The sequence below is a fragment of the Urocitellus parryii genome, chromosome X (genome assembly GCF_045843805.1).
Source record: "Urocitellus parryii isolate mUroPar1 chromosome X, mUroPar1.hap1, whole genome shotgun sequence".
Lineage (NCBI taxonomy): Eukaryota > Metazoa > Chordata > Mammalia > Rodentia > Sciuridae > Urocitellus > Urocitellus parryii.
The window spans coordinates 37,129,998-37,202,086 of NC_135547.1; positions in this window are offsets into that span (position 1 = coordinate 37,129,998).

The following is a 72,089-nucleotide window of genomic DNA, read 5'->3' on the forward strand; positions in this document are numbered from 1 at the left end:
ACATACCAGTCATCTCTGCTCTTAATTCCACATCCTATTCCTCTGCTCAAATCTCAAGTTTTGTTGTCCTTTCAGACTCCCACCTTAGCCTTTACTATGTGATCACCTTTGAACCCAAGGTTTCTGAATCTCTGATTCTCCCTACTACAGAGTTTCATTCCCCACTTCATAACTGTCTTCCAAATAATCTGCCATTTCTTTGAGAGCAAAGCTCATGTCCTGTTCATTCTTATATTGTTAATGTTTTATACAGTGAGTATACAACATGGATATTCCATTAATATTTTTTCATAAATGAAATAAAGCCAATGTTTAACCACAGTGATGCTTTACCAAATTTTAAGTCCCTAAGAATCAGAGGCCAGGGCTACAATTTATGATTACATTAAGTCTGTAATTGAGACTGGATGAGCTTTTAAGCTGCCCATACCTCAAAGTACAGTTGCTTATCTAGATATTCATGGATATTTTCATGCTCTTGAGGACCAAATTTGTAAAAATAAAAATGCATTAGTACAATGTATGCAAGATAATATGTAGGTATAGCTGGATTGAGGCAAGAAAGATGGGGCTTAATTGAATGGGAAGAAAGAGGACCTTTATATGCTCATTTGCTACAGTCTTGCAGATAGTTATTTGCCTGGATATCAAAAGCTAGTAACACTGATGTCAAGATATGATAAAAATGGTGATTTTCTTCATTTGACTAATACTGTAATCAAGTTTGACCTTTAGGGAATATTGTCTTTAGCAGACCAAACTTTCCCCTTTCACAATCATTATCAACATTTTGTGGTAACTTTTTTTCTAGTATGCTATCCTTCCAGAAATTCAAAACCTTACTCTTACAAAACTTAGCCAGCCAGTCACCCAAGTCTTCCATCTTGAATTAACAACAGATTCCTGTGTACTTGGCCCTCTACTGCAGAATAAAAGGCCTCTGTGAACTGAAGAAGGGCTGCAAATTATAGTGGGGCCTTATAGGAATCCTAAATGTCATAGAACATGGTGCAGTGATAAAAGCTGTACTTTCCTCCAAGACCAAGACTCATTTCCTTCATAGGCTCCTGTGAACTATAGTTGATATGCATGGATAAGTTACATACTGCAGCCACCAGCCTTAGATAAATTATTCTCCCTTCCAGTCAACCAAGAACTTCCACTCTACTATAAAAACCCCAGAACTTTCTTTCAAAAGGGAGACAAAAACTTAATTCTCTTTATCTCAACATTCATGGATTGGCCATGTCAGACCACTAAGAATGACTGGCACAGGTATTCTGAAGTAGAAAGCATTTTTCCAGCCCTCTAAAGTTCTTTCTATTATAATCTAATGCTAGTCACCTAGGAAAACTTCCCAAACTTGGTGGGAGATTTCACATTATTGTCTTCTCATTAAGTAAAAAAGTGTTGTGTGTGTATGGAGAAAATATAGTACTATATGGTATTTGACTAGTCAATCTGGATATATATATATATATATATATATATATATATATATGAAAAAATCTATAAGAAAAAACTTTAAGAAAAACACTAAGAATACAATTAGAATTGGGCAAACAACATAGGCATGCAATTCACAGAAAATTTCAAAAAGGATTTTTATATGAAAGCTTACCTTCACTCATATTTAAACAACACATTTTAAAAAATTAATAGATTGTTTCAGAGCCATTTTAAGTTCTCAACAAAATTGAGAGGAATGTACAGAGAGTTCCCATATACACCTGTTCCTACCCTTGAACAGTCTTCCCCACTATGGGCCTCACCCACCAGAGTGGTGCATTTGTTACAATTGATGGACCTACACTAACACCATTATCACCAAAAAACCATAGTTAACATTTCAGTCTTGGTGTCATACAGTCTATGGGTTTGGACAGATGCATAAGTGCATATAAGTATATATAATGATATACACTTATCACTTTAATTAAATATATCTTAATAATAAATATTTCAAAATACATTCACTCAAATTTCAAAACTAAACTTTCAAAACATACAATCTCTAATTTACTTAAATGTTCCAGAAAAAGTATTAAATTCTTTATGAGCCTAGTTTAGTTTGATATCACAAGATATACATCAAAATATCTCATTGTACACCTTAAACATATTAAAATTTTGTCAATTATATCTTTCTATGGTCCAAATGTTTTCTCCATGTTAAACCATAAATTGAAACTCCCACAATTTTTTTTCTTACTCCAAATATACTGTTTGGCATTCCATAAATATATATGGAGCCTCTAATCTGTATCAGCCTCTAATCTGTATTTAGGTGGTGAAAAACAAACAAAAATTCCTGCACCTAGAGCTTACATCACACTGAATTATTAAATGTAAAGGAAAAAGTGCAGACAAGTGTGTATGATATGCTATCATTTTTATCTTTAATTGTACACTTAATTGCATAGGAAATGAGTACATCTGAAAAGATGTACAAGAAAATGGTAAAAGTTTTTCCTTCAGAAAACGTGGGTTGAGAGAGAATATCCAATGGAGGAAATTTTACTATTCATTGTTATGTTATTTTGTGAAGTTTGAATGAATATATATATATATATATATATATATATATATATATATATATAGTTTGAAAGCTGGTTCAAAATAAGCAAAGATGAAATTTAATGAGCAAAACAAGTTCCTATTTTTAAGTTAAAAACATTATTGCATATGTTCTGAATGAAATAAAACTCATTTAAACAGGTGTTCATATGAAAAATATCTGGGCATTTCTGTTAACTATAGACTGAAATTGAATCAGTTATGTGATGTGATTGCTAAAAAATCTAGCAAGTAATAATATAACCTAATTATCCAGATCAAGAGAACTGATGGAGTATTATACCCATTTCATTTCTGTGTTCCTTGTCTTAAGAGAGATACTCTCTTCATCTAGAGACAGTGCCGAGGATAGAGAACTGCAGACACTGAGAAACATTAGTTTCAAAAAAGGAAGACTTAAGGGCTGGGGATGTGGCTCAAGCGGTAGTGCACTCGCCTGGCATGTGTGCGGCCAGGGTTCGATCCTCAGCACCATATACCAACAAAGATGTTGTGTCCGCCAAAAACTAAAAAATAAATATTAAAAATTCTCTCTCTCTCTCCTCTCTCACTCTCTCTTAAAAAAAGGAAGACTTAAGAAAAATAAGAGATCAAACTTTTTTTAACCAAAGTTACTACAAAGTAACTCAAAGACTATAAACAAGCCAAGAATCTGAGAATCTAGAAAGAGTGTGTTATAGAGGATTCATAGTTTTCATTTGAAACACAATGTGTCTTTGAGTTACTTTGCAATAACTTTGGTTAAAAAAAATTTGATCTCTTATTTTTCTTAACTTTTTTTTTAAACCCAGGAATGCTTAATCACTGAGCTACATCCCCAGTCCTTTTGTTTTACCTTTTATTTTTGAGACAGGTTCTTGCTAAGTTGCTTAAGGCCTTGCTATGTTGCTGAGAGTGGCCTTAAACTTTCGATCCTCCAGCTGCAGCCTCCTGAGTCACTAAGATTACAGATGTAGGCAAGCAATCTTCAAATATGTGAAAGCAAGAAGGGTTAGACTTACATTGTTCCAAATGACACTCCAAGGCCCTCTAAAATCTCAGGGATATAGGAAAGACAATTTTGGCTTCATATAAAATTGTTCTAACAATCTGGTTGTAAGGTGGGAGCACAGTGGAAGAAAAATGTTTACTCTGTATTACTCTGTACAACATACTTGACTCTTTGCATTAGTAATACTAATCTTCACAACAACCCTAATGAAGGTATTTATTTTCCAGAGAATACTCAATAATAACTTCCCTATATTAGAAAAAGCAAAAAGGGATTTTGGGGATGTGTGTGTGTGTGTGTGTGTGTGTGTGTGTTGTGTGTGTGTTTCTGGGGGTTGAGTCCAGACCTAATACATGCTAAACATGCTCTACCACTGAGGTATATATCACCAGCTAGGCAAGGATTTGATTCTAGTTTATAACAATTTCCTAACTCAGTCATGCAACTCTTGTCCCTTCATGCTCTTTCTAAAACACGAATCTGATCTTCTCACCTTACTTCCCTGCTTAAATGACTTAGCTCAGTTTACAAAGTGAATTTGCTTACCTCTCTATCATCACTTGCCACTAGGAACTATATTATGGCCACATCACTATTTTTAATTATTCAAATATATAGAGAAAACACATAGTATTTCAAATGAAAACTATGGATCCTCTATAATACACTTTCTAGATTCTCAGTTTCTTGGCTTGTTCATTGTCTTTGAGTTACTTTGCAGTTCTTTGTAAATTGTAGGTAATTGATAGATACATAAATTATGACCTGCCAGCAGTGATTTAATTGACTGTCCCCCAACCCCTGCAGAAAAAGTTTATTATATGCAATTAATCTCAATATTCCTTTACTCCATATAAAACTGTGTTCTATTTACTTTTAAACAAGTTATGACATTTGACTGGTTTGTTCTTACTATAAAAGTAAAATAAACTACTTAACATGTATTCATTTTACTGCCTGTATGAGAGTCATAACTTTTATCTTTTTTCTGAAAACATCTTAATATTTGTTGTACTCTTTTCTTTCTTGTCTATATTTTGTCTCTGGGTCTTCATATAGTGTATTTCCTCTACTTAGAACAGCTTCTTAACCCAATCTCCTTCATTCACAAAACACTGTGTTTTAGTCACTTTTTTTTTTGGGGGGGGGGATCGCTATGACCAAAAGACTTAATAAGAACAATGCAGAGGTGGGAGAGTTTACTTGGGGCTCACAGTTTCAGAAATTTTACTCCAAGTTTGGACAATTCCATACTTCTAGAACCAATTTGAGGCAGAACATCACAGCACAAGAACATGGCAGAGGAAAGCAGATCAGGGCATGGCAACAAGGAAGTAGAGAGAAAAAGCTCTGCTCGCCAGGGACAAAATATGTACCCCAAAGGCATGCTCTAGTGACCTACTTCTTCTAGCCATATCCTACCTGCATATAGTTACCACCCACTTAATCTATATTAGTGGATTAATTCACCGATTAGGTTATAGCTCTAATAATCTAATCATTGCATTGCCTCACACATGAGCTTGTGGGGCACACCACATTCCCAAACTATAACTTATTGTTTAATGAAAACAAAAGGAAGATTAGGTTAAAAGAAAAAAAAAACTAGCTAACCCAGGTCTGCCCGATACCCAAGTGCATGATCTCTCCAATAAGTAGCTGCTTTTTACATTTTTCACACCATTCAAAAAGAATTGTCTTTTTTAAAATAATGGGCTTCTTGGGCTGGGGCTGTAGCTTAGTGGTAAAGTGCTTGCCTTGCATGTGTGAGGTACTGGGTTCAATCTTCAGCACCACATACAAATAAATAAAGATATGGTGTGTCTATCTACAAAAACTTTTTAAAAAAATAATGAGGCTCTTTTCACTGGAAATGTTCAAGAATAGCTGAGCTTTTCACCAATGAGGGATTCAATAAGATGAGATTACAGCATTGGGAGCATGAAAGAAAAAAAGTAGTATTCTGACATTTGTGGAAATGGCAAGAAAGACTTTATTCAAGACTATTGCAGGAGGATCAAGAGTTCAAAGCCAGCCTCAGCAACTTAGTGAGACCCTGGATATATGGCTCAGAGCTTATGTGCCCCTGGGTTCAATCCACAGTACCAAAAATAAAATATTTCAGTTTAGAATACCTCTCTTGGCCCCTGTCAATAATTTTTTATTATTGTACATGTAATCTTGTATCATAATTGCTTGTCTTTTTCCGTCTCTTTAACTATATCTGTGTTTTTCCAACTGCATTTCGGCTGGGCACAGTGGTACATGCCTATAATTCCAGAAACTTGGAAGGCTGAGGCAGAGGATCACAAGTTCAAGGCTAGCCTCAGCCACTTAACAAGGCCCTAAGCAATTTAGTGAGACCCTTTCTCTAAATAAAAATTGCTGGAAATGTGTCTCAGTGGTTAAGTGCCTCTGCATTCAATCCCTAGTAATAAAAGTGGAGGGTGGGGGGCTCAACTCTGAATATAGCAAATGTAAGTGGAGACTTATTGTCAAGGAGCAGAGTGTGAGTGGGGAACACACACAATACTAAGTGGATGAATGACTACCACAAGGAAACATCAAGGGGAGCGAGATTCTTGCTAAACTGGCTTAATGGGATTCTTGATAAAGGCAAGACAAGGACTTAGAAATCAAGGGTGAGGGATGAGGAACTTGATCAGATACCAAAGACATAAGGATGACTTAGCAGGATTCTTTGCTAAGACTGGGCTTTCAAATACAAACAGTACAAGGGGTTATGCTGAGGCCTAGTTAAGAAGAGAGCTTAGAGGAGTTTGAAAAGTTTGGTCAAAAAGCAATTATTTATCAAGAGATAGGTTGTAACAGGTGATCTTTATGGGTTGTTTCTCAACTCTAAGGTCACTGAAACATAATATATTAAAGACAAAACTTGAATCATACTTCTGTGAGCAATGAAATTTAGGGAACTTGAGATAAAATGAACTCCATCTTTGTAAGTGTCCCTAGGTCCATGATACCAACTCAACTTGGTCTTTCTGGTTTATATTAATTTGCAAACAAAATCTAGGAAGCAAAGTATAAGGATGGGTATGAATTCTAGGGTATGCCTGGGTGGTCTCCTACTGTGAATTTCTTGGGAACAGCACCATACACTTTTATCTGAAGCTGCTTCTTTTCATTTGCAAAAGAGAGGGAATGGAAATGAGCTTCAAAAAATGATGTGAACCCCTTGCAATGAACTCATCTTCCCAGGTAGGAATTTCCTTGACTTCTATCTGAGAAGGTACCAGAGGTAATACCTATGGCAAACAGCATAAGAAGAGTAGCCGTGTGACAAGTACAGCTAGCTAATATAACATGCTCACTAAGCACAGGGGTTTCCATGTCTTATATCTCTGGAGGCAGAGTAAAATCCATTGCAGAAAAGATTCAAGTGGCTCAAAACCTTTTCATACCTATTAATCCATTAGAGTCACTCCTTTGGGCTGAAGAATTCAAACCAAAAGATTACATTTAAAATAAGACATGGGAGCAGATAACCAGTTAGCCTTCATTAGCAAGCTATATGCCTTTGATTGGAGTATTTTCCATCTCGGGCTTCAAGATCACCAAGATATAAAATGAGACTTTACACCAAGTCTCATGCAGCTCTGACTTTCTACTTTTATGTTTTCTTTCCCAGAAGGGGATTTCTTATCAAGCAGTAAGTGATAGCTAATTAACAGGATTTGGAACAGACAAATTATAGAAGGCAGGAAAAGAGAAACATCCAGGACAGGTATCACTATATGGGTTCAAATCTGGTAGGGGCACTCTAGTCAGAGGCTTGAGCAGCTATGGGGCAGGTCCACCAGGAAAATTTGGGAACCCATAGTTCACAGAGCACAGAGCATATCAATGATAGATTTTATTTAGTTCATAATTTTTCTACTGCTAAGGCCACACCTTCCATATTCACACACATATTCATATGCATTCATACAGTCTCAGTCTCCTCTCTTCTCCCCCCAACTCCTTTTGTACATGTCTTTCTCTATCTCTCCCTCCTTCTCTCTCTCTCCCTCACTCTCTCTTTCCCCCTCCCTCCCTCCCTCCTAAGTACAGTAGTTGACAATAGGTTTTATTCATTTAGTACTCAACTTGGCATGGGAACCTATAAAGCCAACCCATGTTATAGTAGTACTTGTTAGAAGATTGATTTTATAGAAGAAAATGCTCATGATTTAGGAGGAAGTCTTTGTTTAATTGCTTCTTTTTATTTAATAAGGAGACTCCTTGTAGGTATCCTAGAACAATTTTAGCCAGGCCAGGGTGGGATAGCATGATCAGATTACTTTAAAATTGGTTCATTTTAGGTCAATTTAAATTCATTCACCTGGAGATGCTTGTTTATCATTTACAATAAAGAGGGCAGCAGCTGATAGTTTGGAAAAGGTTCTGTTCAAATCATCCCCCAGAGTTCTGATGACAAAGGGCTCAGAAATGGATCTGTCTTTTTTGTTGAAATTCACCTTCCATGCATCAGTGTATCTCATTTTCATAAAGTTCAAAGGCACATTTTTATTATAATGCTCACAACTTTACAAGTAAATCCTTTGGATCAAAGTATACTGATTTTTTTTCTCTTAAGCATTGAGATTTTTTAAAAATAAAGCAGTATTTTTGCTTTAAAATGAAAGATATTTTATTCTGGCTTATTTCACCAGGTATTTGAGGGATAGTGGCCAGGAGTTATGGGTGTAAACATTTTAAGAGTGGATTGCTGCCTGGCAAGACCAAAAAGAGGTCACGTCTAATCCTGTATCCTCTTTCTAATACCCACACACACATAGACATTATATTTGATCTATGTCAGTGTGCACAATACTGAAATATAGTTGAAGATAACCTGATATAAAACATTGCTGTATCTTGGCCTAAGTTGTTTACTCTGAAACATAGTAAGGTTGTGAATATTGTAAAATTCCCTTAATAATCCAGAAGTTTTCAAATGGCCTGATATTTTAGTCAGTTTGTTTTTGCTGCTGTGACCAAAAGACGTGACAAGAACAAATTTAAAGGTGAAAAAGTTTATTTAGGGACTCTTGGTTTTAGAGGTCTAAGTCCATAAATGGCAGGACCAAATCCATTCTTTGGGGACCAAGGTGAGTCAGAACATCATGGCAGAAGAGTGTGGCAGAGGAAAGTGGCTCAGGACATTGCAACAGGAAGCAGAGAGACTCCACTTGCCAGGGACAAAATATATACTCCAAAGTTATGTCCTGAATAACCTACCTCCTCTAAGCGTACGGTTACCAAACAGGTAATCCCTATCAGGGGATTAATGCACTGATTGGGTTAATGCTCTCATAACCAAATTATTTCACTCTAAAATTTCTTGCATTGTCTCACCCATGAGCTTTTGGGGGACACCTAATATCTAAACCACAACACCTGGTGTTCAGTGTTACCTCTTGCAGGATAGAAATATGATACATACCAAAAACAAAGAATGTGTTTCATCTTTGTGTACTAAACAAAGAATGAAGAAGAGGAGGGTACACAAAAAGGTGAGAATGAACAGAAGGATAGGGGAAAGATTAGAAAACAAAGAAGGATTTGGGTGTTTGTCAAGGCCCAAGAAGAAGAGATCTAACACATTATTTTTAAAAAGGAAACATTATAATACTTAATATGTTACAGTAAGTAAAAATTGACAGAATTTAATTTCTATTTAAATTTCAGCAGAGCAGACACTCCTTACATACTTTCCTTTTCTCAGTTAAGGAGTATTCTTTAAATGGAGTTGTACAGTTGAAGGCTGTGTTTTTGAGGGTTCAATGAGTTGTTATATGTAAAGGACTTAGAATAGATAGCATCAAGCATTTACTTTAGTAAGTACTCAATCCATAGCAGCTATTATTATTATTTTACTATCATTGTCATCATCATCATCATCATCCATCATCGACATGCTTTTGACAAGATAAAGATCTTGCATAGAGTAACCCTCTCTTGTTTTTAATATCCATCCACAAATACTGTAAATGTCTCTTTTTTTGCTCCCAAATACACACATACATAGAATCATCTCTTAATTTTTTGACCTGTGAACTAAATTAAAATAAGCTGCCAATTTGATCTTCCCCTTCTGGGGGCTCAATGTTTTCCAATCATGATAAAATCCAAACATCTTGATGACTGAGATTTTCTTTTCTTAGTCTAAATATGTTTTTTAATATTTTTAGTTGTAGATGGACACTGTACGTTTATTTTATTTATTTATTTTTATGTGGTGCTAAGGATGGAACCCAGTGCCTCACACATTCTAGGCAAGCACTCTACTACTGAGCCACAACCCCAGCTTCTAAATATGTTTGTCATGAGGCATAACTGTGCTTCTGGTTAGTCTTCCTTCTCCTGAGAGATCTGCATGCAGGTGACAAATTGCCAGTTATATCATCAAATAACCGATCAAGCCTACATCTGCATGTAGCACTATTTTAAACACTGTATATACAATATAGTACTGCAACCTCTGTCCTGTGAACACCCTCCAACATAAATTATTTACACATTGGGTCTAATGTAACATCCATGTTTTAGTCAGTTTTTGCATCTTTGTGACCAAAATACCTAACAACAACAGCTTAGAGGAGAGAAAATTTATTTGGGACTCACGGTTTCAGAGGTCTTAGTCCATAGACTGCTGAATCCATTGCACTGTGTCCAAGATAAGGCTACACAACATGGCTAAATGACCTGGTGAAGGAATACTGTTTCACCTCATGGTGATGAGGAAGCAGGAATGGAGAGCACAAGGAAGATGTTCCCTTCCAGTGACCCACATCCTCCATCCACATCCCACCTCATGTAAAACCACACCCACCTTTCTTCCATACAGTCACAAAGACCTGTGCCTAGGCTTAAAATTGGGTAACAGAAGTAAAATTGTGTGTCTAAGAAGATAAGACTGTTTCCTTAACTCACTTATTAACCTCACTCACTGTCTAGGCTGCATTCAAAACAGTTGAATATGCCACATTCATTTTTCTTCCCAGACACTTAAAAATGTTGAGCTCTTGTTGATGCTTTACAAATAGCAATGCAGCCTAAAAGAAATCCTTCTAGAACTTTAAAATGAGGTTTGTGCCAGCAACAAATCAGCAGACAGAATAAAGTTCAAATAATGGACCACTATTGGACAGATAGCCTGCTAAAGAAGATAAACTTCATAGAAATACGTTGAAGATTCTGGTTCTACCTTTTCTCCTCATTTCCTCTCCTAATGTTAGGATTCATTCTTCAAACAGCCTGGTTCTTCTAGGAGCTATAAGAATGATAGGGTGTATGAGACACTGAATTCAAAATAGGCACTCTCTTAACAGATGGTGCAGAACAGGGAGTTGAAGGGAGAAAGCTATTGTTAGGCAACATTTCAAACAACAAAAATAGGTTGTAGGGGCTTGGGGAGAAAATTTTGTTTTGGTTCAAAGCAGCAAATTACCTGGATGGCTTACACTTTCTGACAATCTAAGAATATCAAATTATCCACTGAAAATCTGGCTACCTAAGCTGCTTTTCCCAATTGCACATTATTTGTTCAACAAATTTTCTGCTCTCAAGTCTCTAAGAGGAAATTTTTAAATGCTCTTTTCACCATTAAAGAAAAGTAGATATATTTTTAAGAGACTCTAGAAAGAACCTACAGGAAGAAATATCAAATTTATCTGGAACATTCAAATTTCTCTTGAAAATAATTATAGCTATCTGTAGCAAACAGTGTCTTCCATTTACATTTATTAAGCATAGAAACCTAGATAAATCACTGTCAACTATAGTATAAAATAAACATACATTTTTTTCATCTAAGACCTTAAAGTTCTAAAGATATTTAATTCCTTTGTAGTAGATGGGGGAGAATTTTAGCCAAATCTAGTGGTATGAAACAGAATTGGCAACAAATGAAAAATATGGTATGCTCAGTTCTGCAAGGTCAGCTTTCATTGTTGGAGAGAACCAGTTCTTCCTGTTCTTAAGAGAACTCACTTCAGTTAAGGTCAATAATATCCTCAAATATTATGTTTATGGCCCAAAGTAATCATTACAGTCCATTGAGTAGATTCCAGATTGTCTTATGGAACTGATTCATCCTATTTTGGACAGTGAAGTGGAAATAAGCATAGTGAAAAGAACACAAGCTTTGGCATCAGACCTGGGCTTAATCCCTAGTTCAGCCATTTACTATCTATGAGATGTTGTGCAAATTAGCCTTTATAAGTTTCATTTTCCTCATCTGAAAATAGAGATCATCTTATTTACCTGCAAAAGATTGTTTTGATGAGCAAACAAAATAAAGATGCAATAAGCCTTATTATATTTCCTGGCACATTATATGTCCAAATATTATAGTTTAAAATAATGGCATATGCTACAATGTGGATGAATCTTGAAAATTATAATAGTAAATGAAAGAAGCCAGTCCCAAAAGGCCACATGTTGTATAATTCTGTTTATGTGAAATGTCCAGTATAGGCAAATCCATAGAGATAGAAAGTTAACTTGTGGTTGCCTAGGACTACAGATGTGGAAGGGGAAGAAATGGGTAATGATTCATAATGAGTACAGGTTTCTTTAGGGAATGATGAAAATCTTGGTCCTTTCAGTGGTATATCGTAGATCATTTGTCATATATATAGGGCTTAAATGTGTGATTTTTAAAAAAAAATTTCTGTTTGTTCTGTTTCTTTTTCTCTTTCCCTTTTCAGGCCTTCTTTGGGCCACTTGAGCATTTATATCTTTTGCCTAGCTTGTGAATTTTCAGCATCTGTTTCTTCAAATAACTTTTTCAGCCTCCACTCTTTCTTCTCTCCAAGGCTCTGATAATACAAACATTAGATCTTTTGTTGTTCATTGTTCCTGAAGTTCTGTTCATTCTATTTATTCTTCAGACTATTTTTCTCTGTTACTTGTATTGAGATAAATTCCATAGTTCTATCTTTGAGTTCATTGATTCTTTCCCCTCTCATCTCCAATATACTATTACTATAGAACCTACTTAGGGAGCAATTTTTTTCAATAATTGTATTTTCAGTTTTATAATATCCCTTTGGTTCTTCTTTATATTTTCTATTTCTTTGCTGATATATATTTCACTTGTTTTAAAAGTATTTGTTATTGCTCATTGAAGCATTTTATGATTGCTACTTTAAAATCCTTATCAGATAATTCCAACATATGAGACATCTCACTGTTAATATCTGTTGATTAGCTTTTCTTATAGTTATTATGATTTTTCTGATTCTTGATACAATAATCCTGCAGACTTATATATTCACATTTAACAATGGGGAAACTGAAGTTTTAAAAAGCTAAGAAGTAGCCTCAGGTCACACAACTAAGAGGCAGAGTTAGGATTTGATTTCAGGCCTTTTTTACTCTACAACCTAAGGTCTATTCCACTATACTTCTCAGCCTCCATGAAAAGTAGTTTTTGCCTTCTAGAACTCTTGATGAGTTGGTGTTATCATTTGGATCTTGAATGTTTCCCAAATGCCCACATGTTGAAGTCTTGGTCCCTTAACCTATAGAACTACTGGGAGGTGGTGGAATTTTTAAGAGGTGGCAACTAGTAGGAGGAAGTTAGGTGTCTGGGGAGTGCCCCCAAGGGTGATTATAGGGATTGTGGGATGATTATTTCTTTCTCTCTTTGCTTCCCAGCTGCCATGAGGTGAGCAGCTTCTTCTGCCATGCACTCCCACCAGGAAGTATTGCCCTGCCACAGGCCCCAAATAATGGGGCCAAGTGACCATGGACTGAAACCTCTAAAGCAATGAGCCAAAATAAATATTTCCTCCTTTTAAATTGTGTTCAGACATTTTGTCACAGAGAAAGAAAGAAAGCTGACCAGTATAAGTAAAGTATCATAATTCAATGGGTATATTTTTAAATGTCTCAATGGAATGAAAAGAACACTTTTGTTTTATAGTAGCAGTTTCTTAAGAATGGGTCATTATGCGGTAAGCCACCTAGAACAACATCACATAGTTCTTTAGTAAAGCATGGCTTTTAGCCTTCCCCAAGTCCCAACCTCACTGAGTCTCACTCAACATCATTTAACTCTCTGAAAAAATAGCTTCTCTTTCATCAGCAAAGAATTTTGTAAGTGCCCCTTCTCTGTGCCAGGTGCTGAGCATATACTGTTGAATAAGACTCAGGCAGTGCTTAGTAATAAACTATATTTGAAAGGAAATAGAAAAGAAATGTGTACAGAATATGTACTTTCATTATAATAATGTTCAGACTAATTTCCCATTAAATGTTTGATAGGATATTAACAATTAGGCTATAAAGACTTGGAATGAAGGAAAATATGTTTTCCTCCCTTATTTTGTGCTTAAACTTGAGTAATGCAGGAGCTAGTCCCTGGAGAAATTGCCAATTTGCAATTAGTAGCCATTTGCCCCTCTGCTAAGTGAAATACTTTTCTTGTAAAGTTGCCCTTCAGAGGCCATTCAGTTTCAAGGGATATAAAGTTGAAGGTCACTGACCTGATAATGAGGGATTTCCCAGGTCAAGAGTCTGGCCCCTGCATACCCTGTGTTGTAGGAATGGAATAGTTATGTGATAATCTGATTTGCCTCCATAGGCCGTTATCTAACTGCTCCCACCCCCTGCAACAAACCATGAAAGTCTTCCCCACATGACTCTAATGGAATTTTTATAAGCAATGTAACTCTTTTTCATTCCTCTAAAATATAATCATCTTTGTAGTTGATCTCAAACTACAAAAGAGTAGTCCTAATCAAGAGAAGAAACTGTCCTGGAATGTAGGACTATTTACAAGAGGCCATTTAGTTTGGGGGAATCTCTGGTTCCCTTTAGAAAGCTCCAGGGGGATTCCCCTTCCTTTTTGTTTCCAGCTTCTAGGAATTGCCTATTTTTCTTGGGTCATCATCTCCATTCATCTTTCAAGACAACAGTTCCATCACTCCAATCCCTGCTTCTATTATTACTTTTGAACCTCTGACCATCTCTCATGAATATGCTTGTCGCCCGTCTACATTAGCCAGAATTATGCTTCCATCACAAAATCCTTAATTTATTCACATGTGCAAAACCCCCACATAAGGTAACATATTTGTGAGTTCCATGGATTAGGATGTGAACATCTTTGGATGGGATGAAGCATTATTCCTCCTATCACAGTACTGCTTTGCTATTGAATCCACCTCAGAGTCCTGACTCCTAATCTATACTTTGTCTTTTATGTCTTACAGATTCTTGATATTGATCCTGGTTTGTGCCTGAACATTTTGAATTTTTCTACCTTTGCTTTCTCTCTCTCTCTTTTGTATGTGTGTGTGTGTGTACACACACACACACACACACACATATATATATATATATATATATATATATATATATGAGAGGGAGACAGAGAGGTGGGTAGGTATAGATAGAGATTATACGTATATATATAGAGAGAGAGATATAGATACAGATATAGATATAGATATAGATATAGATATAGATATAGATATAGATATACCCTTCAAATGAAGTACCTATTTATCTGAAGTACCTGTTCATCCTAGAAGACTATAGAACAAGCACTCTACTATGTACTGTAGAAAGGAGAAAGAAAGGGCATTTAATCCTCATAACAACCTTGTGAGGTAGATAATATTATTTCCAAATTACAAATGAAAAAATTGGGACTCATAGAGGTTCCATCATTTATGTAGGTCACTCAAAAAAGAAGTGGCAAACTATATTTGATAAAATGCTGTTTGTGACATTGGATTCCCTTACTCAATTCATCAAAATTAGACAAAAATAAGCTACTGGGTGAACTGCTAAGTTCATTCAAGCCATTCTCTTCGACTCCCTGGCATTTGGGCCAAATTTGCAGTCTTGTTTGTTTCACACTTTCCTCTTCTTTTTTATCTTTTTCCCACCCTGCCTCCAAAGCAATAGCTTTCTCTGTTGCCAAAAGCATTTGATACAGCCTGGGAATGCATGACTCCATATGAATACTTGTAAAGAGCTATTTCCACAAACATTTATAGCTTTAAAATGGATCATTTCCTCAGCCTTACTCTAAGTAGACTCTTGGGAACTGAAATTTCCCATATGTTCATAATAATATTTCCCAGATTTAAACAACCAAACACAGAGTAGGAGTAAAGTCACAATCCTTGCCTTCCGAATGGTTTCTTCTTTGATGCACCCAGAAAGCCAGTCTGTTGACCTTCTAGGAGGGGTGCCAGATACTACTTTTCAGTGAGGCTTTGGCTAGATCTGGTAGAGTTCTGAATTGACAGGGCAGTTTTATTGGCACAACTAGCATTCATACATTTTTGTAACTCACAATAACCAAAAGATAATGTCCGATAGTTTGAGAAAAAAAAATGTTTTAGAACTTTGGGACTCAATTTCACTAAAATACATATATTGGTTGTGGAGGATAAGAAGTGATTTTTTATCTAAAAATAAAGTATCTATTCATTTCTGATTGATAACCAACTGTTGAAAATAATTCCATGAGCAGACTTTGGTGCTATGTCTTAGTTCTGTTGCCAGAAACAATATGAGTTTAAAAAAAAATGAAGGGAAATGACCTCAATCCTGAAAACAGGCAAGTCTGAATTGTAAGCTCTAAGAGCAGAAGCACCAAACACATCTACAAAGCCAAGTCTACCCTCCCACTTGATAAATACCAGCCAAACCTCAAGCCAGGGGAAATAAAAGCAGTTGCCAGACCAGAATCATAAATGCTCTACTATTCACCTTGCCCTTTTTTTTGCTCCATTAAACACCAATAAATATAGTGAAAATGTTTGACAGTGATAAATCAAGCCATTCAGGTGTCTATCTTATTGGGGCTGTGCTTTTGATCCCACCTTCTTATAGTAGGGATCCAAAATCAGATTTGTTTTAGCACAAAAAGGCACCCATCAGTCTGTCTTCTCTCCAGTACTCATTTGCTCTGGCAAAGATAGAGGAAAAGAAGGAGTGAGTACAGATAGGTGGGTGGAATTCAAGGTTGACTCATGGTTTGCAGATGTTGCTCCTCAGTACATCCTGTGAAAATTGTAAAACTCATTAAGTTGACCACTAGCCCTAGAGTTGACCATAACTATGGAAATAGCTTTCTTGTATTTAAACCAAAACCCCAGAGGATGCCAGTCCCCAGGAATTCATAGTGTTAATAATGGTTCCACCATTGTGAGGAATACAGACTATACCTCCAAGAAATTTAATTTTTCCATATGAGCCCAGCTTTTGTTCTCAGACATAACAGTTTCTCTTTTCCTTGCCTGTGTCCTACTTGTACTGGGCTTAACAAGAACATAACAATAGATAGGGTAATAGTCTGACTTTAAAGCTACAGAAGATAAAAGGTTGTATTGGTTAGCAAGCCAACCACTTACTATTTGCTGCAGAAAGTTTTCTATTTTTGTTTTTAAGACAAATTAGTATCCATATCACCTTGTAAAATAATGTCAAAGCAATGAGGACAAGGGAATTGGTACTTATCACATGTCTACTCTGTGGCAGGGCACTATGCTGGCTATTTTATGCCTGCACATAATCCTTATTGCATATCTGTGGGGAAGGTGTACTAATCAGCCTTCTATCACTATTTCAAATAGCTGAGACAATCAACTTATGAAGAGAAAAATGTTATTTTGTCTCTTAGTTTTGGAAGTTTTCATCCACAGTCTGTTAGTCCTCATTATTTTGGGCCTGAAGTGAGGCAATGCAAAATGGTCAGAGTGTATGGGAGGGCAAAACTACTCCTTTCATGGGCAGGGAGCAAAAGAGAGAATGGGGGATAGAGAAAGGTGTTCAATCCCAGAATTCCCTTCAAGGGCATTGTTATGGTTTGGATGTGAGGTATCTCACAAAAGCTCATGTGTGAGACAATGCAAGAAGGTTCAGAGGAGAAATGATTGGGTTGTGAGAGTCTTAACCCAATCAGTGAATTAATCCCCTAAAAGGATTAACTGAGTGGTCACTGAAGTGGTTGGGTGTGGCTGGAGGAGGTGGGAATTACGGCATGACTTTGTGGTATATATTTGTATCTGACAACTGGAGAGTCAGTCAGTCAGTCTCTCTCTCTCTCTCTCTCTCTCTCTCTCTCTCTCTCCTTTCTGATCACCATGTGAGCTGCTTCCCTCTGCTACACTCTTCCTCCATGATGTTCAGCCTTACCTTCAGCCTGATGAATGGAGTCTGCTGTTAATGGATTGAGATCTCTGAAACTGTGAGCCCCAAATAAACTTTTCCCTCCTTTACAGTTGTTCTAGTCAGATCTTTTAGTCACAGTGGTGTAAGCACAGGCATCCTTCCAATGGCCTAAAGACTTCTACCAGGCTCTACCTCTTGAAGATTACACAATCTCCCAGTAGTGCCACACTAGGGACCAAGCCTTTAATACACTGACCCTTAAGGGACATTTATATTCCAAACTGTAGCAGATGATGCTATTAACCTTCTTGGATAGGGCAAAACGAATATAACAGCTCAGAAATAATAGGTGAATTCCTCAACATCACAGAGCCAATAAGGGATTTATATAATTCTAAAGTCAAAAGCAATGGATTATTGTTACTGTTGAGAAACTCTTCCAGTTTAAAAAAAAAGACCTCAAAGTTCTAGAGTTGCAATAGAAAGAGTTTTATAGTCCAAAACATTCCCTTTGCTGCTATTCCTTCAGTAATATGTAGCTGATTCTCTATGAGGTGTCTAAGAGCTTAGTCAGTCTATATTGAGAGTAGAAGGTCTTCTCTTTGCCTCATGGTCCTATTATGATAGGGCCCAACTTTAAAGTTTGTTAACTCTGGCCAGAAAACATGTCTAGGCCACTTCTGCACTCTCTCCAGCATGAAAAAGTCATATTTTAAAAGACAGTTCAACTCAGTTACAACCACAAGATAGATCACTACCAATCTTGAGGAGATGATGTTGGCTGTTTTCTTGAGCCTCCCTTCTGCCACATGCTCAACTATGCCATTGGAACCTTTGTGTAAGTTCATATTCTCCTGACAGGCACACAGTTGACGGGTGACTGAGATAAATAATGGGAAGAGGAGTTGAAGCCTGTTCTCCCCAGCAGAATGCATTTGTGTTCTTCTGAATCCAAAGGAGTGATAAAATCCTACTGCACTGGTATGACTTCTTGTTCTCAAAAGGTTAAAGACAGCTTATCTGGCTGAGTATACTTTCATTTGCCTTATGAAGAGTGGTAATGACACTGTAATATAATTCACCTCTCCCTTTCTTTAGAATCAGGTCTAAAACAGGATGAGGAGTTTTAGCCTTAGCTTAGCTCTCCTCAAGGAGTAGAAAAAGCGGGGTTTATGATAGAAAATTACTTTAGGAAAAGTATTTTCTCTCCTAAAAGGTGTTATGAGAGTGGAGAGGCAATAAAAATCACAATGAATGTTTCAAAAAACAAAGAAAAGGGAGGAATTTTCTATGAAATTAGGAAAACCCATTCCAGTCTCCTCGGCTTTAGCTCGTTGATCAAGATTAAAAAAAAAAGTAATAGTCATGGTTGGGGTTGTGGCTTAGTGGTAGAGCACTTGCCCAGCATGTGTGAGGTACTGGGTTCGATTCTTAGCACCACATAAAAATAAATAAATATATAAATATCCACCAACAACTAAAAAATATAGAAAAATGCAACATTCTATAGTAAAAGTGACTAAAAATTAACTGTATTCTATACTGAGGTCACTCAGCATGAGGTCCTAAAGAGATATATTTGGATAATGGTTGACTCCCATATCAACTAGCAAGAAGCAAAGAAACATATAATAAAAATATAATGCAAGAAACACAGAAAATAATTCGAATATTTCCAAAAGTAATTTAATAGAAATAAAAATATTTGAACAACATCTTGATATCTGTTATTTTCTCTTATCCTTACAATCCCCCTATAAAATAAACAGAGCAGGAACTCTAATTATGATTTTTCAAATGGAGAAACTAAAGCTAAAAGAGACCAAACTTCCCCACTATCACTAGAAAGGGGATCTCCTGACTTCTGTGAGGATGTCAGATATACCTCTTTATGGAGGGGATTAATGTGGCTATTTGCCTTATTTGAATATTTCTGGGCTTTATTATCCATATCTGAATCTAAGTTACTTGTTTTCTGCTCTTTGTCTTAGATAACCCATCTGGTATCCCATTGATCTATCTGAATTACAATACCGGCCAACAATACTACCTGTGCTCATCTGGCTAGGTTTCTGGATAGAGCTTGCTCTATCTTATTGCCACTCATATGTTTTGTTCATCACTTTATCTCCATATAAGACTGATAGATTGCTTTTATGGAAGCAATGGCATGTAGCAGTTAAATACATATTCTCTGGAGCTAGATAATCATCCTGTTTCTATCACCTATTCCTTACAGGCCTTAGACAAGTCACACATAAACCCACTGAGACTCAGTTTCTTCATCTGTAAAATGGAGATAATAATAGTACTTACCTTATAGGCTTTTGGTGGAGATCATATGCAATAAGGCAAAGTTCTTTTACAGTAATACACATGGTACAGTAAGAGGTTAACTTCAGAACCAGAGAAAACTAGGTTTAAAGTATAGTTCTATGACTTGCAAACATGAGCAAATTGCTTGACATCTCTGTAAATCCATTTCCTCTTCTATAAAATGGATATGATGATAATACTTCTCTATATGTGGTTGGTGGGAGAATTTAAAAGTATCTGACGCAGAGCCAGTATTTATAGCCACCGTGTCTGGCATGATGCCAGAAACATCATAGATATTCAGTAAATATTTATTGATTGGAACAGAATGGCCTAGCACCTCCAACAGGAGGGACATAATAAAACAAAATATCATCTCTAAAAAGAGTGAATAGGAGTGGACAACATAATTAGTGGGCTAAATAAGGATTAATGATGTTGAATGCTTATGCAAGTCCTTTTTTTCCCTGGAGGGGACACCCCTTTGGTACGAATGTCAAGCTTCACTAACTCCATAGAGGCTTTGAATGTTTGGTGTTTTGTGTCTACTAGGGAAATAGACACAAAATTTCACTGAGGAAATGATTTCACCCTCTGCCTCTGTATAGTACAGTAACTATAGTAAATAGTATATAGTAAATATACTATATATTATTTATAGTATAGAGTATATTTACTATAGTAAATATAGTAACTATAGTTACTATATTTAGTATAGTAACTATAGTAAATAATATAGTATCTATAGTATAGATAACTATAGCAAACAATACAGTATCATATATTTGAAATTTGATTGGAAAGCAGATTTAAGTGTCATTTCTACAGATACAAAAAGTAACTAAGCATGTGAATGTGCTAATCAATTTGACTGAAGTAATGATTTCACTCTGTGTCTCTGTCTCTCTCTGTCTCTGTTTCTCTCTCTCTCTCTCTCTCTCTCTATATATATATATATATATATATAATCATTTAATATATCATAAAATATGTGCTTTTTATCAATTAAATATTTTAAAATTTAACAAAGGGAAAACTCATCTCTTACAGACTTCACTGTGTTAAAATGTAAATGGTTTCTTTGAAGTTGTAGGTATGGCAGGGAAGAAGTCAAACCAGAGCTCTATCAAGATTTTGGGTCCCAGCCTTCACCAACTATCACTCTCCCCAACTAGGGGTCTTCAAGGAAAAAGGATCAGGACTGACTTTCTCATTGTTACTCAAATCTGTACTTCCCGCTCAGTGATCTCCCTCAGGATCCCTGTACGTGCAGAAGAAAGAATGAGTATTGACAAAGGCTGTTGAAATACAGCTGTGCAACCCCATCCCTCAGTCCCTGGGCTGTCAGCAGGTGCACTTAAGTATGTCCAAATATTGGAAAACTATTTTCTACTCTTTCTCAGTGCACACCAATCACAAGTGAAGTCACTTGATGCTTAGCAATTCAGGGAGCAGCATTAAGCATGGGATCTGAAATCAGTCAGAGGCAAGATGACAGAATCTGGAAAGTTTCTCTCCTGAGCTACAATACTCTCATTTCATAATGACCAAATTTACTTTAAAATATATTCTAATGTTCTCTCTCACATACATCACACCCTTGTATTTAGGCACTGTGTTAATCCTTGTCCAGTCCTGGTAACCAAGCAGTCCTCATTTACCTATCTTATTCATAATTATAAACTTTATTTGCATGAATATAACTAATACCAAATGACTGACTAACCTGAGAAATTCATTTCTGCACAAGTTAAAGCAGATAATTGTCCTTCTTCAACTCTTACACTAGATATAACAACTTTCAGTAATGCTATAGATCAAAGAAGAACATTTGAGAAAGACTTTAGACACCACCAAGTTACGTAGAACTGGATAGCGCACAGCATGCTAACCTAAAAGCAATGGCCCTGGAGAAACCAAGTCTATGCTTGTTAACTCCAGACACATCTGGCTTTCTCCTTCCTGTGGGCTAGAGACTGAGTTGATGGATTGATATTGGCTATTTGTTTGACAACCACTCCTTGACTTCATCAATCTGCTGACCCTGGTTGTCATGCAAGTACACCACAGTGCATGAAAGTGAGTTTTGATATACTGGGATTATAGTCCAGGGGCCCCATCTCAATCCCAAACTCACCCCTTCTTATTTATTCATATGAATAAACAGAGCTCCATTTATTCATAACCCTATGCCCAGAAAGAAGGTGAGGAAGGAGGTGTGAGTGGATATGAGGCTAGTCAGCCATTTACAGTTTGGTGGGATGTAGAAAAACTTAAGACATAGCTCCTGCATGGGTTGGAAGCCCTGATCATAGCTCAGGACAAGTCTGAAAGTTACCAAAGAAATGATAAAATGCTGTCCTTTCACTTGGTTAGTGGATGAATTGTATTCAAGATTAACAAAGTTTGAAAGTTACACTGTACCCTATGCCTTTGATTTCAAATACTTGACCATGCAAAGTTTATGCAAAAATTGTTTAATATAAAACAATTATATGAATATTAATATCTACCACTTGTTAGGCACTTAGTAAACCTATTACTAATATTTCCAATGACTCTGCAAGGTCATCTTTATCCCCATCTCACATCTATGAAAACAGAGGTTTAGAGAGGTCACTACTCAATGCTCAGCTGATCAACGTCAGAGCTAGGGTTTGAGTTTATATATGTCTGACTACAAAACCTATGCTCTTGTCATCATACGGTCATGCTTTCCTGCATTATTATACCCTGTTCTCTGCTTAAGGAGCATGCCTTCAATAATGATAGTTCTCGAAAATCATCCCATAGGGATGGGAAAGTACACATATGTTGAGAGTGGGAAAATGACACAGGAAAGTTTGCATGTAAGAGGCTGTTAGTGATCTGGGTCTCCTGAAAGATGAAAAAAAAATTTCACAGAGCTGGAAAGCAAGAATATTCCTGAACCTTGGTATAGTGTGTACAAAGCCACAGAAAATGCAGTTGGGGGCCAGAAAGAGCTAAGTTGTATTCAATACCCAGCTCTGTCATTTGTTACTGCCAACTTCCTATATACCTTTTCATATTCACCCATCAAGTATGTTGGTGCTAGCTTGTAGTGGCTTTCAGGAACCAACTATGCCCACATCATTTCAACTCCAAGTTCACTGACTTCACAAATAGCTTAAAATAAGCCATGGTGGAATTATTTACACCATGAAAAGTGTCATAATGCTATAGATCAGGTTTTATATTTTCATTTAGAAATATGATTGTCATTTACCAGAACAACATTGCACAAACTACCAGTTATGGGCCCAGGGAATCTGTATCTTTTAAAAAAAACTCTACATTAATTCTGAAGCTTATTCATTGAATCCCTTGGGGCAGAGGATCTCAAACTTAGGAATGCAATGCAATCATTGAAGGTAAGTTTGCTAATATGCATATTCCTGGATCCCCTTCCTAAAATTCTAATTTAGTGTGTCAAAAATAGAGCATAGAAACTTGTGTTTTAATAAGACCCCCCCTCTTAGTATCTTACCATGATAGTATTGAAGGCCATCTAGGATTTGGTCTCATCTCTGGTGTACAGGCCCCACAAACCAAGGAGACAGAGCAAAGTGCAGAGCTGTGAGCCTGTGCTAATCACAGACATCTGAGAATTTAAGAGAGTTGCCCAAATTTCTCACTAGCTATTCTGTGTTACCATTGATAAACTAATTGATTAAGCAGCTGGAGAGAAACCTTTCATTGTAATAAAGGTGGCAAGACAAAAAAAAGCACAAGAACAAAATGCACAAAGTAAATGAGAGCTTACTAATTATGCAGTGTAGTTTCACCCAGTCAACTCCTTCCCCAAGTCATGCATGTATAATGTGCCATACAAAATTACTGGAAAAATAAGAACTTAAGAGAGACCAAGACCTAGTCTTTAAAAAAGATGTGAATTTAAAGAGTGGAATGGAGAAGAAAGTGAAAAAGAGAAGTGTGGTAGTTAAGTAGGCAGTCTCTGTAATCACACTGCCTGGATTTCAATCACTGTCCTACCACTTCTTAGTGGTAGACCTTAGGAAAGTTATTTAATAACTCTATGCCTCACTTTTCTTATCTATAAAATGAGGCTATTATTAATAACTACCTACTGGTATTGTCATGAAGATTAAATGAATTAATATTTATGAAACACTTGCTTAAAACAGTGTCTGGCACATATGAAACACTATCTTTGCTTGTTAAATAATTGGCCAGTGAGAAAGGAAAATATTCCTGAGAGCTATGGGCCAGACATTATTTTCGTTGTTTCATGTTAGACTTTGTTCACATGCTCAATGAAAATAAAGTTGGTAGGGAGTGCAGCACTGAAATTTTATCTTCCACCAAATGTGTGCTTGCCTGAGAAGCGTAGTCATTATAATTGTTTTATATGACCAATATGAGAGACTGCCTGCCTTTAAGATGACATATGAGTGAATAAGAAGCACAAACATCCCTACTTTGTGGGTGGCTGAACTATATATTTTTGTCTGAAAGAATCTGCAAGGTTTCTAATTAAGTTCATTATTCATAACACAAATAAATGTAGTTCTCTAAGTTCATTTGATGTTGCCCAAAGTATGAAGCTGCACTATTTCACTTTGTAGACCATATCTCTTTTGGCATAATTCTTAGTCAGACTGAATGTCCCTCACTCCCTAGCAGTCTGAGTCTGCACCTTTTCTGACTGTGACAATAGGATCAATTCTGGGTTCCACAAATTCAGAGCATGTGGAGAAGCAGGCAGATGCCAATAAGACCAGAAAGCTGATTAACAGATATTCCCCACTGAGTCCAACAAGGGCAAAATAAATCTAATGCTTTTGCCAACAAGGACAAAAGAGTTACTTGATTGTGGTTTCCAGGAATCATAAGGCATCAGTACATGAGGAAGATAGTATTATAAATCTCCATTGAGCAAAAAAGAGCGCCAAGTTAAACTGTCAGTAACTTATATCAGGTATAATTTCCTGAAAGAAAAGGGTAATAGTGCCACAGATAACTGACATGTGAAAAGAAAGGCAAAAGGACCTCACTTATGCAGACTTTTTAACTTGGGTCAGGGTCTGCTGAAATAGTTCCAGTGGAATTTCACCTAAAGGGATGGAAAGGAAGTAAACATTCCTTCAAGATCTCTTCCTATGAGTACAATGACTGGAAATGCCCATAGAAATAGCTTGAAGCTACCACAGTTGTCCCTAGGGATGCACATCTGGGGATGGTGGCCCCTTTGTTGACACAAATTATATGAAAGATGTTGTCTCAAGCATCTTAGCCACACCCAGTTTATCCTTTTGTCTTTAAACTATCTGTCTTTTAACATAGTCATATCCAAGTTAGGTTAGATTACAGCAAGGAAATAGTATACTTTTAAGTATATAATACAAAACTTGTCTAAGGAAACTCAATGATAATTACATTATCTCTGGCACGTTATCAGAGAATTATCTGTATTGTATTAGATAATGGAAAGATGCCAAAAAGCTATTTAAAATGCAAACTGTGCCATCAATCAGTATTTGGTTACAAATGAATTAAAAACCTGGAAGTCTTCATATTCATAATTCCAATTGTCCTCCTTTAGCAATGGTGATGAGAATTGAATACAATTAACAAGTGACAGCTTGAACAGGCAGGAAAAAAAATCTCTTTGATAATAATCTCATCTCTTGAACCTTCTTCCTCTTCACTGCACCCATTTCAGGCTATTTGCAGAATGTCAGCTGAAAAAGCAATGTTCAGCATCCTGTGCATGCTTTAGCCACTGCTGAGAATTGTCAATAATTCTGTTTATATGATACATTAACATTTATATCATAATGTGTTCAATCTGGACTGAATGAGGGTGAAAACATTAGTAATGATTTCCCTTCCCCTATCTCCACTCCTTTTACTGACAATTGGCTTGAAAACCCAAAATAATTGCCAGTAGTATGATAGGGCCAGGAGATCTTCTTGCTAACAACATGGCAGCAGCCCCATTCAGCATTTCTTTGACTGGATCCTCATGAATGACAGGGATACCTTTACTAGTTCAGATAAAAAAAAAGTGTGCTGCACTGGCTGTGGCTTTTGGAGCTAGACCTACACCTGATTCTAGCAGTCTGCTGTTCTATTTGATCTTCCAGACTTTAGAATGAATATCCTGTCCCTGATTGCATATAGATCCACTATAATAAGAGGAATAGAAAGACAAAGAAGATTTCTGATTTTTTTTAAAAAAACATTTAGTTCTAATCTTTAAGATACCACATGGAGAATAGTTATTCCCATCATTTTTTTCTTTTCATGACCAATTCTTGTGGGTCTGGTGAACCTCCATATACTCCAAAAAATGTTTAAATTCTTAATTCCTTAGGATGATCTACAGTTCTTTTTGAGATCTTAAAATTCACTGTTTATTAAAAAAATGGCTTGTTCCTTTGATATTATATAAAGAATTAGAAAATGAGGGGGACAGAATAAACTTGAGATAAGCTTAAGATCCTTTTTATTTTACATTCATAATTCCTGTTATGTAGGAAAAAGAGCAAGGCCCCATTTTCAACAAAAGCTCTGAAGTTCAAAGGTAACAGAACCACACAATGAAAGAAATTGATCAACCTGAAAAGCCACATTCATTTCAAGTGATGTCACATTAAGGAAACTAGATCTTCACTTTTGATACTCCATTTCTCCTTTCTGTGGTAGTAAAACTATGAATTTCCTTTACAAAAAATCCAAAGAAACAAAATGCTTGCTTTGGTCATCCTTTTCATTATTGTGACTAAAAGAACTGACAAAAGAGAAGGAAAATTCTTATTTTGGTTCACATTTTCAGAGTTCTCAGTCCCTAGATGGCCAACTTCATAGCTGAGGGATCAAGATGAGGTAGAACCTCATGGAAGAAGGGCATATGAAGGAAAGGAGCTCAGAACATGGCCATCAGGAAGGAGGAGGCACTGTGGTCACAGGGACAAAATATAAACCCAAAAGCATGATCCCAATGACCTGCCTCCTCCACTCACTCTGTACCAGCTTACATTTACCACCAGTTAATCCATTCAAGTGGATTAATTCACCAATTGGGAAACACTCTTATAACCCAATCATTTCACCTCTAAACTTCCGTGCATTATCTCACACATGAGCTTTTGAAGCACACCTCATATCTAAACAATAATATGCCCCCATCACTCTCAGTTCACTTGGCTTAAATGAGGCTGATACCATTTCCCTGCCTCTACAGAAAAGAAGATGAACTAGGCCTGGCCAAGGATGAACTTCTGTATATTAACTGAAATCACAGGCAAAACTACTCCTTTCTTGATATGGGTGCTAAGCTAGTAAGATGCAAGTCTAGAGCTCTTGGTGATTATCTTTCCTAGCATTTGGGAAAATCTTGCTGAGTACAACAACTACACAGAGAAAGATGAAACCAAGAAGTAGAGTCAGATTTCTTATGACCTATTTATAACCTTGCTGGATCCTGACACACACACACACAAAAAAAAAAAAAAAAAAAAAAAAAAAAAAAAACAAAAAAAAAAAAACCTCACTGTACTGGTCAGCTTCATGAATTAAATTTTCTTGTAAAAATATCTTGAGTTGATTTTCCATTACAAACAAATGAAAAAGTCCCAATTCACAAATAACCAAACCATGATACCTGTTGTTTGGAAGGCAGCTTGAATCCAATTAATTGAATGCTGTTGGCATTGCCTCAATCTGGGTAGAATTCAACTTTACTTGAGAATTTTTTTAAAAAATAGTATGCTGTGAGCCCACAAGAACAAATATTTTTCAATTCAGCACATACAAGCTCATCTAGCAAAATAACTTGACCTTAATCTTAAAGAACTCTCTGTTTTATATGATAATTTAAAAATCCAATTATGTTCTAGGAAAAGGGGACATAGCTCCTTTGAAGAGATGTATTAGTGTCAAAGTCAGACTATAAAACTGTTCTGAGAAGTTTTTAATGAGTAAAAATAACATTATGTAGAGGTGGGGGATAGAAATACTGTCATGATTTGGATATAAAGAACTACAGAGACAACTAGCAAAGGAGGTGGTGAAGTTAATGCTAAGTAACAGAGTGGGAGAAGGTGAGCAAGGAGAAGAAATTTTCTATCCTAGGCAATCCTTAGATGAATCTTCAAGAGCCAAATCAGAGCCAAAGCTACTAAGAATGTCAGAGACTCTTGACCAGTGGTCTCCAAGTTTATTGATCTTGCACAACATTACATAAAAATTTTGAAGGATATATCCAAATATATGTAAACTCACTTATCTATACATTATATATGTGTTTCACTGTGATTCACTAGTATCTTGAGGTAAAATATATACTTAGGATTTACTATTATCACTAAAGGTAATGGATATTATTATTTTTTCCAAAATATTCTTGATAATTTTGTTTTGTTTTCCTTTTGGACAACTGGTTTTTCAAACTAATTAAATGACCAGAGGTTTTGCCTGATATAACAATGACTGATGAAAAGCTTATACCAGAAATAGATAACCCTACTACTTTACTGTTGCTCATTTGAACTAATATTATTAATGTCATCTTTAGGCCAAACTTACTTTGAAAAAATATTTATTAAGCCACATGTCTCTTTTGTGAGAGTTTATTTATGATAGGAATATTATTCATAAATGCGCTGATCTGGGCATATATAAACTGCAGTGCACCATATTTTTTTTGGTACTGAGGATTGAATCCAGGAGTACTTAAAAACTGAGCCTCATCCCCAGCCCTTTTTTATTTTATTTTATTTTTTTTATTTTGAGACAAGGTCTCGCTAAGTTACCTAAGGCCTTGCTAAACTGCCAGGGTTGACTTTGGAAACCTTATAAATCTTAGGTGGCATTAATTCCTCTGATGTAGATAATGGATAAAGAAATCAATGCCAATCTGAGCACTAAATATATCTTTTTTTGAGAGAGAGAAAGAGAGAGAGAAGAGAAAGAGAGAATTTTTTAGTATTTATTTTTCAGTTTTTGGTGAACACAACATCTTTATTTTATTTTTTTTTTATGGGGTGCTGAGGATCAAACCCAGCACCTCACGCATGCCAGGCAAGCGCGTTACCGTTTGAGCCACATCCCCAGCCCTACTAAATATATCTTAATTCCTTTGCTATGATGAAATGAAAATATAACTAGAATTTCTTCTGGCATTCATTTTGGAGACCAGCAATCTAGAACCATCCTCAGGTCAATATATAGACATGCACCATTATAAAAGTTCTAAATACATAGACATGAACCATTATAGAAGTTCTAAGTCAAGTTTGGTTTAGTATCTACCAGATAGGTCTAATGTGTTATTAGGACCTTCCCTAGCTAGTCCTTAAAGATTGAGCACCATGTAGCATATCTGAATCCTAAATAGCACTTTAAAAGGCAAACTGCCCTTTCATTATTTGTTGACAAAAGACTTAAAGTGAAAAATCTAGTATGATTAACATAAATTTCAAACAGAGTTAATCGGTCAACCATGACTATGGCAATCTCCAGATGCTCAGGACTTCATATCATATGTGATAGCCAAATAGTATTGATGTCTACACAATGATAGCTCTTTAAATTTCAGGTAAAATATCATATCAGAAATGAATACTCATGGATTCTTGAAAAGCCAAATCCAAACACACAACCAGAAATGATGATTTAGAAAATACTAATCATATTAAGTGTTATGTGTGAGTATTGTGGGGAGCAGCAACTAGACAGAAAAATGTGCTGAGGACTTCTACTTGATCTTCATATGAGGGATATTGAAATTGGGTATAGAGGGAATGGGAATGTTAGTTGCCATTAAGCAGCTAGTGGAAAACTGGAGAAGAAACAAAGGACAACAGTATTCATAGAGAGCAAGCCTGTGGAGAAAGGCACTTAAGTGGACTAATCATGAACTGGCTCTTGACTTTGGCACCAGTTAGCTACACATGGTCTGACTTGGCAACTTGTCCAACTTGATGCTGATGGGGACCAGGATCAAAGAGACAAGGAAATTAAGACACTGATAGTTTAGTTCATTTCAGCCATGGAAGATGACATACATCCAGAGCTTATATTCCCTGCTTATAAAAGTTTTGTAGTTCACTTTGGTCACTACCAAAGTTACCAGCTTTACCAAGTAGCATGAACTCTGATGAACTACTGGGCAAAACTGTACTACTGGTAATATTTATTTTAGTGTCTCCCACTTTTTTTTAGTTTCTCTTGCTCCTTTTCTTTTATCCCTTATTCCTCCCATACTAGCCTAGATGTTGTTTCCAAAGGGCTAGCTCTAGCTGGCTACAAATTAACTCTCAATAAGCTATGTTGAAAATTAATGAATTTTCTAGTAATGGTTTCCAGTGTTCCAATTCCTAGACTTTTTTTCTTTTTGATTTTTTATTTTGCAAGCCACTCCTAAAGACTAGAAAGCCCTTAGAGATAAAGAAATAAAGTGTTAACAAAATTTCAGGGACTATGATAGAGAATGAGAGACAGATCTCATTCAAAACTGTCAAACAATTTGAATCATTCTACCTAGGATCCTTTAAGGCCAACTCTGTGTTAAGCAAAGAAGTTAGGCTTTATTGTGCATATACTATTGGCAGAAAATACTACTGTCATATTTGTTCTCCTTAACCAACATTTGATTATTTATTATATACCTTAGTTTCACATGTCCTGCTATTATGATTCTCCCCATTAGCAAATGAGTAAATTAAAATCCAAAGAGGGTAAAGAATTTTATGAAAGCTGGAGCATAATAATTACCATAGCTGACATTAGTACCCAGGTGGTTTCTAGGTTTCACGTTGTTGAAACTGGATTCTACCTCCTATTGGGAACTAGAGAGAAATGAAAAATAGTTGGTAGTGTTGTTGACATCAAGCCACTCATAGTGGAAAAGGCAGAGTCCTCCTTGGATTCATGAAATATTTTCCTCCTCTATTTACCACCACCTATATTCACACACTCTATTGATTTAGGGCATCTTTAGAGATCTTACTCCCTAAGAATACCCAGGACAGTGCCTAAACCAATATTTAGTATCCTTATAGGAGGGCAGGAGTACCAGAGGACTTTAATATTCATGCACACATTGCCCAGCTTCCCTACGATCCGAAGCAATGAGAACACGGTATCTATTCTCCCCTCTCATTCTGTAATTTCCTTTAACCTACAGTAGCATTGGCTAGTGCTTACTACAGGCCAAGGAATGTCAATTTCTCTAATGTTTAATGAGAGCTATTGATTTCAAGGCTCATAACATTCTGGAGAACCCCCTGTTGTCAAGAATGGATCATTAACTCTTCACACTGCTAGTAAAGGACTGTTGGATATAATTTCTCATTAAGGATGGAGAGGCCAAATACTTTGAAATAAGCAATAAGATGACCTCAATTTATGAGCAGATATTAATCAGCTATTCCATCACCACTGGAAGAAATAAGGCAATTTCTCATCCTAAAAATGCTGGAGAGAACTTCTTACTCCCTCTGTACCAAAATAAACATGCTCAAGCAAACAATTTAATCCTAGGGACTTCTGAGGCAATCATACTTATTATCTTTACAAGTCCATTAAAAACAGGGGGGTATCCAGTATTATAGGAATGCTTGTGAGGAGGCAAATGAAGCAGGGGAAGGGAAGAATTCAAACCTCAAATTTAATTCAGAATTTTAACGTTACTTTCATATAAGTTTTTGCGATCAGAATGCATCTATAAAATATTTTGCTTTGCTAGGATAAGCAAAATATTCTGTGGTGTCCACATCATACTAATCACTGAAACTTTATTCTTTAGAAATAGATTTATGGGCTGGGGATGTGGCTCAAGTGGTAGCGCGCTCGCCTGGCATGCGTGCGGCCTGGGTTCGATCCTCAGCACCATATACAAACAAAGATGTTGTGTCCCCCAAAATTTAAAAAATAAATATTAAAAATTCTCTCTCTCTCTCTCTCTCTCTCTCTCTCTCTCTTTAAAAAAAGAAATAGATTTATTATTGGGGACTTAAGGCTATGGTAACTATAAATATAAGGATCCTATGGTTAGGAGAATGGTGATGATAAATTCATGATGTTATAAAGCATTTAGAGAAACCACTCTTGTTATTTAATTGTAGTGTTAGAATATTTTATTTTGATGAGGCCAAAGAGTTCTATTTCAAGCTTCCACTTGGCTCACCAACCTCCTCTACATTCCCCTAATAGAGCTCTAGGAGATTACTGGGAACTTCTTTCCAAGCAGACTTCAGTACTGCAGGTGTCCAAAATTGAATCTGGATTATCCTCTCTGGAACCTCTACTCCTTGCCTTTGGTGCTGTCCCCTGAAGCTACAATCTAGAATTAAAACAAAGAATCAGCCCTTGATTATGAAAGGAAATATGTGTATTACAGATGTGTAATATCTTTATATTTTATATATATTGGTAGCTAATTTTAAAGCCCTTAAAAATATTTGGTGAGAAAATGGATTCCTTATGTATTGCTGGTAGGAATGTAAAATGGTGTAGCCAGTGTAGAAAACAGTATGGTGGTTCCTCAAAAAATCAAATGTACAATTACTGTATGATCCAGAAATTCCACTTCTGGGAATGTACCCAAAATAAATGAAAGCAGCAACTAGAACAGATATGTGTACATCCATGTTCATAGCAACATCATTCACAATAGCCAAAAGATAGAAGCAGCACAAATGTCTATAAACAGATGGATGAATAACCAAAGCATATCTATGCAATGGAATATTATTCACCTTTAAAAAGGAATTCTGATACATGTTACAATATAAATGAAGTATTTTACCTCCTGTAGTCACCACCACTACCTGTCTTCATACACTCTATTGATTGAGAACCTTATACTAAGTGAAATAAGCAAAGAAACTGAATAGACATTTTTCAAAAGAAGTATGCAAATAGCCAACAGGGATATGAAAATGTGCTCAAAATCACTAATCTTTCACTTAGAATGATATTCTCCAACTCCATCCATTTATCTGCAAATGCCATAGCTTTATTCTCTTTTAATGTTGAGTAATATTCCATTGTGTGCGTGTGTGTGTGTGTGTGTATACACATATCACATTTTCTTTATCCATTCATCTAGTGAAGGGCATCTAGGTTGCTTCTGCAGTTTAGCTATTGTGAATTGAACTGCTATAAAAATTGATGTGGCTGTGTTACTATAGTATGCTAATTTTAAGTCCTTTGGGTATAGACCGAGGAGTAGGATAGCTGGGTCAAATGGTGATTCCATTCCAAGTTTTCTAAGGAATCTCCATATTACTTTCCAGATTGATTGTACCAATTTGCAGTCCCACCAGCAATGTATGAGTGTGCCGTAAGCAGAGTAAGCCAATCCCAAAAAAACAAAGGCCAAATGTTCTCTGATAAGTGGATACTGATCCATAATGGGGGAGGGCATGGGAAAAATGGAGAAACTTTGATTGGGCAAAGTGTAGGGAGGAGTGGGGAGGGGGCATGTGGTCAGGAAAGATGGTGGAATGACATGGGCATCATTACCCTAGATAACATGTATAACTGCACATACGATGCAATGTTACATTGTGTACAACCAGAGAAATGAAAAGTTGTGCTGTAATCATGTACAATGAATCAAAATTAATTCTACTTTCATATATACCCAATTAAAATAAATAAATTAATTAATTTTAAAAATCACTAATCCTCAGGGAAATGCAAAGCAATCAAAACCACAATCAAACATCAATTACATTCAATAACAACAAAAGACAAGTGTTGGCCAGGATGTTGAAGAAAGGGAAACTTTGTAATTGTTGGTGAGAATGTTAATAAAGAAGCCACGATAAACAACGGTGTAGAAATTTCTCAAAAAATTAAAAATAAAACTACCATATAATCTAACAATCCCATTTCTGCCTACAAATTCAGAGGAACTAAAATCAGCATCTTGAAGAGATAACACCATGCCCATATTCACTGCAGCATTATTCATAATAACCAAGACATAGTTGCAACCTACATGTCCACCAACAAGTGAATGGATAAACAAAATGTGCTATGTACATATGAGATATTGTTAGACTTTACAAAGAAGGAAACCTATAATATGTGACAATGTGAATGAACATGGAAGGCATCGTGCTAAGTAAAATAAGCTGGATATAGAAGGACAAATACTACATGATACCACTTATATAACCAACTGAAGAAATTAAACTCACAGAAGCAAAGAGTAGAAGGGCAGTTTCTAGAAGTTAGGATTAGGGTGGGGGTATATGGGATGATGGGATGTATTAGTGTAAGGGTACAAAGTTTCTGTTATGCAACATGAGTAAGTCCAGAAATAGCTCCTGTTGTCAGTAACACTACATGTAATAATTAATATTTTGCTGTGAAGACATATCTTAAATGAGTATTTTTATCACAAAATAGCAAATAAATTAATAGAGTGGGATGAAATATTTGGAGGGGATTAATATGTTTATAACGTAGATTGTGGTGATGGATTCATAGGTGTAAATTTATCCTTTAATTGTTCATTTGTATGCACTAAATATGTACAGCTTTTTGTGGGCTAATCATTCTTCAATTGGTGTTTTTAAGGTAAAATGGTGGTTGTCAGAAGCTTAATAAGGGAGTCAGAGGAAGTTATTATTTAACAAGTTCAAAATTTCAGTTTGGAGAAGATAAAAACTTCCAGAGATAGATGGTGGTGTTATTGGACAACAGTACTTAATGCAATTAAACTGGAAACTTTAAAATGGTTAAAATGGTAAGAATTATTTATATTTTCTATAATTGGAAAAATGGTGAAATCAGAAAAAAAGCCTAGAGTTTAGTTAATAGTAAAAAGTAAACAACAACAACAAAACCCTAAATGGTACCCCCCCCCCCCAAACAAAGACCCATGTCTATACGGCAACAAAAACTTACCCAGCTCTAACTGTGATTGGGCCAGCACAAAGTATTGCCAACTCTATTATTTCTTTGATCTAGATGATATATTTAATAAGCACAGACTTAATCACATAAGAAGACAGTGGCAATATACAATGCACTGCTCTAAGCAAACCCTATCTATTAACTTATTTAATTCTCCCTATAATCCTGTGAAATAAATAATACTAGCCTTTCTTTACTGAGGAACAAAGTGAAGGATAAAGAACCAATAGCATTATGTGGCTTCTAAAATTTTAATACATAGTGAGTCCAAGATATTTTTTCTTTCTCACAAGCAATTTCCTATTCAATAGTTTACCATTGCTTTGATTCCTTGTTCTGCTATCTACTTCATTATTTCACTAAGCTTGAAATAAAGACATAAAAGTAAGCTATCAGATCTTCCTATAGATAACACACATTAAAAAGAACACACATTGCTGCTGCTCATGTGACATACATATATATCTCCTCCAGGGTCATTTGGAGCCTCAAGTCAACCAATATTATAAGACACAGTGGGAGTAGAAGTAAGCCTGTTCAATCTCGATTCTAAACCATCTTCCTCATTTATACATCACTGTAATTAAATATAGCTGCTCCTATGAGAATATGTTTTAATAGGGAGAGACTGTCTTGATTGAACTTGGGGAAAAAAATGTTTGACTGATCAAGTGAGGGATGCTGAAAGGTGACTAGGGAAATACCAACCCCACTGATTGACTTGCTTGTGATTTTGCCTCAGGCCCACCTGCCAATATGTTTGCACTCCAATTTTGTCACTGGAAACCCTCTCTCTGAACCTCAGCTGGATCTTCTTCCAGGTCTAGTTAATAAGATTGTAGAAATAGTACTCAAAACTTCATCCTCTGTATCTGGCAGGAAGACAACCAAAACAATGAGATTCACAAAAGCATTTTAGGAGAAGAGTGACTGTAGGAAACCAAGGATGTTTAGTTTTGAAAAGAGAAGGTTCAGTGCCACAAGGGGCCTTGTTCATAATGGCAATAGCAATGATTATATTAAGTGCCATGAACTGATCCAAAGACTTCATATTCGTCAGTTCTTTTGATTTTTATAAAATCCCTATAAATAAGGCACTATTATATCCCAAATTTATATGTGAGCTAATTTTAGGCTAATAGAGAAAACATTTGCACAGTGAATAGGTAGCAAAGATTAATGCATTATTTGATTATACACTCCTAATTCACCCCTATCACCAAATTCTCTTTGTTTCTTCCATGGCAATTTCCAAAGTTTGTATTTATCTTGTTTGTTCATTCCCCAACTAAACTGTAAAGCAGGCAGGGAACATAAATAGTATTGTTCCACATTGTGTATCTAGTGCCTACCCTGGTACTTTTATATAACTTAGCATTCAACAAACACTTGTGAGAGGGAACCAAGGAGGAAGGAAGGAACTAAAACCTAGGCAGATGTAACTTCAGGGCTCATTCCATTAACCACTAAATTACACTATAATATTTCTGTAGGCTGCCAACACCATATTTTGGCCAACACCCTGGATCAGTCATCTAGGTTGTTCACATTAAACCCAATTTCATGTGCTATTCAAAGCAGACAAAGCAATAGCAGGCAGAGCTCCTTAGACAGTCTATTAGATGTTGTCTTACTCTCTTTGACTCTGCCCATGGTCCAATTCTAAGCAGCTTTGTTACAACTGGAACACACATTCTAACAAAACATCCTACCAGACAGGGCAGGCTTAAGAGGTAGTTTGCATAGCAGTCTCACAAGTTTTTGAGAAGCAAATGCATCAATGTACTCTTCCTGCATTTCATCAGTCTTAATAACAAAAAAAATGTCTATTTCTCCCTCTGACCCTCTGTTTTAATTGGTCCTCTTTCTAAGCTCTATAGTGGTTCTGCCATGAAAAACCATTAAAATTAAAAGAACATTTTCCTGACTAAATCCCTTCCTGCACTTCCAAGCCTTCAGTTGTCTATTTACAACTGTGCACTTCATTTCACTAAGTTCTATTTCTAGGCCACTAATATCATCTCATGCAGAGAAAGATGTATTCAGCATTCCATGTGGTGTCATTTTCTGAAGGAGGTGAAGTCTCATCACCAATGCCTTACTATTCGTTTTTACAGAGAGTTTTAGAACACACAAACAAACTGTTTTTAAGAAAGAGCTCCCTAATTTTTCTAGAGTTTTGAACATAAAGGGATGCTGTACTTTGTCGAATGCTTTTTCTGCGTCTATCGAGACTATCATATGGTTCTTATTTTTTAGTCTATTGATGTGGTGGATAACATTTATTGATTTCCGTATATTGAACCAGCCTTGCATCCCATGGATGAATCCTACTTGATCATGGTGTATAATTTTTTTGATATGTATTTGAATCCGGTTCGCCAGAATTTTATTGAGAATTTTTGCGTCAAGGTTCATTAGAGATATTGGTCTGTAGTTTTCTTTCTTTGAAGTGTCTTTGTCTGGTTTCGGAATCAGGGTGATGTTGGCCTCGTAGAATGAATTTGGAAGTTCTCCCTCTTTTTCTATTTCCTGAAATAGCTTGAAAAGTATTGGTGTTAGTTCCTCTTTAAAGGTTTTGTAAAACTCTGCTGTATACCCATCCGGTCCTGGGCTTTTCTTAGTTGGTAGTCTTTTGATGGTTTCTTCTATTTCTTCTATTGTTATTGGTCTGTTTAGGTTGTCTATATCCTCCTGGTTCAATCTGGGCAGATCGTAAGACTTAAGGAATTTATCTATGCCTTCACTATCTTCTATTTTATTGGAGTATAAGGCTTCAAAATAGTCTCTGATTATCTTCTGTATTTCTGAAGTGTCTGTTGTGATATTGCCTTTTTCATCCCGTATGCTAGTAATCTGGGTTCTCTCTCTTCTTCTCTTCGTTAGCATGGCTAAGGGTCTGTCAATTTTATTTATTTTTTCAAAGAACCAGCTTTTAGTTTTGTCAATTTTTTCAATTGTTTCTTTTGTTTCAATTTCATTAATTTCAGCTCTGATTTTGATTATTTCTTGCCTTCTACTTCTTTTGCTGTTGTTTTGCTCCTCTTTTTCTAGGATTTTGAGATGAAGTATGAGATCATTTATTTGTTGGTTTTTTCTTTTTTTGAGGAATGAACTCCAAGCAATGAATTTTCCTCTTAGGACTGCTTTCAATGTGTCCCATAGATTCCGATATGTTGTGTCCGTGTTTTCATTTAACTCTAGGAATTTTTTAATTTCCTCCTTGATGTCTTCAATAACCCATATGTCACTCAGCAACCTGTTGTTCATTCTCCAAGTGATGCTTGATTTTTCCTTTCTTCTTTTATCATTGATTTTCAGTTTCATTCCATTATGATCAGATAAGATGCATGGTATTATCTCTACCCCTTTATATTGTCTAAGAGTTGCCCTGTGACATAATATATGGTCTATTTTTGAGAAGGTTCCATGTGCTGCTGAAAAAAAAGTGTAACTACTTGATGTTGGGTGGTAAAGTCTATATATGTCAATTAAGTCTAGGTTATTAATTGTGTTGTTGAGTTCTATAGTTTCCTTGTTTAACTTTTGTTTGGAAGATCTGTCCAGTGGTGAGAGAGGTGTGTTGAAGTCTCCCATGATGATTGTATGGTGGTCTATCAGACTCTTGAACTTGAGAAGAGTTTGCTGGATGAACACCGCTGCACCATTATTTGGGGCATATATATTTATGATTGTTATGTCTTGTTGGTTTATGGTTCCCTTGAGCAGTATGAAGTGTCCTTCTTTATCCCTTTTGATTAGCTTTGGCTTGAAATCTATTTTATTAGATATGAGTATGGACACTCCTGCTTGTTTCCGCAGTCCATATGAGTGGTATGATTTTTCCCACCCTTTCACCTTCAGTCTATGAATATCTTTTCCTATCAGATGCGTCTCCTGTAGGCAGCATATTGTTGGGTCTTGTTTTGTGATCCATTCTACTAGCCTGTGTCTCTTAATTGGTGAGCTTGAGACGAAGATTTTCATTAACAGGGTTGAGAGGTGGGAGGGAAAGGAAACGAGAAGGGGAATCGCATGGAAATGGAAGGCGATCCTCAGGGTTATACAAAATGACATATAAGAGGAAAGGAGGGGTAAGACAAGATAATTCAAATGGAAGAAGTGATTTACAGTAGAAGGGGTAGAGAGAGAAAAGGGGAGGGGAGGGGAGGGGAGGGGGGATAGTAGAGAATAATACAGACAGCAGAATACATCAGACACTAGAAAGGCAATATGTCAATCAATGGAAGGGTAACTGATGTGATACAGCAATCTGTATACGGGATAAAATTGGGAGTTCATAACTCATTTGAATCAAACTGTGAAATATGATGTATGAGGAACTATGTAATGTTTTGAATGACCAACAATAAAAAAAAAAGAGGTAAAAAAAAAAAAAAAGAAAAAAAAAAAAAAAAAAAAAAAAAAAAAAAAAAAAAAAAAAAAAGAAAGAGCTCCCTTCTGTTCTTATCATTTCTATTTCTTGATTCTAATGGTGAAGAGTGAATGTATATCCTATGGTACTTCTCTCAAGAGAAAAAATCCCTTTCCTTTAGGAAAAATGTGATATTCTCCAGGACTTTGTGAATTCGAAGCTCAAAGGCAAAATTTTGTTCTTAAGATTTCACAGGAGCTGAAAAATCTAAGGCCTGGTATCAAGATCCCTTTTTCTTCCTTAAATGAGATGCCCTGAAATTCATCTGAAAATTTCCACGGGGACTTAAAGAATGCAAATCAACTAAGTATGTCAACTGATTTGTGTTGCTCTCTTTGTGGCACTCCAACATTCTTAGAAAGGCTCAGCTTTAATCTAAGATGATAAAAGTCAGAGATTTACAAACTTCAGGAAGTAATCGGCTGAATTTTAGATAATATAATGAAAATGCTGTAATATACATAAAATTCAAATATCAGTTCTGAGTGTCAATCTTCAATATTTTTGTTATCATTGAACTAAGTCACATAGAACTTGCTATGACTGCATACTATCATTCATTCAAGGTTATATTGTATTAGGTAATTTAGACATTATACAATTTATCATTAAATAAGCTCTAATATATGCCAGGCACTGTGCCATGTGTTTTTCATTTATTCAGTTTTTAACTCTTACAATAACACTATAAATTAGGTACTATTACTATTCTCATAATGAGTAAGCTTGCTTTAGTGCACTTTTTTTTTTTACTGCTGCAACTAAAAGACCCCATCAGAACAGTTGTAGAGGAGGAAGAGTTTATTTGGGGGCTCACGATTTCAAAGGTCTCAGTCCATGGACAGCTGGCTCCATTCCTTTGGGCTCCAGGTGAGGCTAAACATCATAGCAGAAGACTATAGTGGAGGGTGGCAGCTCACATGATGATCAAGAAGCAGAGAGAAAGACTTCATTTGCCAGATACAAAATATGTACCCCAAAGGTGTTCCAATGACCCACCTCCTAAAACCACACCCTACCCACCTTCAGTCAGCACTAAGTTAATTTCATCAATGAAATAATTCACTAATCGGGTTAAGGCTCTCATAACCCAATCATTTTACATCCATATGTTCTTGCATTGTCTCACATATGAGCTTTTGGAGAACACCTAGTATCTAAACCATAAAAAGTTGAAATATGGAGAGGTAAATAACGTTCTCCATTATCACAAACTTTGTAAGTGACAGAGGTAAGATTATAGCAAGACTTTCTGACTGTAAATTTCTTCTTCTTCTTAGTATTATTGTTGATTTTGGAACCAGGGATTGAATCTAGGGGCAATTAACCACTGAGCCCCATCCTGTCAGCCTTTTTTGTTTTCTGAGACAGAACCTATCTAAGTTGCTAAGGGCCTTGCTAAGTTGTTGAGGCTGGCTTGGAACTCATGATTCTCCTGCCTCAGCCTCCTAGGGTGCCGGGATTACAGGTATGTGCCACCACACCTGGCCAAATCTCATATTCTTAACACCTCTACTTGATACCTTCTCAGGAAGGGTTTAAGAAAGCTAGGTGAAAAAAAAAAATGAGAGCAGGAACGTATTTTGGTTGGCTTGTTTCCACAGAAAATCAATCTCCAAGAAACCAAATGTTCTAAGGTTGTTTGAGAGAAAACAGAGATTTACTCTAATGTCTAGGAAAACATCTTTGGGGAAAAATGCCTCAAGAAGAGGATAATCTCCAGGAGAGACAGATCTATAAAGACAGAAATATATATAGGAAGAAGGAAATGGAGACTGCCTGCTGACAGGTATGTGGGTCTATTGAAGACAATGAAAATGTTCTGGAAGGAGATCATGGTGATGATTACATAAGCGAATATACTAAAAAAACACTGAATTAAACAGTTTAAAAGAGATAATTTTATGATATGTCACTTATATTTCAATAAAGTTGTTTAAAAACAAGAGGTGAGAATGAAATTAGAAGACTTAATAACATGTTGGCAGAAAGTTGCCTAAAATATAGGGTTGTATTAAGAATAGATACTGGAAGTGTTTTGTGAGCTACTCTCTGAAGAGACCAGAATCCCTATTTCCAAGTTTGCTTGGACATTTGGAATATAGTAGTACTGTCTGGTCACACTCCTGCACCTCCCTTGAGCATTTGTGTGTGGTGGATTAGTGGGGAAAGAGTACATAGTTGCATTGAAACTGTTTCCTTCAGATGCATTGCTCTTTGTTGGAATTGCATTTTTAATTCTTTTCAAAAATTTGTTCTTATTAGATATACATGTAGAATATATTTTTGACACATTGTACACAAATAGAGCACGATTCCTCTGGCTGAGCATGGTGCAGAGTCACACCCGTAGTGTAATCATACACATATTAGGGTATAATGCCCATCTCATTCCACTGTCCTTCCCATCTCACACCCCCTCTCCTCCCTAACTTCCCTTTTCACAATCCAAAGTGCCTTCATTCTTCCACCCCTCCATTATGATTTAGCATCTGCTTATCAGAGAAAACATTCAGCCTTTGTTTTTTAGGGTTTGGCTCATTTTGCTTAGCATGATATTCTCCAGCTCCATACATTTACCTGCAAATGCCATAATTTTATTCTTCTTTAAGAGAGAGTAATATTCATTGTGTATTATACCACATTTTCTTTTTCCATTAATGTGTCAAAGGGCACCTAGGTAGGTTCCATAGCTTTGGCATTATTAATTGAGCTGCTATAAACATTGATGTGACTATATCACTGTAGTATGCTGATTTTAAGTCCTTTGGATATACATATAGGAATGGGATAACTGGGTCAAATGATGGTTCCTTTTCAAGTTTTCTGAGGAATCTGCTTTGCACCAATTTGCAGTCCCACCAGCAATGTATTAGTGTACCTTTTTCCCCACATCCTCACCAATGCTTGTAATTGCTTATATTCTTGATACTCGCCATTCTGACTAGAGTGAGATGAAATCTTAGTTTTCATTTGCATTTCTCTAATAGCTAGAGATGTTGAACATTTTAAATATATTTGTCCATCAATTGTATTTCTTGTTCTATGAAGTGTCTGTACAATTACTTAGCCCATTTATTGATTGGGTTATTTGAGGGTTTTTTTTGGTATTAAATTTTCTGAGTTATTTATATATCCTGAAGATTAGTGCTGTATCTGAGGTGAGTATGGTAAAGATTTTCTCCCATCTGTAGGCTCTCTCTTCATGTTATTGAATGTTCCCTTTGCTATGAAGAAGCTTTTTAGTTTGAATCCATCCTATTTATTAATTCTTGATTTTACTTGTTGTGCTTTAAGAGTCTTGTTAAGGAAGTCAGATCCTAAGCTGACATGATGAAGATTTGGGCTTACTTTTTCTTCTGTTAGTTGTGGAGTATCTGTTCTTGTGCCTGATCCACTGTGAGTTGACTTTTGTGCAGGGTGAGATAAAGAGGTTTAATTTCATTTTGATACCCAGAGACTTTCAGTTTTCTCAGCACCATTTGTTGAATAGGCTATCTTTTCTCCATTGTAAGTTTTTGGCACCTTTGTCTAGTATGAGATAACCATATTTATGTGGGTTTTTCTCTGTGTCTTCTATTCTGTACCATTGGTCTACAAGTCTATTTTGGTGCCAATACCATGCCATTTTTGTTACTATGGCTCTGTAGTATAGTTTAAGGTCTGGGATTGTGATGCCTCCTGCTTCACTCTTCTTGCTAAGGCTTGCTTTGGGTATTCTAGGACTCTTATTTTACAAGATGAATTTCATGATTGCTTTTTGTAGTTCTATGAAGAATATCATTAGGATTTTAATAGGAATTGCATTAAATCTACACAGTGCTTTGGGTAGTATGGTCATTTGACAACATTAATTCTGCCTATCCAAGACCATGGGAAATCTTTCCATCTTCTGAGGTATTGTTCAATTTCTTTCTTTAGTGTTCTGTAGTTTTAATTGTAGCAGTCTTTCACCTCTTTTGTTAGGTTGATTCCCAAGTATTTTTTGAGGCTATTATGAATGGGATAGTTTTACTTATTTCTTTTTCAGAGGTATAGAAATGTCTTTGAGTAGGCCCTAATCTCCATCACGTGGGGTTAGGCCCCAAGTTCCTTAATAAGACGCCTATAGCACAAGAATTAAAAACAAGATTCAACAAATGGGACCAATTCAAACTAAAAAGTTTTTTTTTTTTCTCAGCAAGAGAAATAATATGTGAGGTGAATAGGGAGCCTACAATCTGGGAACAAATTTTTACCCCTTACACATCAGATAGAGCTCTAATCTCTAGGATATGCAAACAACTCAAAAAGTTAAACAACAAAAAAACAAATAACCCAATCAATAAATGGGCCAAGGATCTGAACAGACACTTCTCGGAAGAGGGTATACAATCAATCAACAAATATACAAAAAAATGCTCACCATCTCTAGCAATCAGAGAAATGAAAATCAAAACCACCCTAAGATACCATCTCACTCCAGTAAGATTGGCAGCCATTATGAAGTCAAACAACATGTGCTGGCGAGGATGCAGGGAAAAAGGTACACTTATACATTGCTGGTGGGACTGCAAATTGGTGCAGCCAATTTGGAAAGCAGTGTGGAGATTCCTTGGAAAACTGGGAATGGATCCACCATTTGACCAAGCTATTCCTCTTCTCGGACTATACTCAAAAGACTTAAAAATGGCATACTACACCGGACACAGCCACATCAATGTTTATAGCAGCACAATTCACAATACCTAGACTATGGAGCCAACCTAGATGCCCTTCAATGGATGAATGGATAAAAAAATGTGGCATTTATACACAATGGAATATTACTCAGCACTAAAAAATAACAAGATAATGGTATTTGCAGGAAAATGGATGGCTTTACAGCAGATAATGCTAAGTGAAGTTAGCCAATCCCTAAAAAACAAATGCCAAATGTTTTCTCTGATATAAGGGAGGTGACTCAAAATGGCGTAGAGAGGAAGAGCATGAGAAGAAAATTACTTCTAGATAGGGAAGAGAGGTGGGAGGGAAAGGGAGGGAGACGGGGAATTGTATGGAAGAGGGAAGGAGACCCCCTTTGTTATACAGAATACAGGTATGATGATGTGAGGGAAAAAATAGAAGAAGTGGGTCACATTAGATTGGGTACAGAGAAGTGATGGGAGAGGAGGGGAGAGGAAGGGGGGAATGGAAGGACAGCAGAATAAAATAGACATTATTATTGCTGTGGGTATATATGTGACTGCATGACCAATATAATTCTGCAACCTGTACACTCAGAAAAATTAGAAATTATATCCCATCTGATTCAAATGTACAAAAAAGAAGATATAGTCTCTCTTGTTACTTTGGTAATTTTTTTCCTCATTTTCAACCTTCATTTGATATCCTATAGATAAAATGCTGAAATATGTACATAATTACTCTTACTATGTCTGATGTTACTTGGCAGGGGGATGGTAGGGATTCAGAAATGATATGTTGTACACAAATATGCACATATGTTCATAACAACCCAAAATGCTCACAGTTGTTATAGTGATAACAGCCTACCTCTATAAAGGTCACATGATTATAGCTTGTATTTAAAATTGTCTTTTCTAATTACGCTCTTGCTTTGCCTTAAATCTTCAAGAGTTTGATGTTTCTGGTCTGGAAATGTGATCAAAATATAAGTTCCTGGGGAATAGCTTTGCAAAAAGAAACAAGAAAGAAAGAAATCCCTTTGATTTATGAGTATTGATTTTATATCCTGTTATTTTTCTAAATTAATTTATTTGTTCTAGAAGTTTTCTGGTGGAGCTTTTGGATCTTCTAAATATAGAATCATGTTATCAGCAAATAGTGATAGTTAAAGTTCTTTTCCTATTCATATCTCTTTAATTTCTTTATTGTTTTCAAATTGCTCTGGCTAGGGTTTCAAGGACTATGTTGAATAAAAGTGGTGAAAAAGGGTATCTCTGTCTTGTTCCAGTTTTTAGAGAAAATACTTTCATTTTTCCTCCATTTAAAATTTTTTTAAAGAGAGAGAATTTTTTTTTTTTTTTTTAGTTTTCGGCGGACACAACATCTTTGTTTGTATGTGGTGCTGAGGATCGAACCCGGGCCTCACGCATGCCAGGCGAGCGCGCTACCGCTTGAGCCACATCCCCAGCCCCTCCATTTAGAATTATGTTGGCTTTGGGCTTAGTATAGATAGCTTTTAGAATGTTGAGTTATATTCTTATTCTCCCTAGTTTTTCTAGTGTTTTTGACATGAAGAGGTACTGTATTTTGTCAAATGTCTTTTCTGTTTATTAAGATGATATGATTCTTTTCTTTAAGTATATTGATGTTCTGAATTACATTATTGTTTTCTTTATTGTAAACTATTCTTGCATCCATGGGATGAACCCCAATTGATCGTGGTGCTCTATCTTTTTAGTATGTTTTTTGTACGTGATTTGCCAGAATTTTATTGAGAATTTTTGCATCTATGTTTATCAGGGATATTTGTCTGAAGTTTTCTTTCCTTGAAGAGTCTTTGCCTGATTTTGTTATCAGGGGGATACTAGTCTCATAGAACTAGTTTGTAAGGGTCCCACCCTTTCTGTTTCATGGAATGATTTGAGGAGTATTGGTGTTAATTCCTCTTTGAAATCCTTGTAGAACTTGGTTGAGAATCCATCTGGTCCTGGGCTTTTCTTTGTTGGTAGGCTTTTGATGGTATCTTCTATTTCATTGCTTGAAAGTGATCTTTTTAAACTGTGTATGTCCTCCTGATTCAGTTTGAGTACATAATATGTCTCTAGAGATTTGTTAATGTCTTCAAGATTTCCTATTTTGTTGGAGTATAAATTTTCAAAATAATTTCTAATTATCTTCTGAATTTTGGTAGTGTCCATCATGATATTTGCTTCTTCATCACAAATTTTAATAATTTGAGTTTATCTCTTTCTCTTCATTAATATAGCTAAGTATTTATCAATTTATTTTTTCAAAGAATTTTTGTTTTGTCAATTTTTATTATTTCTTTTCTTTCAATTTCATTGATTTCAGCTCTTATTTTAATTATTTCCTGTCTTCTACTGTTTTTGGTGTTGATTTGTTCTTTTTTCTAGGGCTTTGGGATGTCATGTTAGGTCATTTATTTGTTGACTTTTTTATTCTTTCAATGAATGAACTCAATGGTTGACATTTTTATTCCTTTATTGAATGAGCTCAATGACCTTTCCTCTTAGCACTGCCTTCATAGTGTCCCAGAGATTTTGTATATTGTATTGGTGTTCTCATTTACCTCTAAGTATTTTTTGTTTTCTCCCTGTTTTCTTTTGCTCTTGTCATTCAAAAGCATGTTGTTTAGTTCCCAGGTATTGGAGTAACTTCTATTTTTAATTTTATCATTGATTTCTAGTTTCATTTCATTACAATCTGATAGAATGCAGGGTAGTATTTCTTTTTTTTTTTCTTTTTTTATATTTGCCAAGAGTTGCTTTGTGGAATAATATATGGTATATATTAGAGAAGTATCCACATGCTGCTGAGTAGAAAGTGTAAATAAAAGGAGAAACTAAATCATCACTTGATGATGGATGAAATACTCTATATGTGTCCAATAAGTCTAAATTATTGATTGGATTATTTAGTTCTATAGTTTCTTTGTTTAGTTTTTGTTTGGAAGATCTATCCAGTGGTGACAGAGATGTGTTAAAAGTCACCTAATATTATTTATTGTGGTCTATTTGATTCTTGAAATTTAGAAGTGTTTGTTTGATGGAGGTAGATACTCCATTGTTTGGGGCATACATATTTATGACTGCTATCCCTTGTTGATGTATGATTCCCTTAAGCAGTATGAAATGTCCTTCTTTATACCTTCTGACTGTGACTTGAAGTCCACTTTATCTGACATGAGGAAGAAAACCCCTGCTTGTTTATGCAGCCCATGTGAGTGATATATTTTTTCACAACCTTTCACTTTCTGTCCATGGATGTGTTGTCCTAGGTGGTGAGTCTCTTGAAGACAGCATATTTTGGGTCTTTTAAAAAATCCAATCTGCCAGTCTATATCTTTTGATTAATGAATTTGGGCCATTAATATTCAGGGTTATTATTGAGATATGATTTGCATTCCCAGTTATTTTGGTTTATTTTTTGTTTTTACTTTGATTTAATTTCTCCTTTGATTGACTTTTCCTTTAGTGTAGTTCCTCCATTTGCTGATTTTCATTGTTTCTCTTTTTTTTTTCTTTCTTTTTGTTTTTGCTTTATTTGTCTTTTCATTTCCTCCTCATGGAATATTTTGCTGAGAATGTTCTGTAGAGCAGGCTTTCTAATTGTGAATATTGTTTATCATGGAAGTTTTTTATTTCATCTTCAAATCTGAAGCTTAGTTTTGCTGGATATAAAATTCTCGGTTAGCATCCATTTTCTTTCAGAGTTTGATATATGTTATTCCAGGACTTCTGGCATTGAGTGTCTTGAGATGGGAAATCAGCTGAGATCTGAATTGTCTTCCCAGTATATGTAATTTGATTTTTTTCTCTCATAGCCTTTAAAATTTTATCCTTATTCTGTATGTTAGTAATTTTCCTTATAATGTGTCTTAGTGTGGGTCTGATGTAATTTTATACATTTGTGGTCCTGTATGTCTCTTGTCATGGATTTCACATTTCATTCTTTAGGATTGGGAAATTTTCTGATATTATGTCAATGAAAAGATTGTGTATTCCTTTGGTTTGTACATCCATACCTTCGTCTATTCTGATAAAACTTAAATTTGGTCTTTTCATGTTATCCCATATTTCTTGGAAGTTCTGTTCATGATTTCTTACCATCTTCTCTGTATGGTCAACTTTATTTTCAAGAGTATGTATTTTGTCTTCATTGCCCAAGGTTCTGTCTTCCAAGTGGTCTAGACTATTGGTTACACTTTCCATTGAGTTTTTAATTTGGTTTATTGTTTCCTTCATTTCAAGAATTTCTGCTTGATTCCTTTTTATAATCTCTGCCTCTTTATTGCAGTAATCTTTCACTTACTATATGTTCTATCTGATACCATCCTTTATTTTGAAGATCAGTTCAATTTCTAAATTCCTTCTAAATTCCTTCTCTGACATTTCTTCTACTGTACTCTTTACAGATTCTATTGTTGAAACATCTTGGTTTGTTTGGGATGCTTTGTTCCCTTGTTTTTCATGTTGTTTGTGTGTCTTCCTCTCTAGTGATATAGATCTGAAGTAATACATTTTCTATCCTGTGGTTATAGTGTCCCTGAAGATTTCCAATACCTTGCCTTTAAGGGGGGACAATATTAATAGCACTCAATGCAGACAATATACATCCTTAAACCAAGTATCTCCTATTAGGGTGTCTATAGTTTTATCACAATAAAGAGAAATGATGTGTTCAATTATTGTCTACAATATAAACTGTAAGTTTGCTAAAAGTGTTTACCATTTCAAATGAGGGAATATAAGTAATGTAGGGTGTGATGTTTATGAGGGAGAAGGAGAGAAGATACAGGTAAAAATTTATAGTAAGGGCAAAGGAGGGATTAATAGAGGTTGGCTATTAGCATGACGAAGTGAGAAAGAGAATCCAGGGAGACAGATAAGTGAAAGAAAAATATATACAGATTTTTTAAAAGATAAAAATATAGGAATACACAACAAAACTGTAATATAATATTCAGACAACCCATTCCTCAATAAATTGATGCATAAAAATATTTGGATTCTAAGATGGTAGAGCAGTGAGGGGGAGAGAAAAAAAAGGCAAGTCTCTATGGAAAACTGACTGATTGCTTCCATTGGCTTTCAAATATTTTCTGTTTCCCTTTTCTGCCAATAGATGGGTTTGTCTGAAGTTTGATGATAGCTCCAATTTGGTGGATGCCAGACAGGTTGGCTGGGCCAGCAGAGAGCAAAATGCCCTCACACTCTCTTCCAGTCTTCCCACCTGTTGTAGCCAGTGCCTTCCATCCCTGCACACTTGGGGACTCATTGAGTTGGAAAGAGCCTAGTTTCCTCTAGTTTCTCCAACCTGTGCTCCCCCTGGGGGACTGGCCCCAGTCTCTGACTTTCCACAAGCCTGACAGGCCCAGACTGGTCCATGCAGACCCAGCTGCAATTTGACAGACCTGGGCTTCAGGTTCCCCAGGCTCTGTCTTGTTGCAGTCCCAAGATCTCAATGCTGTTCCAGCTTGCAGAGAGATCACCAGAGATGTGCTCACACAAAGGAATGACCCTGAAAAGAGGCAGCCAGATGGCAGCCACTAGTACACTCAGTAGAAAGACCTCAGGTGCAATCAGACCTGAAGGTACAAAGACAATATAACTCCAGGCCCTGGCTGGTGTTCTCAGACTGAGGCAGTCACACCCTAATATGGCCTTGGTGACAGCTGTAAACCTGAGGCCCCTTGGCCCTGGACTCCCAGACTTTAGCTGGTGCCCAAAGATGGCCACGGCTGTGTGTAAACAAACCTTCAGGTTCCCTGACAATGGACTTCCAGACAATGGGCTTCCAGACAATGGGCAGCAGGCACTCCATGGGTGGTCTTTGGGCAAATGGTGGATGATTGGCAGGTGAAAGGAGGGTGATAGGCCAGCAAAAGGCAGGCAAATGGGCAAATAGTGGGCAGCTGGTGGTGGTCAGTGAGTAATCTGCACACAAAAGGCAGGTTATATTCTGGCAAGAGAGGGGCATTAGCAGCAGATAAATGTGGGGCAAAGAGCAGGGGATCAGTGGGCAGCAAGGACTGCCTTTCAGAGACACAGATTTCCTCTGCTTGAATCCGGAGTCATGGGGCAACAGGGAATGCAGCCTTCTTCTAATTTGTCATCTTGGATCTCCCCTTCAGGTGCATTTTTGTAAACAGACTGATGCCATTTCTAGTCCAATCCTGTTTGTAAAAATCTAATTGCTGCACAATCTGGAGAGTTATGTTGCCATCACCAAGAATCCTAAAACAGTGTTCTGAGAACTGATATCAAAGGTCTTAAGGCCTATGTAGAACCCAGTACAGTCTATCAGGCTGTGATATCACATGGGGGCTTGGATATATGCCACACTTGGCAGGTTCTTTAAAGAGACTAAAAAATACCTCTTTCTCCCAAAGACTTTCAAATACAATTGAACAATCTTCTATAAGTCAGTCTCTGCCCTGAAAACAGGTTAGAATATTTATGGTTATGTCTTCACATAGTACATACCCAGAATTTCTGATAACTTGACCTGTTTTTAAGCAACTGAAAGTGTCCACTTTATCAGTATCAAGACTGTTAGTGATACTTTCTCCCTTGATTAAAGTGCCAACTTAATTGATGCCATAGGTAGATGACAGCTATATTGACATTTTCAGTCTCTCAAATTGCCTCTTTAGATTGAATATTCCTAGTTCTAGGAAACATTCTTATAAAGAGCTCAGAGATCTTACAATTTTAATCTGTTACTTAGAGATAAACTATGATCAATCAGAGAACTTGATCTCAAAACCAGCAACTATTATAGAAACATTATCCTGCAAGCAAAACTACATCTGAGTTTAATAGTAATTAGTGAAGCCTCTCAGACCAAACGTGTCTCTTAAATTTGCAACTCCTCTTAGGTCCTGTTTCCTAATGCTGCAGAAGCCATCAACTATACAAACAGCAATGACTTATTAAGAAACACAGGGACAACTCTATACAAATAATTATTTGGTGCCCCTTTTCATTGAACTCCACTTCAACTAATGGCAGTTTGGAATCATACCATCATTCATTAATTTCAAGTGTAATTTCCACTGACTTTGCAGTAGATGCTTTGATTTAACCTTTGACCTCAAAGCCACGACTCCCTGTTCTTAGCAAACTGAGAGCAATGTCCTAGTCTAACATTTGTCAAAATGAGACATGTTTTCAGGCCACGAAAATCAATGGGATCAATTTATAAAGCATCCCTTTTATCCGTTGTGACTGCAAAACATTTATATATAATGAAGATAAGCTACAGGAGCAGGATCTGGTGTTATGACCCCACATTCTATTCTATTAAATCTTAAATACAATTAATCAAACTATGTTTTAGTTTTTATTTTTATTAGAGCTTTATAGTTATTCATGGTAGTTGGGTTCACCCCAGCAAACTTATAGTTGCATAGAAATCAATTTCAGTTCATGATCTCCCATTTACCCTCTGTTTCCCTCCCATCCTCCCTCTTCTCTCTTATGAACCCAGTGCTTCACACATGCTAGGCAAGTGCTCTGCCACTGAGCCACAACCACAGCCCATTTAATTGGTTCTTTATATTATCCCATCCTTACCTCTCCCATTCCTTTATTTTATTCTACTTTCTTCATATGAAAGAAAACATTCAACTTTTGAGTTTCTGAGTTTGGCTTATTTCACATAGCATAATATTGTCCACCTTCCATCCATTTATCAGCAAATGCCATAATTGTATTCATTTGTATGGCTGAGTAGAACTCCATTGCTTGTGTGTGTGTGTGTGTGTGTGTGTGTGTGTGTGTGTGTGATCACAGTTTCTTAATCATTCATCTATTGATGAGCATCTGAGTGTATTACATAATTTAGCCATTGTTAATTGTGTTACTGTAGACATCAAGGTTGCTGCATTGTTATAGTATGCCAATTTTAGATCTTTGGGGGAAATACCAAGGAGCAGAATAGCTGGGTTATATGGTGGTTCAACCCCAATATTTTGAGATAATTCCATACTGCTTTACATAGTAGTTATACTAGTCCACAGTCTCACCAATAATATACAAGTGTACCTTTATCCCCACAACCTAGCCAGCATTTATTCTTCATGTTCTTGATCATTGCCATTCTAACTGGAATGAGATAATTTTTTTGTACATATAGCTATCCAGTTTTCCTAACACAATTTCTTATAAAGGCTGTCTTTTCTCCAAAATATATTTTTGATACCTTTGTCAAATATCAGACAGCTAGAGTTATGTATATTTGTGTCTTTGTCTTCTATTGTGTTCCCTTAGTGATAATGTCTATTTCAATTACAATACCATGCTGTTTTTGTTACTACAGCTCTGTAGTATAATTTCAGATCAGGTATTGTGATGCCTCATGTTCCACCTTTCTTGCTTAGTATTGCTTTATCTATTCTGGGTTTCTTACTCTTTCAAATGAATTTAAGAACTGTTTTTTCCTTCTTCTGTGAAGAATATCATTATTGGTGTTTTTGCATTGAATCTGTCTATTGATTTTGGTAGTAAGGCCATTTTGACAATATCGATTCTGTCTATCCAAGAGCATGGGAGGTCTTTCCATCTTCTAAGGTCATCTTCCATTTATTTCTTCAGTGTTCTATAATTTTCAATATAGAGCTCTTTTACATCCTTGGTTAAATTAAATTTCCCAAGTATTTTCTTGAGGTTGTTGTGAATGGGATGGTTTTCCTGATTTCTTGTTCATTTGAGTCACTGTTAGAATATAGGAAGGATATTGATTTATGGGTGCTGATCTTGTATCCTGCTATTTTGATAAAATCATTTATAAGCACTAGAAGTGTGTTGTTGGAGTTTCTTTGGGTCTTCTGGATATAGGATCTTATGGATGGCAAAAAGATAGTTGACTACTTCTTTTCACCAAGTTCTGGTGCTCCTGGATCTGCCTGCCTAACAGTAACTTCAGACAATGGACTTTATTAATAACTGCACAAATCTCCTGAGATTGCATATTGTAACTGTGAAATGTAATTCCAGAAAAAGCAATGTTACTGAAACTCTAAACAATAATGTAGTTATGGTATTAATGACCTAATGTAACCTATTGGTATAAATAAATGTGGCCACTTGCACAAAGAGCTACTCTGCCATCTTCCCTGCCTCTGCACCTTGACTCTGTATCCTTTATATTGTTATTTCTTTACAACTGGCAACCAACATTGGGGCATGAAAAAAATTCTCTCCTCTAAAGGCCTCCCAGTCCACAGAGAGTTTGGGACAACAAAATCTGCCTTAATAGAGACCCTTCCGGATGTTGACAGGTAACAGGGGAAGGGAGTAGCTTACTTATGCCTGGAACAGAATTTTGACTTGCATCTCTTTCATGGGCTGGTACCCATCCCTAATCAGTAGGCTATGAGTAATCTCTATCTCTATCTGATGCTGAACAATGTCATCAGGCCAAGTTTTCTCTCCTACTTGGCAAGGGTGGACTTACTGTAAGTGACAATGATCTTACTGCCTTGCTGACAGAGATAAGCTTTTGTTCTTTTCATCCAGAAGGTAGGACACTAAATTTGAAAGGCTGGGAGAAAATAGGTAAAACACTACATGAGAAGCCATGGACTTCTATTCCTGTGCTTCAAACTTGGTTTCTTTGTAGAGATGCAATTGATAAAACCTCTATTTTTCAACCTGCTTGCTCTTCTCCTTCTGTGCCTGGCTGGCTATGGGACCCCTTTAAATCCCCCACAGCTCACCCTACAGTGGCAGCAGAGCCTTGGCAACAACACTCTGCCCCAAGCTGTCCTGAAGCCTCCAACACACGTGACTCCTCTAATTCACTGCCATTGCCTCCATGCCCAGCTATGGCAGCCACCTCACCCCCAGCTAGATCCCAGTTAATTGAATGTTTGGGACAAGCTGTGGGGGAGGGCGAGTCTCATAACTTACCTGTCTGTCCTATTAAGATAAATTATTCTAACCAATGAAAATATGAACAGTTACCTTTTGCTGTGTTTAAAGAGTTACAACCTTTAAATGAAGGGGAAATGCAAGATTTAACTCTACTGTCATTGAAACAGGTTTATCAGTTACTGTAAATAGACCTAAATTAAATCTTTGTTTAAATGAGCATTCAATTACAGGGTTATTATATACAAATACTAATATCATGGTAATAAATACTTTTATTATATGACATTATGCATGGTCTCAAGAGACCTCCCTGGTCTGGGACAAAGGAAACAAAAATAAGCAACTGTCCAAAACCCCCTGTGGCTACCATGCTCTATACTTTCCAATCCACAACAAATCATTACTTATATTTAACCATATGTGGAAACTGTTACAAGATTTGCAAGATTTATTTTTATTTTTTTTATTTTTTTTTATTTTTTTTTAAAGAGAGAGTGAGAGAGGAGAGAGAGGGGAGAGAGTGAGAGAATTTTTTTAATATTTATTTTATTTAGTTCTCGGCGGACACAACATCTTTGTTGGTATGTGGTGCTGAGGATTGAACCCGGGCCGCACGCATGCCAGGCGAGCGCGCTACCGCTTGAGCCACATCCCCAGCCCTAGATTTGCAAGATTTAAAACAAAAAGACTTGTGGCTTGAGACCCAGGCTCACAGTAGGCCCGGGTCCACTCCTCCACCCACCCAAGCCCAGGCTCTGATACAGGACTGACCCTTCCCACAAGCAGACTACCATGGGAGTTCAAGGCCAGTAGCCCAGATCCACCCACACCAACTTGTGCAGGAACAAGGTTCAGGGTAGGTCCAAGTTTGCCCCCCTCCAACTGGAAGCTTAAACCTAAACCACTTCCATGTTGGGTCTCTGCAGTCACCGTCATAGCCTTCCCCACACTTTTTGACAATAGAGCCTAGAAGCAGCTGAATCTCAGAGCAGGCATCCCAAAGAGAGTGTAAGGCCCACCCTTTCAGCCCCATCTCTGATAGACATTGCTTCCATCTTGGGTCACCTCAACTATTATCTTGAGTTACCTCAACTATTGCTGCTTTTAGGTGCAGTGGAATACATTGAGTGACACCAGCAGGGTTTGGAAGTCCAACGTCAAGGTGAGGTACAGACAATCTATACAGGTACTACAAGAATGTAGGATAGAAACTGTAATATCTCAGACCTACACTGAAAGAAAGGAAGATACATAGACAACATGAAAAATACAAGGGAGGAAAGTGCCCCAAACAAACTAGGATACTAAAATAACAGAACACATGGACAGCAAAATTGATGAAATGTGAGAGAAGGAGTTCAGAAGGTTCATAATTAAAATTATCTGTGAGTTTAAAATGACCTAATGAGCAAATATAGGCAAAAATTGATCTCTCCAACAAAGAGATAAGAGAGTAAATACAGGTAGAAAAAGATTACTTCAAGAGAGAGAGACTCTAAAAAAAAAACAGTCAGAAATCCTTGAAATGAAGGATACAATAAACCAAATAAAAAACTCAATAGAAAGCATAACAGACGAGATCACTTGGAAGAAAGAAGTCAGATAATGAAGACAAAGTATACAATCTGGAAAATAAAGTTGATCACACAGTGAAGATAATAAGGAACCATAAATAGAACATCCAAGAATTATAGGACAGCATCAAAAGACCAACTCTAAGAGTTATTGGGATAGAGGAAGGCACACAATTTCAAACCAAAGGAATGCACAATCTCTTCAAAGAGATAATACCAGAAAATTTCTCAAGCATGAAGAACGAATTGGAAAACCAAATACAAAAGGCTTACAGGACACCAAACATACAAAAATACAACAGATCTACACTAAAGCACATTATAATGAAAATGCTTAGCAAGAATAAGGATAGAATCTTAAAGCCACAAGAGAGAGGAAGCAGATCACATATAGGAAGAGACCAATTCGTATCTCAGCAGATTTTTCAACCCAGACCATCAAAGCCAGGAGATCGTGGATCAACATATACGAAGCTCTGAAAGAAAATGGATGTCAACCAAGAATTTTATATCCAGCAAAACTAAACTTTAGATTTTTTTTATTGTTGGTTGTTCAAAACATTACATAGTTCTTGATATATCATATTTCACACTTTGATTCAAGCGGGTTATGAACTCCCATTTTACCCCGTATACAGCTTGCAGAATCCCATCAGTTACACTTCCATTGATTTACATATTGATATACTCATGTCTGTTGTATTCTGCTGCCTTTCCTATCCTCCACTATCCCCCCTCCCCTCCCCTCCCCTCCCCTCCCCTCTTCTCTCTCTACCCCCACTACTGTAATTCATTCCTCCCCCTTGTATTATTTTTCCCTTTCCCCTCACTTCCTCTTGAATGCAACCTTGTATAACCCTGAGGGTCTCCTTCCATCTCCAGGCAATTTCCCTTCTCTCTCCCCTTCCCTCCCACCTCTCATCCTTGTTTAATGTTGGTCTTCTTCTTGTGCTCTTCTTCCCTAGTCTGTTCTTAGTTGCTCTCCTTATATCAAAGAAGACATTTGGCATTTGTTTTTTAGGACTTGGCTAGCTTCGCTTAGCATAATCTGCTCTAATGCCATCCATTTCCCACCAAATTCTATGATTTTGTCATTTTTTAATGCAGAGTAATACTCCATTGTGTATAAATGCCACATTTTTTTTTATCCATTCGTCTATTGAAGGGCATCTAGGTTGGTTCCACAGTCTTGCTATTGTGAATTGTGCTGCTATGAACATCGATGTAGCAGTGTCCCTGTAGCATGCTCTTTTTAGGTCTTTAGGGAATAGACCCAGAAGGGGAATAGCTGGGTCAAATGGTGGTTCCATTCCCAGCTTTCCAAGAAATCTCCATACTGCTTTCCAAATTAGCTGCACCAATTTGCAGTCCCACCAACAATGTACAAGTGTACCCTTTTCCCCACATCCTCGCCAGCACTTATTGTTGTTTGACTTCATAATGGCTGCCAATCTTACTGGAGTGAGATGGTATCTTAGGGTGGTTTTGATTTGCATTTCTCTGACTGCTAGAGATGGTGAGCATTTTTTCATGTACTTGTTTATTGATTGTATGTCCTCCTCTGAGAAGTGTCTGTTCAAGTCCTTGGCCCATTTGTTGATTGGGTTATTTGTTATCTTATTGTCTAATTTTCTGAGTTCTTTATATACTCTGGATATTAGGGCTCTATCTGAAGTGTAAGGAGTAAAGATTTGTTCCCATGATGTAGGCTCCCTATTTACCTCTCTTATTGTTTCTTTGGCTGAGAAAAAACTTTTTAGTTTGAGTAAGTCCCATTTGTTGATTCTAGATGTTAACTCTTGTGCTATGGGTGTCCTATTGAGGAATTTGGAGCCCGACCCCACAGCATGTAGGTCGTAGCCAACTTTTTATTCTATCAGATGCCGTGTCTCTGATTTGATATCAAGCTCCTTGATCCATTTTGAGTTAACTTTTGTGCATGGCAAGAGAAAGGGATTCAGTTTCATTTTGTTGCATATGGATTTCCAGTTTTCCCAGCACCATTTGTTGAAGATGCTATCCTTCCTCCATTGCATGCTTTTAGCCCCTTTATCAAATATAAGAAAGTTGTAGTTTTGTGGGTTGGTTTCTGTGTCCTCTATTCTGTACCATTGGTCCACCCGCCTGTTTTGGTACCAGTACCATGCTGTTTTTGTTACTATTGCTCTGTAGTATAGTTTGAAATCTGGAATCGCTATACCACCTGATTCACACTTCCTGCTTAGTATTGTTTTTGCTATTCTGGGTCTTTCATTCTTCCATATGAATTTCATGATTGCTTTCTCTATTTCTACAAGAAATCCCGTTGGGATTTTGATTGGCATTGCATTAAACCTATAGAGAACTTTTGGTAATATCGCCATTTTGATGATGTTAGTTCTGCCTATCCATGAACAGGGTATATTTTTCCATCTTCTAAGGTCTTCTTCAATTTCTCTGTTTAGGGTTCTGTAGTTTTCATTGTATAAGTCTTTCACCTCTTTTGTTAGGTTGATTCCCAGGTATTTTATTCTTTTTGAGGATATTGTGAACGGAGTGGTTGTCCTCGTTTCCATTTCAGCGGATTTGTCGCTGATATACAGGAATGCCTTTGATTTATGCGTGTTGATTTTATAACCTGCCACTTTGCTGAATTCATTTATTAGCTCTAATAGTTTCTTTGTAGACTCTTTTGGGTATGCTAGGTAGAGAATCATGTCATCTGCAAATAGTGATAATTTAAGTTCTTCTTTTCCTATTTTTATGCCTTTAATTTCTTTCTTCTGTCTAATTGCTCTGGCCAGTGTTTCGAGAACTATGTTGAACAGAAGTGGTGAGAGAGGGCATCCCTGTCTTGTTCCAGATTTTAGAGGGAATGCCTTCAATTTTTCTCCATTTAGAATGATGCTAACCTGAGGCTTAGCATAGATTGCTTTTACAATGTTGAGGTATGTTCCTGTTATCCCTAGTTTTTCGAGAGTTTTGAACATAAAGGAATGCTCTATTTTGTCGAATGCTTTTTCCGCATCTATCGAGATGATCATATGGTTCTTATTTTTAAGTCTATTGATGTGGTGAATAACATTTATTGATTTCCGTATATTGAACCAGCCTTGCATACCAGGGATGCATCCTACTTGATCATGGTGCACAATTTTTTTGATATGTTTTTGTATCCGATTCGCCAGAATTTTATTGAGGATTTTTGCATCTAGGTTCATTAGAGATATTGGTCTGTAGTTTTCTTTCTTTGAAGTGTCTTTGTCTGGTTTCAGAATCAGGGTGATGTTGGCCTCGTAGAATGAATTTGGAAGTTCTCCATCTTTTTCTATTTCCTGAAATAGCTTGAAAAGTATTGGTATTAGTTCCTCTTTAACGGTTTTGTAAAACACTGCTGTATACACATCCGGTCCTGGGCTTTTCTTAGATGGTAATCTTTTGATGGTTTCTTCTATTTCCTCAATTGATATTGGTCTGTTTAGGTTGTCTATATCCTCCTGACTCAATCTGGGCAGATTATATGACTTAAGAAATTTATCGATGCCTTCACTATCTTCTATTTTATTGGAGTATAAGGATTCAAAATAATTTCTGATTATCTTCTGTATTTCTGAAGTGTCTGTTGTGATATTATCTTTTTCATCCCGTATGCTAGTAATTTGAGTTCTCTCTCTTCTTCACTTCGCTAGCATGGCTAAGGGTCTGTCAATTTTATTTATTTTTTCAAAGAACCAACTTTTAGTTTTGTCAATTTTTTCAATTGTTTCTTTTGTTTCAATTTCATTAATTTCAGCTCTGATTTTAATTATTTCTTGCCTTCTACTTCTTTTGCTGTTGTTTTGCTCTTCTTTTTCTAGGATTTTGAGATGAAGTATGAGATCATTTATTTGTTGGTTTTTTCTTTTTTTAAGGAATGCACTCCAAGCAATGAATTTTCCTCTTAGAACTGCTTTCAATGTGTCCCATAGATTCCGATATGTTGTGTCTGTGTTTTCATTTATCTCTAAGAATTTTTTAATTTCCTCCTTGATGTCTTCTAAAACCCATTGATCATTCAGTAACCTATTGTTCATTCTCCAAGTGATGCGTGATTTTTCCTTCCTTCCTTTATCATTGATTTTCAGTTTCATTCCATTATGATCAGATAAGATGCATGGTATTATCTCTACTCCTTTATATTGTCTAAGAGTTGCCCTGTGACATAGTATATGGTCTATTTTTGAGAAGGATCCATGTGCTGCTGAGAAAAAAGTGTAGCTGCTTGATGTTGGGTGGTATATTCTATATATGTCAATTACGTCTAGGTTGTTAATTGTGTTATTGAGTTCTATAGTTTCCTTATTCAACTTTTGTTTGGAAGATCTGTCCAGTGGTGAGAGAGGTGTGTTGAAGTCTCCCATGATTATTGTATGGTGGTCTATTAGACTCTTGAACTTGAGAAGAGTTTGCTTGATGAACATAGCAGCACCGTTGTTTGGGGCATATATATTTATGATTGTTATCTCTTGTTGGTGTATGGTTCCCTTGAGCAGTATGTAGTGTCCCTCTTTATCCCTTTTGATTAACTTTGGCTTGAATTCTATTTTATTTGATATGAGTATGGACACTCCTGCTTGTTTCCACAGTCCATATGAGTGATATGATTTTTCCCAACCTTTCACCTTCAGTCTATGTATATCTTTTCCTATCAAATGCATCTCCTGTAGGCAGCATATTGTTGGGTCTTGTTTTGTGATCCATTCAACTAGCCTGTGTCTCTTAATTGGTGAGTTTAAGCCATTAACATTTAGGGTTATTATTGAGATATGGTTTGTTCTTCCAGCCATATTTGTTTATTAATGCTAATAAACCTGATTTGTTTTCCTCTTTGATTATTTTCCCCCCTTTACTGTCCTACCTCCCACTGTTGGTTTTCATTGTTGTTTTCCATTTCCTCTTCCTGTAGTGTTTTGCCAAGGATTTTTTGAAGAGACAGTTTTCTAGCTGCAAATTCTTTCAACTTTTGTTTATCGTGGAATGTTTTAATTTCATCTTCCATCCTGAAGCTTAATTTCACAGGATACATGATTCTTGGTTGGAACCCATTTTCTTTTAGCGTTTGAAATATGTTATTCCAGGATCTTCTAGCTTTTAGAGTCTGTGTTGAGAGATCAGCTGTTATCCTGATTGGTTTACCCCTAAATGTAATCTGCTTCCTTTCTCTTGTAGCTTTTAAAATTCTCTCCTTATTCTGTATGTTGGACATCTTCATTATAATGTGTCTAGGTGTGGATCTCTTATGATTTTGCACATTCGGTGACCTGTAGGCTTCTAGGATTTGGGATTCTGTCTCATTCTTCAAGTCTGGGAAGTTTTCTCGTATTATTTCACTGAATAGATTGTTTATTCCTTTGGTTTGGAGTTCTGTGCCTTCCTGTATCCCAATGACTCTTAAGTTTGGTCTTTTGATATTATCCCATAGTTCTTGGATGTTCTGCTCATGGTTTCTCAGCAGACTTGCTGAGCTGTCTATGTTCTTTTCAAGTTGAAATACTCTGTCTTCATTGTCTGATGTTCTATCTTCTAAGTGATCCACTCTGCTGGTAGTATTCTCAATTGAGTTTTTAAGTTGGTTTATTGTTTCCTGCATTTCTAGGATTTCTATTTGTTTGTTTTTTATTACCTCTATCTCCCTGTGAAATTGATCTTTTACTTCCTGGATTTGTTTATGTAGTTCCTTGTCAATGTGATCTTTCATTGTCTGATTTTGCTGTCTCATGTCTTCCTTGAGACTCCAGATCATCTGAAGCATGTATGTCCTGACCTCTCTATCTGACATTCCATCTGTTGCAGCTGTTACCTCTTCTAAAGTTGAGTTGAACTGCATTGCCTGTGGTCCTTTCTTTCCTTGTCTTTTCATACTGCTGGCGTTTCTTTCTGCTTGGTGAAACTGTTGTGTTTTTGAAATTTTCCCTCTATTTATTTATATTGCTCTTGTATAGTTGAAAAATCACCCTTGCAGGGCAGGTAGTGGCTGTGATCCTCCTCCAATTGGTGTGATCCGTCTACCACGCTGGCGGGCCCTAGGTCTGCTCTGCTGGTCGGTCAAAGGTCCGCCTACCCAGCAGGCGCAAGGGGCACCTCTGTCACTCCGCAGGTTGCTGGGCCTAACCTCCCAATGGGTCGCAGGTCTGCCTACCTTGCAGGTGCAGGGGGAGGGGGCGGCTCCGCCCCAAGCAGGCCGCTGGGCCTGATCTGCTGGTGGTCACAGTCCCGCCTACCTTGCAGGCACTGGCGGAGGGGACAGGCCTGCCCCTCAGCAGGCCGCTGGACCTGTCCTGCTGGTGGGTCACAGGTCCACGCTCCCTGCAGGCGCGTGTGGCAGCTCTGTCACTCGGCAGGTTGCTGGGCCTGACCTGCCCGTGGGTCGCAGGTTCGCCTACCTTGCAGGCACTGGGGGAGGGGCCGGCTCCGCCCCTCAGCAGGCCGCTGGGCCTGATCTGCTGGTGGTCAAAGTCCTGCCTACCTTGCAGGCACTGGGGGAGGGGACGGGCCTGCCCCTCAGCAGGCCGCTGGACCTGTCCTACTGGTGGGTCACAGGTCCGCGTTCCCTGCAGGCACGTGTAGCTGCTCTGTCACTCGGCAGGTTGCTGGGCCTGACCTGCCCGTGGGTCGCAGGTTCGCCTAGATTGCAGGCACTGGGGGAGGGGCCGGCCTAAACTTTAGATTTGATAATGGAATAAAAACCTTCCATGATAAACAAAAGTTAAAAGAATTTACAACTAGAAAGCCTGCACTGCAGAACATCCTCAGCAAAATATTCCATGAAAAGGAAATGAAAAATAATAATGAAAATCACCAGAGGGAGGTATTACACTAAAGGAAAATTAATCAAAGGAGAAACAAAGTCATGTTAGATATCAAAAATAAACAAAAATGTCTGGGTATACAAATCATGACTCAATAATAACCCTGAATATTAGTGGCCTAAACTCACCAAAAGACATAGACTAGTAGACTTGGATTAAAAAAAAAAAGAGAGAGAACAATATGCTGCCTCCAAGATACCCATCTCATAGGAAAAGATATCCAGAGACTGAAGGTGAAAGGTTGGGAAAAATCATACCAGTCAATATGAACTGCAAAAGCAAGCAGGGATTTCCATCCTCGTTTCAAATAAAGTAGACTTCAAGCCAAAGTAAATCAAAAAGGATAAAGAAGGACACTACATACTGCTGAAGGAAACCATACACCAACAAGACTTAACAATTATAAATACGTATGCCTGCATACCCCAAACAATGTAGCGTCTACATTCATCAAACTATACCCCATCTGATTCAAATGTATGATATACCAAAATCATTGTACTGTCATATAACTAATTAAAACAAATAAAATTTAAAAAAAGAATCAATAAGTGAGATGGACTCAAACTAAAAAGTTTCTTCTCAGCAAAAGAAACAATCAGTGAATGAATAGAGAGGCTACATCTTGGGAGCAAATCTTTACCCCTCACACATCAGATAGAGCACTAATCTCTAAGGTATATAAGGATCTCAAAAAGCTAAGCACCAAAAAAACAACAAATAACCCAATTAATAATGGGCCAAGGACCTGAACGGACACTTGTCAAAAGAGGCTATACAATTAATCAACAAATACATGAAAAAATGTTCATCATCACTAGCAATTAGAGAAATGCAAATCAAAACTACTCTAAGATTTCATCGCACTCCAGTCAGAATGGCAGCTATTAAGAATACAAACAACAATAAGTGTTGGCGAGGATGTGGGGGAAAAGTACACTCATACACTGCTGGTGGGGCCGCAAATTTGTGCAGCCAATATGGAAAGCAGTATGGAGATTGCTTGGAAAATTAGGAATGGAACCACCACTTGACCTAGCTATCCCTCTCCTCAGTCTATACTTAGAGGACTTAAAAGAACACCATACTACAGAGACAAAGCCACATCAGTGTTTATAGCAGCACAATTCACAATAGCTAAACTGTGGAACCCATCTAGATGCTCTTCAGTAGATGAATGGATAAAAAAAGTGGCATATATACACAATGGAATTTTACTCAGCAACTAAAGAGAATAAAATCATGGTATTTACAGGTAAATAGATGGAGTTAGAGAAGATAATGCTAAGTGAAGTTAGCCAATCCAAATGCCGAATGTTTTCCCTGATATAGGGAAGTTGATTCATAGTGGGGTAGGGAGGGGGAGCATGAGAGGAATAGACAAACTCTAGATAGGGCAGAGGGTTGGGAGGGGAAAGGAGGGGGCATGGGGTTAGAAATGATGGTGGAATGTGATAGACATTATTATGCAAGGTACATATATGAAGACACGAATTGGTGTGAATATACTTTGTATACAACCAGAGATATGAAAAATTGTGCTCTAATTGTATTATAAGAATTGTGATGCATTCCACTGTCATATATAAATAAAATATTAATAAAAATAAAATAAAACATAAAGAAAAATAACTCTCCACAAAGTATGTAAACTACAACACTATGCTTTAAGAGAATTATCTTATAATAGAAGAGAAAAAAATGGTTACAACAGTTTTACTTACCTTTTAACTTCTGCTGGATCTCCAAATTTCCTAGCCTTATATTTAAAATGTAAATTGCAGGACCTATAAGATTTAACTAAGCTTATGAAACACCAGGTAAGACAAAAGGAAAAAAGTGATTCTATTGAATCCAAACTGCTTGGCTGACTGTCTTAACTCTGTTCAGATGGCTTTCTTGACTAGTTCCTCCCTAATGTTACAGCACAGAAAGACAAAAGTAGAAACATTCTAAATGTACAAGCTTTCTTTTAGAAAAAAAGTTTTTTCTTAAAATTTTCACAGGCTTATAACTGGCTCTTATCTGAGCTAAAAGTACACTCTGACCTGATAAAAAAAGTTAGTATTACAGTGATGTAAGCTTTTAAATATTCTATATAAATTGATGCATTTTTCTGATCAGTCTTGTTTTATCTAACTATAAAGGTTTTTACACTCTGTCATCATCCAAAGGCCAATTTCTCCAGCATTAACTCTCAAATACATTCAAATATTTATTTTAATAAATCCTTGGGATGATATAAATATGTTTATTTTGGGAATGAGTCTGATAAGTATCAAGGACAAAAACGCTGGCTAACCTCAAACTCTTGATTTCAGTGTCCATGATACCAAGATTTCTATACATGACATTTCCAATTGTATAGGCCTGCCTTATATTTATATATAATGTACTTGATATCAAAATTGACATTTAGACAAATGAGTGCTCATAAATAAAAATTTAATTTAAAAAATGAATCCAAATAACTCAAGTAATCAAATAAAAATATAAATGTTTTTAAGGTTCTAGCTTATGGGTTTTTCTAGGTGACCAAACAATAAAGTCTAAATTTCTAAAAAATATTTAAAATATAGTATAATATCTATTACTTATTTTTTAATAACTTTATTTCATTTATTTATTTATTTTTATGTGGTGCTGAGGATCAAACCCAGGGCCTTGCATGTGTGAGGCGATTGCTTTACCACTGAGCCATAACCCTAGCCCCAATATCCATTACTTCTAAAATTTTTCTTCAACAAATCAAGGATGATTAATAGTATTAATCATGTTTTCTTATATTTTTATGTTACAATTAAAATAAATAAATTATATTTAACATAAATGGGATTAATCTTTATAATTATAGTTTCTTAAATACATAAATTAAAAATTACAAATGATGCCAAACTGATCTCTCATTTTTTCCATTGTCAAAGAAACAGAATGCTGCCTCCTTTCTTTATTTAACTCCTTCTTTAAAACAGGCTTTACAAAAAATTTAAAAAACATAATGGTGGATCAACTTACAATATCAAATGTACCATTGTCATTGATAGTTTTTGTTAAAACACCTTATATTTTTATGACATAGTTACTATTATAACCAAAATTATATATGTATGTTAAAATAATTATATTGTCTTATTTTCCAGGTTGTAATATTTTACCTCTTGCTGTTATGTATACTCAATTAATTACTGATGGTCATACTGAAATTTTACCCTTAACAGACATGGACATTAATGTTTTATACCTTACTTATGAAAAACTTTATATCTCCAATATTTAAAATTCTTCCTCTACCATCAAGTTGTATTAACAAAATTTTTAGCAACAATCAATTTTCACATGCCTCAAGATGGATAATTCTTTGTTATATCAGGTTCCTTAATTATATCCTATCCCTCTTCCTTAATTCCTCTTATAGATGGATTAAAGGTGTATACAGATAAAAGTAAACAAAGAGGAGTGAGTAATATCTGTCTTATTAATGATAAATAGACTGACTATACACTACGTCAAATCTCTCCACAGCAAGCTGAGTTAACTACCATTGTCCTGGTGCTAAAACTGTTTTATTCTACTTTAACCATTATTACAGACCTCAATATGTTTCTAAACTTGTTCCTCATATTTTTATGGTTGTGTTATCCCCTCATTTGGATTCCAATTTACTATTTTTTAATCCTTCAAACTCTTTTACACTGTCATATGTCTCGTATCTTCTTCACTCATATATACAGCCACACCAAAATTCCTGAACCTTTGACGGAAGGTAGCGCTCACGCAGATAAAGCTATGAAATCCCTTTGTCTTTTATTTTCAGATACTGTAATATCCCATGTTTTTTTCATCATAATGCTCAATTACTAATAAAAATATTTTCCATCTCTTCTCAATATCTTATGCTATAGTCAACAACCGTTCTCACTACGTACCTCTCCAGGTTCCTATGTGGAAATCTGTAAATCCACAAAGCCTACATTCTAATAAACTTTAGCAAATGAATGTTACCCATTTCTGTCCTTTTCATCCTTACTCCTTTTTCATGTTTTTATTGATACTCATTCTAGGTTCATTTGGGCTAGTGCCCAAAGGTCTAATAACGTATCCACTTTAAATTTCTCATTTATTACTTTGGTTTGCCACCATGAGCAAGCCTATTCATTTACAAATGGATAATGCCCCCTACATATACATCTCATGCTTTTACACAATTCTGTAATCAATAAAATATAATTTTAAATCATGAAATTCCTCATAATCCTACTGGACAAACTTTAGTTAAATGAGCACATCATACTCTTAAAACTTGCCTTTTAAAACAAAAATATAAAAGGGGGATATAGCCTCTCTCATATAAATAATGCTTTAAATATTGTTTTGTTTACAGTTTATGCACTCAAGATACAATACAAAGTTAATTCTCACAATTGGTCATCTGATTTGGATAGACATTTTTTTCCCAAACAGCCTTTAGCAAAAATTTATGTAAAATATAGGGTTCCAGCAGGCCCAGGATGACAAGACCCTATGCCTCTGATCACATGGGGAAAAGGATAGACTACTATGCTCACACCAACAGGTCCAGTTTGGATTACAGCTCAGTGTGTGAGACCTATCAATTATGAATAGACATCAGGGACTTCACAACTTGATCCCCATGTTTCATTTGATTGTGGATGAGGAGAATCTCACCAAACAAAAGAACAATAACTCTCCTTGAAAGAGAAGATACGTTGAAAGAAGATCCCAAGATACTAGATTTCCAGTGACTTGGGGGGATATAAAATCATTAACAGCATCAGCTCATCAGCTGTTGGCTCAAGTGGAGTTAAAATGTACTCCAAAAAACTTAGTTACTGCTTTGATTGCTAAACTCACACAAGACTCTGTAAATCCTTTGGTTTTAATAACAACGTTGTTCTGTTGTTTTACCCCAGCAATTGAAAATTCAGTACAGTCAGACTCCTTGACTTCTAAAACCCATTATAATATCTGGATTAACTTGGATAAAATTATTATATACCTGCAAAAATGTCTCATGGTACCCATTGTTGTCTTAGCAGACTAACCATGTTCCCACAGGATTTAATAGCCACCATCCTGCACAACATATCCATAAATGTCTATTTCCCTTGATAAAAATTGTGATTATTCAGTAAACCTTCTCTCTAAGGCAAAATTTAACATTTTCCTTAGTGGATATCCCTTGACTAGCTGTTGGGGATTCAAAAACAACTATGAAACTATCCTTGCTATGGTAAAAATATTAATCATACCTCTATGACACTTAATATGCTTAATGTCGAACAAAACAACATCATCAAGCCATACTTGACAATCAGGCTGCGATTGATTTTGTTGTTATTATTACATCATAAAATATGTCAGGGGTTTAATAATATATGTTATTTCAACTTAAGTGATAATAGTAATTCTATCTCAAAGGAGTTAGATTACTTTAAAGATATCATTATAAGGGTCCAAGAGATGATAGATGTTTAGACATATTGGATTGGCTAACTTCATGGCTACCCAACTTTCCTTGGTTCAAACAATTATTTATAGGTGAATGTTTATTAATATTGAGTTTATTATGTTGTGCTTGCTGTTGCCAATGTTTACCCTATTTTTCCCCTGCTGACATTTAAGTATATATATATATATATATATATATATATATATATATATATAAATTATATATAAATATAAATATAATTTATCTGAAAGGCCTTAAAAAACAAGAAAGGGAAGCTGTGGGGGGGTTGCATTTGGGACTGGGGTCCCTGATGACTTCATGGCTGTGGCATGCTTGGTGCCTGGGAAAGTTTCTGTGAAAAGGCATAGGATGCCCAGTTGCTATGGTAATGCCCTCCATGCTAGGGTCTTATCAGCTTTGACCTTATTCTCAAGCACATAACTCCTGGGAATAAAGAAACTTGCTAGCTTGATAACTATAATGTTTCACCAAGTTCTGGTGCTCCTGGATCTTCCCTCCTTACAGTAACTTCAGACAATGGACTTTCTTGAGAACTGCACAAAGCTCCTGAGATTGCGTATTGTAACTGTGGAATGTAACTGCAGAAAAAGCAACCTTACTGATACTCTAAGCAATAAGGTAGTTATGGTACTGATGACCTAATGTAACCTATTGGTATAAATAAACGTGGCTGCTTGGACAATGAGTCACTTTGCCACCTTCCCTGCTCTCTGCATCTTGTCTGTCTCCTCTTTATTATTATTTCTTTACAAATACTGTCTTTGGTGTGGTGGAGGAAATCTGGCAAAGTAAAGCTTCATAGATCAAGTATTTGATTTCTAAAGAGCTAAAGGCCATCCCATCACCACAGATGCAACTAAAGAAAGACATACTTACTCTGCCACCCCAGGAGAAGAGCACAAGCCAAAAAAAGACAGATTTAAAATATGCACAGGGATATCCTAATATTAACCCTGTGCAAACAACATTCAAATAATTGCAGCATAAAGGTATGCAATTTAATACCATAAAATATTTAAGGGCTAGAGATGTAACTCAGTGATAGTGTTTGCCTAGTATGTGCAAGGCCCTGAATTCAAACCCCAACACTGAAAAAAGAAGAGAGAGAGAGAATTGAAATGTTCAGCTTAGCTATGTTTAATTTCATGAATAACCATGGATTTGATTGAAACTTTATTTGTACATGTATTTCCAAAAAATAATTTTATGTATCCCCCCCCTTCTCAAAGATAAAATACATTTATATAGTGTTAACATTTTTTCCTTAGGTATATTAAGAACTTCATCTAATGATTTCTTAGGTCATAAATAACTCTTACACAAGGTCAACCTTAATACTCTTATATAAGAATGTCAGTTATACAAGAACGTTTGGGGAGAGTATAATTTGTGTGCCCTTGTGCAAAAAAAAAAAAAAAAAGCTTATGTTTTGGGACTTTTATGTCAACCTAATAAAATATATCACAATAAAATACATCCCTCTGCTTTCATGTAAACTTTTGTATTGTACTGTTGTAAATGCATCTGCCTGAGGCAATTCTTCTCCCTCCTAATTATCTGGAAGCTAAGATATCAGATCTGGAAGGCTTATATCCAAGAGAAAATAATAATAAATGGATACCAGCAAGGTTGCAGTATACAAGATCACTGTGGAAGAATCAATCATATTTTTATAAATAAACAATTGAAATATGGAAACTAAAATAAAAAATAATGTCATTTACAATTGTTCTAATGAAATTGAAATATGAAGGTGTGCACTTAACAAGATATGTATAGTATTTACATAATGAAACAAAATGTTGATGAAAGAAATCAAAGACCTAAATGGATAGCTATACCATGCTCATGAATTGGAATGCTCAGCATAGTAAAGGTATCAGCTTTCCCCAAATCAGCCTAAGTTGGGTTTAAATTGATAGCAATTTCTATTAAAATCCTAACGCAGTTGTGTTAGACATAAATGAGCTCATCTTAAAATTTACATAAAAGACACAGAATGGCTAAAATAACTTTGGTTTAAAAAGAATAAAGTGAGCTGCCATACTGGTGCACATCTGTAATCCTTGCAGCTCAGGAGGATAAGAAAGGAGGATTGCAAGTTCAAAGCCAACCTCAACAACTTAGCCAGGCACTAAGAAACTTAGCAAGACCCTCAAGGGCTAGAGATGTGGCTCAGTGGTGAAGGATCCCTGGGTTCAATCTCTGGCACAAAAATAAATAAATAAATAAGCATAATAAAGTGAGAGAAATCACTATTTCATATAAAGTCTTCCTATATAGCTAAAGTTATTAATGTAGTACTGTAATACTGAAAGGGTGGATACAGATCAATGAAACAGAACAAAAAAGCTAGAAATAGATCCTTACAAATATGCCTAATTGATTTTTCACAGACAAACAAGATAATTCAATAGAGAAAAAGGAGACTTTTCATCAAATTGTGCTAGAAAACTTGAATATTCTTAGACAGAAAAATGAACCTTGACTCGAACCTCACATTTTTAAAATATTTTTTAGTTGTTAATGGACCTTTATTTTATTTATGTATTTATATGTGGTGCTGAGAATCAAACCCAGTACCTCACACATGCCAGGCAAGTACATTACTGCTGAGCCACAGCCACAGCCCCTAAACCTCACATTTTATTTAAAAAAATATAAAAATGGATAATAGAATTGAAAGTAAAACTAAAATTGTAATATTGAAGAAAAACTTCAAGCTCTAGGACTAGGCAAAGATTTCCTAGCTGTAACAATACACAAAAGCACAGTACAGAAAATAACAGCCTGATCAATTGAATTCTGTCAAAATTTAAATCTTTTGCTACAGAAAATACCCTGTTAAGAAAATGAAAATACTAAGTTACAGATACGTAGCGGGGGATATTTGGAATCCATATGTTCAATTAAGTACTATTATCTAGAATGTATTAAAAACTCTCAGAACTCAATAGTGAGAAAACAAAAATAAATGATCCAAGTAGAACATGGGCACAAGACATGAAGAGACATCTCACTGAAAAGGATATACACATGAGAAGATAAACACTTGAGAAGATGTTTAATGCAATTAACCACCAACGAAATGTAAATTACAACTTTAATGACATATTATTACATATCTTGCAGGATGGTGAAAATAAAAAATATTTACAATAGCATATTCTGGAGAAGATCATCAGAAATGAGATGGTTCATATATTGCCACTGGAAATTGAAATACAGCCACTCTGGAAAACAGTTTGGCAGTTTCTTGTAAAACTAAACATGCAACTATCATACAGCCCAGCAAGAGCACTCTTCAGCATTTATTTCAGATAAAGACTTCCTAGTGGAAATAGCACTTCCCAGTGGAAATAGGCAAGACCCAAAGCACCACTGAGCCTGCTAAAGGAAAAACACATTGAAGACAGGGGGGTCAAGCCACATTCCAGACAAAAGGAACCAATGTGCAAAGTCCAGGAATTGAGAACATGACAGTTACTAGGGCTGTAAGAAGTTTCATTGAGAAGAGTGTCTAGCAGGGATGAATGTTTGATCAGGAAGGGCATTTGATTTCATGCTTTTCTATCTGAATTTATCCTAAGAACAAGAAGAAGCTATTGAGTACCAATGCTAGGATCAGACTGGTCACTTACTTACTAGCTTTGACTTTAGGAAAAGTATTGAATATCTCTGAGTCTCAGTGAACCTTTCCAAACTCATTCTATGAAGCTAGTATTATCTTCATATCAAAACCAGACAAAGACACATTAAGGAAAGAGAACTTCAGACCACTATCCCTAATGAACATAGATGCAAAAATTCTCAATAAAATACTGGCAAATCACATACAAAACCATATTAAAAGAATAGTGCACCACAATCAAGTGGGGTTCATTCCAGGGATGCAAAGTTGGTTCAACATATAACAATCAAAAAACATAATTCACCTCATCAATGGACTTAAAGAAAAGAATCACATGAATTTTTCTCAAAAGATTCAGAAAAAGCAATTGACAAAATTCAGCATTCATTCATTCTCAAAACTCTAGAAAAACTAGGGATAGTAAGAATACACTTCAACATTGTAAAAGTTATCTATACTAAGCCCAAGGCCATCATCATTCTAAATGGAGAAAAATTGAAAGCATTCCCTCTAAAAAATCAGAATAAGACAAGGATACCCTCTTCTACCACTTCTATTCAACATACTCATTGAAATCCTAGCAGGAACAATTTGACAAAAGAAAGAAATTAAAGGAATA